Source organism: Choloepus didactylus, chromosome 7, assembly GCF_015220235.1.
Source record: "Choloepus didactylus isolate mChoDid1 chromosome 7, mChoDid1.pri, whole genome shotgun sequence".
Classification (NCBI taxonomy): Eukaryota; Metazoa; Chordata; class Mammalia; order Pilosa; family Megalonychidae; genus Choloepus; species Choloepus didactylus.
Window position 1 is genome coordinate 128,675,339 of NC_051313.1, and position 66,401 is coordinate 128,741,739.

The 66,401-nt window shown below is 37.5% G+C and overlaps 3 protein-coding genes across 3 annotated transcripts; 2 read left to right on the forward strand and 1 right to left on the reverse strand.

Annotated features, from left to right (window-relative positions):
- The first annotated feature begins 5,573 nt into the window (after positions 1-5,573).
- C7H6orf62 (chromosome 7 C6orf62 homolog) lies at positions 5,574-16,818 on the forward strand. Its single transcript, XM_037844575.1, has 5 exons — positions 5,574-7,879; positions 9,658-9,834; positions 11,128-11,250; positions 13,455-13,589; positions 15,436-16,818. The coding sequence occupies exons 1-5, from the start codon at positions 7,751-7,753 to the stop codon at positions 15,559-15,561; spliced, it is 690 nt and encodes a 229-aa protein (XP_037700503.1). The 5' UTR covers positions 5,574-7,750; the 3' UTR covers positions 15,562-16,818.
- A 523-nt stretch (positions 16,819-17,341) lies between these two features.
- On the reverse strand, positions 17,342-34,719 carry ACOT13 (acyl-CoA thioesterase 13). The gene is made up of 3 exons (XM_037844576.1): positions 34,126-34,719; positions 21,534-21,721; positions 17,342-19,223 (listed from the first exon to the last, which is right to left on the reverse strand). The coding sequence occupies exons 1-3, from the start codon at positions 34,204-34,206 to the stop codon at positions 19,067-19,069; spliced, it is 426 nt and encodes a 141-aa protein (XP_037700504.1). The 5' UTR covers positions 34,207-34,719; the 3' UTR covers positions 17,342-19,066.
- TDP2 (tyrosyl-DNA phosphodiesterase 2) lies at positions 34,470-52,429 on the forward strand. The gene is made up of 7 exons (XM_037844574.1): positions 34,470-34,734; positions 34,821-34,906; positions 43,937-44,110; positions 44,818-44,909; positions 48,461-48,579; positions 49,871-50,041; positions 51,318-52,429. The coding sequence occupies exons 1-7, from the start codon at positions 34,570-34,572 to the stop codon at positions 51,597-51,599; spliced, it is 1,089 nt and encodes a 362-aa protein (XP_037700502.1). The 5' UTR covers positions 34,470-34,569; the 3' UTR covers positions 51,600-52,429.
- The last annotated feature ends 13,972 nt before the right edge of the window (positions 52,430-66,401 follow it).

Sequence of the window (66,401 nt, forward strand, 5' to 3'; positions counted from 1 at the left end):
AAATAAACCTTTGTTGTTTAAACCACTGAGATTTTGGATTTGTTATTTCAACTTAATTTCGTCCAATGGCTGGCAAAACTACAGCCTGCAGGCCAAATTACAGCCTGCTATTTTGTCAAGTTTAATTGGAACACAGCCACATTCATTTGTTTATTTACTGTCTATGACTACTTTCACGGTACAACATAATTGAGTGGTTGTAACAGATAGTCTATGGTCTGAAAGCCTAACTTATTTACTATTATCCTTTAGAAAAAGCTTGCTGAACCCTAACTTTGTCTTGACTATGACAGAATTGAAGGTGTTTGTTAAATGTCCTTATATGGCTACTTTGTTTTTACACAACACAAAAGATATTCATGGTAGTCAACTTCCAAGATGGCCCCAGTGACCCCCTCCCCATCCCTTATGCACTATCTTTTCACAATGAATAGGGCTGATTTGTGTAAACAATAGGATATTGTGGAAGTGACTGCGTGTGACTTCCAAGGCTAGGTCATAAAAGACATTGCAGCTTCCATCTCCCGATTTCTGAGATTTCCCACTATAGGGGAAGTCAGCTGCCATGAAGTGAGGACATTGAAGTCGCCCAACGAAGAAGCCCATGTGGTGAGAAACTGAGGCCTCCTGCCAAAAGCCATGCTTATGAAGCCTTCATATGACTGCAGCCCCAGCCAACATCTTGATTGCAATCTCTCAAGAGACTCCGTGCCAAAATCACACAATTGTAAGTTGCTCCTAAATTCCTGATCCACGAAAACTATGAGATAATAAATGTTGGTTGTTTTAAACCACTAAATTTTGGGGATAATTTGTTATGCAGCAATAGGTAATTAATAAAATGTTCAAATGAAAGAGTAATGGTGCTCTGTATGCTTACATATTATGTATTTTCACATAGGATTATATGTAAATACAAACATGCATTATTACTGGACAAAGAATTCATGGCTTCTGTAATTAGAATATACTTGTGAGAATATAGATAAGTGGAATAAATAACCTTACCAATGAAAGAAATTATTATACATGTATATCTCTTTCCCATTCCCTTTTCAATACCTATCCTTGTAGAATGGAGGGTGAAATGTGTTCTGGAAAGAAAGAAAAGAATTCCCCAAATACCAAAATTTTCCTTGATTTGTTAACTGCTCAAATTTGCTTTAAAGTTCTCTGCACATGGGAAGAGGGTAGAATTAGTGGAGAAAAACCTTTATAGTATTTTAATATTTTATTTCTAATGGTGATGGCATATTTCTAACAAAAGTTTCAGCAGTCAAATTTTTTCAATTTATCCACTACATCCTTCCTAAACACACTGAATGGAACAGTTAGCCCATATTATCATAGTTATTAGATGGTAAATCTTTAAGTTTGAAATTTGGAGACAAGTCACCTGGTGTTGCTACTTTTAGGATCAAACTGTAGAGTATCAGAACTAGTTCTCTAGGCCTGTATCATCTTGGCATAAACTTGTTCTGTGTAGATGTTAATTATATATATGACCAAAAATCAGGACCTATGTCTGATAAATTTAATTGCACTAATGATGGGATCAAATAGCTGTGACGTCCTGATAAATCTACTCTGCTTGCTGGCCATAAACGAAGGAGTGGGGGCAAGTGTGCAGAGAAAACTAGATTTTCTAAGAGAAAAGAACGTGTGTAAAGATAATGTATATTTTAAGGTAAAATAGGATGCTGCTTTTTTTTTTTTTTAGAGAATAGTTAAGAACAATTATTACGTACTTTTTTGGTATCTTACTGCCAGATATTTAGGCTATGTAAATACAAACTTGAGTAATTATTTTGTAACTTGGTATAAATGTGGGAAGTTGTGATACCCAGGGATAACGTGCCTTGAAGCCAATAGGTTAACCTTGGAGCCGTGAGTTGATCTGGATTTTGTTTCTTCAGGAAGGAGGCTGGCACAGAATCTTCTTAAAGTGTTATTTTATTAAAATGGTGGTATCTGCATTTCAACAAAGACAATTTCGCACCAGGTGTATAGCAGTGAAATTTAATCCCCCAAAGGGGAAATAAATCAGATATATTAGTCAAGGTGTCACCATCATCACCCCAGAAATCCCATTATGTTTGGAGCAAGCTAACCCTACAGAAGCCATTTCTAACAAAATTAGGTGGACTTTTTCCGTAGTTCTAAGGGAGTTCTATCTGACTTTTATCTGAATGTCACTGACAAACATTATGGTCATGATTTTTTTTTAATCATATTTTTTATTGTAGAATATAAGATGCATAAAAGTAATAACTTTCCAAGTGCAATTGAACAAGTAGTTAGCAAATTTCAAAGAATATTATGTGTTACAGTCTGTAGTTTCAGTTATTTCCTTATTGTGAAATATAACATATATACAAAAAGGTGGTAACTTTAAAATTTGAATTTCACAAGTAGCTACAGAACAAATTTCAAAGGATGCCATCGATTACGTTCCACCATTTCAATTCTTTCCTTCTAGCTATTCTAACACCCTAGCAACTAAGAAAAAGAAATTATATAGAGATTCAGTGTTCATAATCCTTTGTCAAATTTCATCTTGTCCCTTCCTCTAGTTTAATCACTTTCCTGAACCTTGGGGATGTCTAAGCTTTTCAACTTGTTCATGTTGAAAAGGGGTGTTGACTTTATGAGAAAGGGGGCACATCTGGTTGAAGTCCTTGAAGAGGCTATTACCTCTGGGTTTTGGGACTTGGCTGTCATAGCAGTTCTTTGATGGATTTAAATTTCTGAAGAATAAACTTAGTAAGTGAAACTTCTATAGAGTCTTAGATCTGGATCCCAGTATTCTTTAGGATTTGGAGGACTACTGTTGACTTGGGTTTATCATACTGTGATCATTTAGCATATATAGGAGAAGCTTGTATAGCAGTAACCTCCAGGACAGCTTCTTGACTCTATTTGAATTCTTTTGGCCACTTAAACCTTATTTTGTTGCCTTCCTTTCCCCTTCTGGGTCAAAAAGGCATTCTTAATCCCTTGATGCCAGGGTCAGCCTCATTCCAGGAATCCATGTCCCATGTCGCCAGGGAGACTCACTCGCCTGGGGGGGTCCTGTGGTCATGACTTTTTAACAATTTTATTTCCTTTGATTACTATTCCCATTTTATAGCCCTTCCAAGATGGTAAATATCAGGAGCAGAGAAAATTGAACTAGAGGTGTTTTCTTCCTCCAGGGTACATTGCTGGTATTTCTTGGCTCATATCAGACCCATGGCACACAATGCATTTGCTTAGGTTTAGACCGGGTATCTCTGGTTCTGTTTCATAGTAGCTGAAACAAAAAACTGCATTTTTACCCCCCAACATCTGTTCTATCCTCTTGATTTTTCCCCAATGATTATTATAGTGTAAAAATTCTTCCATGGTTTTTCAGGTATGACACCAAAAGCACAACAACAACAAAATAAATTGGCCTTCACAAATTTAAAAACGTTTGTGTTGCAAAGGATACCATCAAGCAAGTGAGAAGACATTACAAAATGGAAGAAAATATTTCCAAATCACTTATCTGATAAGGGACTTGTATCTAGAAGAACTCCTACAACTCAATAATAAAAAGACAACCCAATTTAAAAATGGCAAAGGCTCTGAACAGATATTTCTCCAAAGAAGATAAACAAATGGCCAATAAACAGATGAAAAGAGGCTAAGCATCATTATCAGAGAAATGCAAACCACAATGAGATACCACTTTAATATTCACTAGGATGACCAAATACAAAGACATGCTAACAATGTAAAATGGTGCAGTCACTGTGGAAAACCATCTGGCAGTTCCTCAAATGACTAAATGTTATAACTCAGGAACACCATTACTAAGCATTGAAATTCTCCTAGAGAATTGAAACATATCCAAACAAAAACCTGTACATGAATGTTCATAGTAGCATTATTCATAATAGCCCCAAAGTGGAAACAGTACAAATACCCATCAGCTGATGAATGGATAGAAACAAACTGTGGTACAGCCATATAATGCAATTACTACTCAGCCATAAAAAGGAATGAAGTATTGATACAAGCTACAACATGGATGAAACTTGAAGCCATATGTTAAGTGAAAGAAGTCAACAAAAGACCACATATTATACGATTCCATTATATGAAATGTCCAGAATAGAAGAGACAAAAAGGAGATTTAGCCTTCCTTGGGACTTGGGGAGGAGAAACAGAGCGACAGCTAACGAATAAAGAGTTTCTTGCTGAGGTGATGAAATGTTCTAAAATTGATTGTGATCATGTCTGCACAACACTGAATATACTAAAAACCACTGAATTGAACTCTTTAAATAGGTAATTATACGGTATGTGAATTATTTCAATAAAACTTATTAAAAAAATTCTTCCATGAAGATAATTGCAGCTACAAATCTAGGCCAGGTCAGGAAGACATGAACTAGCGCTAATTAAAAAAAAAAAAAAAAAAATACTAATTTATATATCCTTGCGTTTTTATCTGCATTTTAGAGCTCTGAAAAATAGGATCAATGCTCTCGGGCGCCAAGGACGTGACTCACCGGCCAAACGTTCCATAGCACCCTCTTCACCTTTTGACGACGCTAAAGAACCCCATAAAGTTCAGGAACAAGATCCCAGGACCTGGGGGATCCTAATAAAAATTCTGTTCTGACAGTAGGGGGAAAAATCCACGGGGCAGGTTCGCCTACTTCTCTCCTAAATTACAATGACGAAGCGTGAGCAGCGCCTTTGACCAAGTTCAAAGCTTGAGAATCGCCTCCCGGCCCGCGCACGTGACGATGTGGGAACAGACAGCTGCGTGAAACGTGAGCATCTTCTGTTACAGGCCTTTTAAATTCTAGGTCTTTGAACTGAATTCGCTGTTTTCCCAGCAAGATAACCCCGGGGCATACTCCCAGAAGGACTACCAATCAGTGGTTTAGGAATAAAGTTGTAATGAAATGTAAAATAAGAATCTTGCCCCTCCCAACCCGCCAACACGTACTTTCCTTTCCTCCTTCACCGCGCCCCCATCCTCGCCCACTCTCCGCCCATTTCCCGGCCTAGCTCGATAGCTCTGCTGGGTCGGCGCTCAGCCCGAGTCCAACAAGCTGACAAGTTCCGGGAAAAAGCAATTTCATCCGGGCGCTTGGTCGGTGAGGGCAAGGGGGCGTGGTTTATGCCGTAGCTGGGGAAGAGCCAATTCAAGAGACGGAACATCCTGACTAGGGAACGAATGGGAGCGGAGGGAGTGGCGGGGTCCACCTTTCCACGCCCCATGAAAACTCCATATGGAGGAAAGGGAAGAGTCTATTGTCAAACTCTCCTTTGAAGGGGTACTCTTATCCAAGAAGCTTAACTGAAAAAACTCAACACTTCAAGGACTTTCTTAAATGCTCTTCTTTGATTTTCTTTCTTTCTCCTTGATAACCGTGTTAACCTATTCGCATACGGTCTTCTCTTCCTCCCCCTTGGTTCGTGCGTAGATGGTGGAGGCCCGCGGGCTGCGCAGCCGCAGAGGGTTCGGGGTGGTGCCAGTGAGGGGCGGGTGACGCAACGGCCGTCGCTGCCATTTTAAGTTGTTTTGTTCTTGCTTGTTTTTTCAAGCGCGACTCTGCCCCGGACCCGGGAGGCGCCCGAGGCCGCCGCCGCCGCTTCCGCAGCTACCGGTGGGGGGCACGAGGCTGTGCCACCGCGGACTCTCACCATTCGCCTCAGCTCTTCCCTCCTTCGGGTATCTTCGATCTTCCTGAGAGCCGGAGCCCGACTGTGGGGGGAAGAAAGACTCGAGAGCAGATGCTTGAACTGAAATAACTTTATTTTGGGGGGTTTACTTCGCTGACAGACCCTTTAGCGCAGGGCTCCCCTTCCCCTCTTCCCCCTCTGCCGCCAGTACCAATCCTCTCCCCCACTCCCTCTTTCTCCTTTTTCCGCCTTTTTTTCTCTCTTTTCCGCGGTCGCCGTTTTCTCCGCGTCCTTCCCCTCCTTCGCCCCCCGGGGCGCCGAGCCAGACTATGGGTCCCAGGTGGGGGCTGAGCGGCGGCAGCAGCGCGGGCGGCCCGGTCACAGTGCGCACTGCAGCGGGGATGGAGGGGCTCAGTTGGCTGGTGGTTTTCTCTTGACATGGCTCCTGCCCGTGCTGCTAGCAGCGCCGCCTCTTCCGCCGCCGCCGCCGCCACCGCTCCGCCCGCAGGCTGCGGCTAAGAGGGCCCGTACCCCGCCCGAGAGTCGGTCAGTGAGTCCCGGTTTCCGCGGGGACAGGGAGGGGATTTCCCTGTCACCCACCCCGCCCCAGCTGCCTCAATTCCACTCCCTGCCTCCTCGGGAAACTAATGATCCCGCCCTGAACAATCCAATCTCGGGAAACATGGTCTGTTCAACGTGAGAGATAGCTAATCCAGAATCCGCGAGTTAAAAATAATTTTTTTTTGGTTGATGGGCTTACTTTAAAAAGCAATATTAACACAATTATTTTTTTTTTTCCCACTGATCCTTCCCATTTACCCTCACCCGCCTACTCTACCCGGGCGGGAATTGTTTCCACGATGAAATGAGTGAAAACCTGAGCGATCCTGTGTCTCTCGTGGTGCTAGTGAGTCGCTGCCGCTGAAGGCAAGGGGTGGGGGTGGGACCTGGGGGGTGGAAGGCAGGTGGTCCCCGGGCATTGCCTGGGATTTGGGAGAAGAACCCGCCGCCTTTGCCTCAACAATGCTCACAAGATAAATCGCACTCCCCACCATCTTGAACGGGGGCAGATTTGTAGAGAAGGCTCCCTTGGGGAATGTAGGACTCATTGCAGGACTGGGGGGTGTTGGGATCGCGGGCATTAATCAGGTCTAACTACAGAGCCGGAATAATTACTATATCGTATTATATACCCACTTTTCTCTCCGCCATCATGATTCTCCTTGGCAGCAGCATTAGCAGCCGCCTGAGGGTGAAAATTTGGGTGATGGGGAAGTTGGTAATGACTCCGCTGTTTTTTCTCATGGCTCCTTTGGGCAACAGCTGCCCGCCCCCGGTATACACTGTAGTTGATTGCAGGGAAACCCTGTACCTTTTCCCTTTCTTCTCTACCGATTTTGCACTTTTCTCTTTGCTCACCACCAAGTGTAATCAATAACAAGCACTGACGATAGCAATAGTGAAATCTGAAATAACTAAGAGTTAATTAGGTACTACAGCCATGGATCTGGCTGGGTAAAAGCCAATTGAATATTTCAGTTTCATTCAGCTACCCCGTTTCGGTGTTTTGTTTTTGTTTTGTTTTTTTCGTATTTTGGAAAGCAAGGATCACACTTCCCCCTCTCCATTCCTTTTCATAATCCCTTTAAAAAGGGGAAAAAATCCGAATGGATTTTAAGGATTGGACTGGTATCAGCTGTGTTTTATTGCACACCTAAATGCTGATAATAGGCTTTCATTCCCCCTTAAAGCCTGTATTTTGGCAGTTACATCAAATGTGTTTTCCAAAAAGTTAGTTCCAGTATTTTCTCCTCTTTCTTTCCTTCCTTCCCTTCCTTCTTCCCGTGCGACCCCAAACGTTATTGTCCAAACATGAATGGACAGCAGCTTTTGTTTCTTGACCCTGTAATATGAGTCTGCTAATATTGCCAGAAGGTGCGGCTTTTGGGTTACAGTCGTGATTTTAGCTATTCAATCATATTAGCAGGAAAAAAATGACTTGTTTCTGTTGTACTTGAGTCTTGAGAAAAAGTGCCCATAGTTTAGTGACAATTTCCAAAGGCTTTAGTACCACCTGTATTTCAAAATGGGGGACCCAAACTCCCGGAAGAAACAAGCTCTGAACAGACTACGTGCTCAGCTTAGAAAGAAAAAAGAATCTCTAGCTGACCAGTTTGACTTCAAGATGTATATTGCCTTTGTATTCAAGGAGAAGGTAATTCAAAGTTCTTAAAATGTGAATTAGCACAAGTGATTTTTTTAAGTGTATTTTACTTAGTTGTTGCTCTTATATAGCTATGAATGTTAGGTTGAAGAGTGGTTGGGAGAAGTCTGCTTTGTATGCTTTGTTGCTCATCCTTATGGGTAATTCTTTGAATTGAGTAGTTGCAGTATCACCATGAATGGAAATCCCTTGAGTACTCCTTGGTTTTGAAATGTATAATTTTAAAGCTTAGGGTCCACTTTTAGTTGACACGGGGTGGGTAACATTGTAAAATTTTAGTTTGTGTGGAGTTACATAGGGAACTTTAAAAATGAAATTAAAGATTGTTAGATATAAATTATAAATAGGATGCTTGAAAGTGGTAAATTGAAATCAAAATGTTATATGCTTAAGTCAGCCTGTTTTAGTTCTAGATGGAGATACCTTTTCTTTTGGTATATTTAATGAAATAGAATACACTTTAAATTTTAGAGACACTTGAATACTGTAATGATTAATTTGTATTAACAATTGCAGTTTTTTAAAAATTCAGACTGACCTAAAGAGGAAATTTAAGTTTTTTTTAAAAAATGTTATCAGAATTAGTTCTACAGTTAAATACAAATAGTGAGTTATTAGAAAGCAAGAACAAGATGATAAAAGCAGTTTTTTGTGACTTAAAATGGACAGCTTATGAAATAATCAAGGCCATTTGACGTGAGAGTAGGTTGTGAATATAAGGAAGTGCTACTTTGATTTTTGTACGTAAATTGTGAGCTAATTTCAGATGAGAAATATAGTCTTAGTATTTGAAAGTTTCCTAGGTTTTTAGCCCACTCTTAGCTCTTGATTACTTGCATTATAGAACACTTTCAGTTCCTAAAGCAGAGCACTGTAAAGTGGCTTCAAAAAATGATTTGCTTTGAAGGTTTAAAGTGATTGTCACAAGATTGAATAGTATCAAGGATTTACTTCCCTATTTTCTTTCTTTTTTTTTGGTTTTGTTTTTGTTTAATCAAGTTGGCTGTACAATTGATAGGATTAGATTCTACTTTGAGGTGTAATAATGTGAGTTCACTGGAATGAATCCAAGATAGAAGTGGCAAGATGCCCTAAATTGTACTAACTAGTTTACCTACAAAAACCTGTTTTTATTCCATGAATGGACAATATCTGGGTAATTGTCATCAATAGTTCATGATGTATACTCTATATTACAGGATTTTATAGGCTAGGTTTGATGATAAGTGCTTGGTCTTACCTAAATTTGAAACTCAGTTTTAGTAAGCATTTTTTTCTTCTTTAAAATATTGACGCTTCTGTGATTATGTAATGACCAGGAAGAGTAATGGAGATTGAACCATTTGAGGAGTAAAACAATTAACTTGTCTGAATAAGTTTCTTTTTAAACTGCTGAGATTTTAATTTAGCTGTATATAGAACCAGTTAAATGAAATTACATCAAGACTGCATCATTTTCTTTAATTGTAGGATTGCCTGGTGTTTTTTCCTCAAATTTTTAAGAAATGTTACTGTCTAAAATAAATACTTGCTGTGGATACCATAATACTATAAAACTGGGCAGTTAAAAATTCTGAGAATAGTATATTTTTATGTGGTTGGGAGGAGAGGAGATGAAAGATCAGTATCTGAAAATCTGTTTTCAGAGGGAAAATTACTTCAGACAATTAAGAATTTTGCTAAATTAGAATAAAGTTACTTAATATTGTAATGTGGATTTGGAGTTAAAAGACGAATGCTGTCAGTCAATGCACCTTTTTTTCTTTCAGAAGAAAAAAGCAGCACTTTTTGAAGTGTCTGAGGTTATACCAGTCATGACAAATAATTATGAAGAAAATATCCTGAAAGGTGTGCGAGATTCCAGCTATTCCCTGGAAAGTTCCATAGAGCTTCTACAGAAGGATGTGGTACAGCTTCATGCTCCTCGATACCAGTCTATGAGAAGGGTAAGTTCTGTTGTTAAGTCTTGATTTGGTATGTAAGTTTTTGTGGCTTGAACTTGTATTTTTTTTTCCTAAAAATGAGTAGATACTACATGGTAATGAATCTCAAGTTTTGTGTAACCAGAAATTAAGGTTCTTTTACAAGGCCTATAAAAAATTGTCAGTTAGTAGTATATTAAAAATAAAGAGTTACAATTTTTAGTTTATTAGACTTCTAGATGTAATATTCATTCTCAGTTAGCTGCTATCTGGCTTTCTCCAAAATTTGAAAGTTTTTTTTCATCATGTATTTACTTTGTCCCAACCCATGCATTATTCGAGTCCTGTGTTTGGTAGGGTTGGAAAAGTGTAGTTCTATAAAGTGTTTGGAGGAATCACTTTAACCCATGTTAGGTACTGGCAGTTGCCAAATATTTTTAATAACTTAAATGCTACACATAAAATTGTTTTAAAATTTCTAAAGTAGGTTTTTTTTTTTTTCCAAAGTTGATTTGAAATAAAACATGGAGAACCTAAATTAACTTTGCTTATGTGGTATTATGCTAATAATGTTGTACATTATTGATGTGAATGTTATGTTACTACTGTTCATTACATTTTTCTTTTTTTTGATGGGGGAACTAACATCATACTCCATTATGAGTAAAAAACAGGTATTATGCTGCCAGTCTTCTAAACTTCTGCAACACATTCAAAGTCAATCTGGGCATAATTGAGCAAAAAAATCCCCATAATTAGTGGTAAATTTGTTGGAAGGCTGGAGATAAGTACAGACTGGTTTGGCACAGGTTTATTAGTGTTTGAAAATTATATGCTAGTCTGTGATAATGAAGAAGAGGGAAAAAAATGGAGAAAGGTAGTTTTCTATCAGCACATAGTAAAAATAGCATTTGAGCTGTAATAAGAAAGTAATGATTCATATTAGAAGTTCCAAGACACCTTTGTTAAATAGGTTTTGATTTTGAAGAATACAAATAAAAATAAAGGGACTTAAAAAAAGAAACAAAACCTAAAAGTCATAAAATCAGAATTTTAGTTGTAGTTCACCATATACTGATGAGTCTAGGCCTTGGTATGAGAAACATTAGACTGAGTGACTTGACTGTAGACTTGCTACAAAATAAAATTTAGAATTGGGCCATGAGCTATTCAGATTGTGTATAGTCCTATTATTATTGCCTCTTATGAGATAAAATGACATATAGTGGGCTTTTTGCATTTGTAAAATCAAACCCTATAATGTGCAGTGCTGCTTTTAAGTTTCTTTGAAAGTAATTTTTTTTTTCCATTTTATAGGACGTAATTGGCTGTACTCAGGAGATGGATTTCATTCTTTGGCCTCGGAATGATATTGAAAAAATTGTCTGTCTCCTGTTTTCTAGGTGGAAGGAATCTGATGAGCCTTTTAGGCCTGTTCAGGTATTTTATTCTGAAGTGTGGTAAGCCCTTCAATAACTGAAAACTCCTAGAGTAGAGCTGAACTTGAGAAGTTCTTTGGAAATATGTTTCTAATAAGTTTGTGTCTTGGTTTCCTCCTGTTCTTTTGGATATTGTATGCAAGAGAAGAAGCATTTGGATTATAGAATGTCTTGAGATTGAATGTCTTTGAAATTATGGCCAGAGAAAATCTTATAAGGTCCATATGTGTTGACTAATAAAGGGACCCATGGATGAGCTTCAGAAAATGTGACTACACGCACACACCCTGTGCCATATGCTAAGAGAATGCCTAGCACAGTCAACTCAAGCATTAGCCATGATTTCAAAGAAAAGTATTTATCTTTAGACAAAACAGTTTTTACCTAACTATTCCAAATAAGGTCGAAGAGGAAAGATAGAGTATTAGAAATTTGAATTACTGTGATAAATGGGAGCTACATTTTTCCAGCGGGAAATTGGGGATGAGGTGGAGTATATTTTTTAAGTACAAAAAAGAATAATTATCTATATTTGACCTGGAACTAACCATAATTAATATTTTGGTGGATTTCCTTTTTTATTTACATATAAATATATTGTAGATAAAAATGAGGATGATAACACCTGTGTAAAATGCCCTTAAATTAGGTCTAGAATTTGTCAGGTACCTCAAATGGCAAACCAGTCAAAAGCAAGATGTCAAGAAAGGTTAAGTAAGAACCACTACTAAATTGACTTAATTGCTGAATAGTTTTATATACAAATCAACTTCGGGAAAAGTGTTTCTTAGATCAGACTCCTTTGAGAACCAGGATAGTTTCCTTGGGGAAATTCTGATAAGTGATATCGTGTAATTTTTGTGCATATGTGTCTTGTTTATTCCAGTGAGCATGATGTTTTCAAGATTCTTCCATGTTGTAGCAGGTCTCCTAACTTCATTTTTTTCTTATGGCCAAATATTCCATGTGTGTATGGACCATATTTTGTTTATCCATGCATTTGTTGGTGGACATTTGGGTTGTTACAAGCTTTTGACTATTGTGAATAATGCTGCTTTAACTATTGGTGTACAAAATCTGTATAATATCTAAAAGTCGGATTGCCGGGTCAAATGGTAATTGTGTTTATTTAACTTTTTGAGAAACTGCCATATTGCTTTCCACATTGGCTGCACCATTTTATAATAGTTATTTCTTCTTCCCATAGCACTTAGATGATAAGGAACCCAATTTAGGATTTCCGAAATAAACCACATTTTGTTCAAGAAAAGGACTTGAAGCAAGTTATGTTTTGTACTTTTATGTACTTGTCCTCTCCAGCAGTGGATAAGCTCCTTAAGGGTTAACTTTATTCATGTCTTCCAGTATCTAATAATTGCTTTTCATATGCCAAGAGTTCACTAACAATTTGAATTGTTCAGAGGTACAAAAACAAATAAGATTATTAAAGTTAGAATCTGACTAATGTAAATTTTAAAAAGAAACAGCATTCATTTCATAGGAAAGAATAAAATAAACTAGATGGCACTTTTATCTGATTAGGCTATCAGGTCAATCTCAGGTTAGCTGTGGGAAAACTGCACATTAATACATAATAAAAATTGAGGGTTCATAAATTCTCTGAAGCCCATCCATGTGAGGGATGAAATTATATTTCAGGTGTGGGCTTTTACATTATTTCATTTAATCCTATTAACTGTTCTTTGAAATGGGCTGAAGTTACAGGATTTGCATATGGTCACATAGCTAGTGAGACGGGTACAGCTGATATTTAAATTAACAAGATTTCTTTCCAAGAGCTATCACAGTATATTTGTTTGCTGTAATCAAAAGGAGGGAGATGTTATGGGGCTTAAGTACTAAGGTGGGAATCTTGAACTGAGTAAGTTTGAAAATTCGATTTTATGAAATTTGGTTTAAAATAATCAACAGTATTAAGATACAGTCATTTGGTGCAGAGCTTTTCTCGAAGGTAATGCTGTACAATGGCGCTTTCTATGATGAAGGAAAAGTTCCCTACCTCAAGAGGCTTTTTGAAATGTAGCTAGTGTTACTGAAGGACTGAGTTTAAATTCAATTTTAATTAAAATTTAACTAGCCAGATGCAACTTTTGGCTACCATATAGCCTGATAATGCATGTGGGTACAGATGTTTCAGGTATGTAAGTTTCTAGTTACATAGAAATATTTGTATTTCTTATTCAGGCCAAATTTGAGTTTCATCACGGTGACTATGAAAAACAGTTTCTGCATGTACTGAGCCGCAAGGACAAGACTGGAATTGTTGTCAACAATCCTAACCAGTCAGTGTTTCTCTTCATTGACAGACAGCACTTGCAGGTAATTAGCATTGTTTTGAAAACCACTTTTAAAGGGCTCATTTGAAGATACTAGTTCATTATTGGTTCAGCTGTTTACTTTGCAAAACACTTTAATTCTGATTTGCCCCCTCAACACTTATTTTTGAAGTTGTTTTTTTTTTACAAAAAAAAAGAACAGATCTTCTGGCCCTCACCCTAGAACAAGGGTTTCCAAACTTTGCTGCACATTAGAACTACCTGGGGAGCTTTTGTAAGTAATGATTCCAGTGTACAGTAGAGTTAGCGAGTCATTACCCTAGAACTTTTCTCTAGAACTCTTGTATCTAAAGTGTTGGTCAGTAGACTAGCATCAGCATCACCTGGGTATTTGTTGAAATGGAGACTCTCCAGGCCTGACTCTGGTCCTATTTATCAGAATCTACATTTTAACAAGATCCTCAGGTGATTTGTAAAACAGTATATTTTGAGAAGATCTGTTATATCTGGATCTTTTATATCAAAATCTAAAGGGTTGAGGCACATCTGTGTTATTAACCTTTTAAAAAGAGCAACTTCTAATTTATTTACCATTCTGTCAACAAATGAGTGCCTACTAAGTGCCAGGCACTCTACAGCAATGAATAAGATAGATGATTCCTACCCTTGCGGAACTTACATTCTAGTGTAGGGGACCCCACAATTAAAAAGTAAAATACCTAGTATATTAGATAATGATAAATGCTAAGAAAAAAAAGCGGGGGTGGGGTGGGTGGGTTCATATAAACTGTTGGAGATTTTGAAATTTTTACTTTGTCAGCAGGGAAAGCCTCAGGTGATTAAAGGCCTAAAGTATTCATACTAAACATAAGTTGTTCTTTTTTAATAGTGTGTGCAAGATAATAAAAAAGTGCAAAGGTTAATTTTACTAGAACTGCTACCTTCAAGGAGCTGACAAACTCCTTGGAAAGATTACACATTTACTTTCTATCTAGTACCAATGTTAAGTAATTAGGGTATACTTCAGATAAGAGAACTATGGGAATTATAAAAGAAAGATTAATTTCAGTAGAGGCATTTGATAAAATAAAAATGAAGGTATTATTATTCCCGTTTTACAGCTTAGGAAACAAACAACTTGTGCAAAATCAGCTAGCCAAGGACCTTGTGCCCTTGTCATAACATGAGATATATGACAAGGACTAGACCAAAGGATAATCTTGGATGGGCAGGTGGTATAGAGGCTTACAGCTGGAGTTGGTGGAGTCTCATATAGATTCAGCCACTTACTGGCTGTGAGATTTTGGACAAGTCACTTCTGTGAGCATGTTCTTTCTGTTAAATGGAGCAAATGATACTTGTAAGATGGTTGTGATGCTTTAAATAAGCTAAAATAGTCATTTACATACATAGATTGCTTCAAACTAGAAGAGTCAAATTGCTTTCTCATTTTTTCTTCTTTTCTGCCTTTTAAACAGATGTTATAGTAAAAAGGTTGCCCCAGGAATGCTTAAATCTTTTCTTTTACCTACTTCCAATCATCTCCCTAGTTTCTACAGTTACCACATTACCTGCTTTTCTCTACTCAGGTCTTGCTATCTGAGTTGTCCTTAACCCTACTTTCTTTGAGCAAGTATTCTATGACTGATTTCCCTAAGTTTTTATATTTTCATTCTTTTGCATAAATTCTATAAGTATTTATTTAGTTTACAATGATTTTCACTCTATGTTCATGCATCTTGTATGGTAAGGTTTTATCTTCCTAACTCAAATCCCTTGTGGGTAGGGACCATGTGTTCATAGGAGCCTACTAAGTTGTGGGAGATTGATTTCATGTGGCAATTTTTAAGTCTTATTTATTAAGAATCTTAAAATTTTCTCCCTTCCAGACTCCAAAAAACAAAGCTACAATCTTCAAGTTATGCAGCATCTGCCTCTACCTGCCACAGGAACAGCTCACCCACTGGGCAGTTGGCACCATAGAGGATCACCTCCGTCCTTATATGCCAGAATAGAGCACTCAACTGACCAGCAAAATGGAGAAGATCAGAGAATGAAGCAGCAGTTTTTTTTTTTTCTTGTTTTCTTACCACTTTATTCTTTCAGAGTTTAAAGAAAATGGACTCATGCACAGAACACTATGCATTTTGAAACTTGTTCATCCTGGATTTTTTTAAAATCATTTGTATTTCAGAACTTAAATTAGATGTCTTCTGCGCAGACTGTGTGAAAGAAGGTGCTTTGCATATTTGCTGCATTGCATCAGCATCTTACTAAAAATGTGAAATGAAAGGACTATTGTACACTGAAATGCTTAAATGTATCTGAAAGCACAAGGTGATACTCATTTTTGATGGTCTTCCCATTTGGGCTGGTTTTTGCCTCTTTGACATCTGTCATCAGTATTTAGAGGGTGAGAAGTGAATGTAGCAGGTATAAATACATTTTTAAAAACTTAATAGCTTTGCTATAATCACCGAAGTTCCAGAGCACTGTCAGATTCATTCTAATGACCAGAAGTAGTTTAAAAAAAAAAAAAGACAACATGGGAAAGAAATCTTAAATGAAAAAAAGCATCTCATTGTAGGCATTCTTGCCTCATATTTTACTGGGCCATGTTTGTTTCCTGGTACTCATAAATACATGTATTTTTTTTTTTTTCCAGATCTCTTTCCCCAAGTTACTGTTTATAAGAGTATTCTGCTAAGTGTGGATACAGTTATACACATTTAAAGCAGACCTGGAGTCTGAAGTAGCTAAAGCAGCTGTAAAACTGAGAAATACATTCATAGCTGCAGAAACCATGATAGGTAGAGGATTTTCCTTTTTGGTGTTTTATGTTGTTTTTGATTTTAAAGAGGAGATTTTATTACAAAGAAAAAATTCCAGTGACTTGTGCAGAAATACTGGTTTCTACACCATCCTAAAGAAAAACTTGCAGGGGTTTTTTTGGAGTAGAAAGTTAATAAAAGCTGGGATCTTAAATTGTTTAAAATAAAAAAAAGTCAAAGTTCTAAAAGCAGAACTCATTTTGTGCAATGAACATAAGACTACTGTATAGTTTTGGTTTTTTTTTTTCCTTTTACATGAAGAAAAGCTTTGCTTAAGGGTTGCCAACTTTTATTGGAGTACATCTGAATGACCTACTCCTTTGGAGTAAAACTAGTGCTTACTGGTTTCCAATTGTATTTAGCTTCTGGTTGGAATTTGAAAAAATGAAAACCTAAATAAAATAGGTGAACGTTCCCTGACTATTCAGGTGAATACACAAATTTGAAGTGGTAACTTTTTTCAAAGTCATTGGGTAAGTGTTACTGATAACCTCAAGGAGTTATTTTATAGCCTATGGCTCAACAGTCAGTGTGGGGAAAGAGGGGAAAAAAGTCCTGGTGGTTGGGTTTGTATTTGACAAGAATAAGAATCAAGGACCTTTGATCAACTTTCAAGTTATTAGCCTGTCTTATGCCTTGCTTTATTAAAAAAAAAAAAAAATTAATTATTTCAAAATGCTTTAATATGTCTTCCTCATCAGTTGAAAATTAGAATTTATTTGAAATAGTACTAATACTTTTGAGTGGTTATGAATGCTTACAGCCAAGTACTGTTCTAAGCTCTTGTTTTAACTCATTTGTTAACCCTGAGAGGAAACAGATGGAGAAGTTAGGTTACTTGCTCAAGCTCACTTCATGAGTAGTGGAGGATTTGACCCCAGGCTAAGTCGAGAGACCAAGCTCTTAAGCATTTTACTATTTTGATTTATACTTATGTTTGACAGGTTAGGCATTACAGCAGTGATTTGTTTTATTTTAGACTTTTAATTTCAAATATAGAAAAGTTGTTCTTGTATACCTTTACTCACATTGTTTAGAATATTTTGACACATTTTCATTCTCTCTACATGTATTTATACATATTTTCTGAACTGTTTGAGTCAGTTGCATACATCAATTCTTACCCCTTAGTACTTCAGCGTATGTCCCAAGTACAAGGATATTCTCTTACATAACCACAGTAAAGTTATCATACTCAGGAAATGTAATGTTGATATACTTGCATCTACCATCTGTATTCCAGTTTGTTAATTGTCCAGTAACATCCCTGATAGTGCTTTCTCTTTCTGTAATACAAGATTGTTGCATTTGGTTGTCATTTCTCTAGTCTCCTTTAATCTGGAGCAGGTCGTCAGCCTTTTCTGTATTTCATAACATATTTTTGAAGAGTACATGTCAATTTTTAAAAATTGACTAGAGAAGTTGTGGGTTTACAGGACAGTCATGCATAAAATACAGGATTCCCATACACCAGGCCAATTTCTTAAAATATAAAATTTATTTATTTTGTACTTGAGTGATGTTTCAAGTCTAGCCCCCCTCCATGTTTATCAGCATTCTATTGTAAGGAAGAGCCCTCCTTTGCCAGATTCCTTTTTTTCCAATGCTACATAATTTGCATTCCCCTATCTTTTTAGCACTTTCTGACTTTTCAGGCACAAGATAAGTTATCTTGTAATTTCCTTGTTCCAGCTACCAGCCCTGGAATCCCTGGAATCCCATTTCTCCAAGGAGCCCAGGTTCTTTATAGTGGGAAATACTAGAAATCAAGATTTGTGTGCTGACTGCTATTAGGAAGTCTGCTTCTTATACTTTGAGCAGATTAGCAGCTATTCTAAAACAAAGGATAACCAACCTTTAGCTGTTAGCTTGCCTGTTTTCATATTTATTTAAAGCTGCTTCCTCCTTTCAATCTTTAGTAATGATATGACTAAGATTCCCTGATACTAGAAATTAAGAGTGCCACAATCAGTAAAACTTTGAGATTTTTGAGAAATGAACTAGGCAATTGGTGAACATGGTCTTTTTAATACTATAGACGGAGATTCAAGATCACCTGGTTTTATTCTAGGTACTAGAAAAAGGGCTATTAAGTAGGTTTTGTCCCCTTTAATATAAAAGGTGTCCCGTAATTTTCACAGAAAAGCAGCACATATGGTCCTATTGTGTTATTTTCTATATCATTAAGATGCTTTGCCTCAAACTTTATTGAGGACTATTTTAGGCTACATGGCTCAATATATTTTATTTTCCAATATGGGCTATGGTTCATTTATTCTGAAGTTCCATAATCTTACAATTTGGTTATAAAAGAAATGGAAATGTGGCATGGCATTTTAGAGCTGGGAAGGATTAACCATTAAATTTATGTTTCTCCATTAGCTTAATATTACTTGTGTAATCTTATCACAAAGTGCCCCTCATAGCTTCTCTGCTTTACCTGCAAACTTTTCAGAACACTTTTGAGTTCAGAACTTTTTTGTCCAAGTAATGTACATATTATTAAAAAATAAAATTCAAGGAGCTTAAATCCCTTTCCCACCCTATGCAACTTGGTCTCTATATCCTTTTCCCCCAAGAAAATATTTCTTAGCTATATTCTCTGGTTGTGCTAATTTATTTTGAAAAATTCACCACATTTACACAGTATCCATTGTTGGGACTTTCCTTAGGTCTGACCGCTGTTCCCTTAGTTTCCCAGGTGTTTTGTGTGCCGGCCTTGCGCTATTAATTTTCCTGTGGCCTTGTTGGTCAAATCCACAGATGCAAAGGCAAGTGTTTTTCCTTGCTTCAGAACATGGGCTGTAATCACTATATCTTCTCCGATTTTAGCAGGTGACATATACCTTAAAAAGGAACAAATTTAAATACAGTTAAAGGCAAATAATTTTTAAAAGGGAAAGTTGTGTGCATCTTATAACATTCTTCCTATGTGACTTATTTTACTCCTAAAAAATAGTTCAAGAAACATACCATTTAAGCTTTCTGGCCTGTGAAATTTTAATGGTTGGTTCTGACCAAGTTCCATCTTCCTTATCCTCAAACAAGTTTCTTTTCCCATAAATATGGGAAAGGATTTGTGTGCCTTAAGTTTCCCAAGTTCATATTTATTTGAGGCTAGTGAAAGATTTCCTCTAGCCTTCATTTAATTTACTTTAGCTGGAGTATCACTTGGTGTCTTAATCTTGTCATTATCAATATTGAGAATTTACTCAACTCTAAAATGACTTAATATAAGAAGTATAAGGAACTAATATAGGGTCCTTAGAACCCTGATGAGGAATTATATACACATATTTTTAAAAGATAAACTTCCTACCCACTTGGAATCATAAGTTGTCTAATTCAGCTGACTTCAGCTTAACTTAAAACTTTGAGGGATGAGGACTGTTTAAGATAATGTCAATGGTTTAAAAGGAAATAATTTTTTTACAGTTTATTTTTATCTTTCTGCTTTTAATAACCCTAGCAGTCTTAAAGGATATGCATTTTTGTCAGATTCAAAACGAAGTGAAAAGATTTGAGCATTTGTGGCTGGGAGGTATAAGAAAGTTGTACTTCATTGCTAGAGACAACAGGCTAGTTTTGAATCCAAAGACCTCAATTTAGAGAAATGAAAATGGCATGTTTAGTAACAATTTACCTAATTTTTATTATTTCCCCAAATTTTGTCTTATAAGTCAAGAATTTTGGCAAAAGGCTATTAACTTAAACCAGGGGGAGATAAGCAAACCCCTGTGCTGTAAGATGAACAAATATTAAATCCGAGGCATTTGGAAGCTAGCATTTTGCTATTGGTATTCTTATCCTAAACTAGATCCTAAACTAGATTTTTTACCTAAGTCATAGTCTGACAGGTATCTTTGGTCTGTGTAATATGGAACTTAAGGTGAAAGGAAGAGAGCATTGTCAGTGGTAGTACAAAGAGTGAATAATGAAACTTCACTCATTAGTTTTGAAATATCAATTATAAATCTTTGAGACTATGTCCAGCTTTCTGTTCAAGTGAATCAATTTTGGAAGCTCGGGCAACTCGTAATAGCAGCCAATGCTTTTGCCAACACTTTGAAAGGCTGAAAGAATGATATGTTAAAAATTCTTTAGGGTTGTGACAGCAGCAGTATCTTACAAGATCATGAAGTGCAGTGCTGGGTTTGAAGATCTCTCTACTCTTATTAGAAGCTTTTAAGGAAAAGTTAAGAGTCTTTACATTGGTCTTACCCCTCATCACATGGAATAAGATAAAGACTGCTGAATATGCTCACTAGTAACATAAGCAGTCTTTTCTTTCTGTTTTTCTACATCTTATTTCCAAAAGAACATTTGTTTGTATCTTATCCTTAGATTTTCTTGTTGCACCCTCAATGTAAATTATTTCTATTGTAAGAGGGGAGCTAAAAGTTTCTTAAATTTCCCAGTAAAAGGTTTATACTGTTTAAAAGCCCAATAACCTACACATTTCAATTGCCCTCATGTCTTACAACATTGTCTCTCCCAGCCTAACCCCTGCTGCTTTGGTGGAAAAAGCAATTCTTACCCCTAAATTCTTGGGCCCTGCAGTCCTTACAGCATAGGACTTAGAACAGTATTAGTTTATGTTGGAATTGAATCTTTTTATATTATGGCAAATTTTGACCCCTGCAGTTACTTTCACAAGAGTGAGAGACAGCCTGACATCTGGAGTACTGCTCCCTGGTCATGTAACGTAGACCTGCAGAACTTCAGTGAAAGATACAGGATAGCAGCCTGTTCTTAAGACTGGACATTTGTGTTCACCTTGTTACAACAAGATAACAATGTGTATATGAAGTTTTCTCCAACTTCTCTTTGAATTTTATTCAGACTTTAAGTATATATACTTCATACAATCCCAAGACATTGTATGAACGTTGCTTTTAAGGACTGTATGAAACAGTTAACTAGAAGCTAAATGTTCAAGCTTTTTCCAGCTTTACTACTGATATAGACTGTATAAGAAATTACTTGCTCTAGTTCTAGATTTTTAGGTTGTGGAACTCTTATGCGCAAATCTACAACTGTACTTAAGGATGACAAGCTAAGTGAATCTCATGTTTGTAACGATATTTAATTTCAGTTGTTTGAAATGAGTTACCACATTTAAAAATGGTTATTTCAGGTACAGTTTGGATACATACGTTATGTTCATATCAACACTGACTCCAGGTACTCCTCTTTCCGTGCATACTATCAGAGCCATCGTTGATATGGTATCTACCAGGGTGGCTGTCAAACCTCCATGGAGAGTGCCCATTTCATTGGTATGCTGTTCTTCTACTTTCATTTCACAAATCACTTTCCCAGGCGCAGCAGAGACAGGAGTCACCTAAATATATTTTAAAAGAAGAATTTTGAATATTCAATCTGTGGTGTAAGAAAAACCTAAATGGTCCATTGTCAAGAACTATTAAACTGGGAATCTCCCCTAAAAAACTGATTTGGAAATTCAAAACCACCAATCTCTCCACACTAGAAACTAAACATTATGTAAATTGTTTTTAAAGAAAAAGGAATATTTTGGGAAAAACCGTATTCTTGCTAATCTCCATTTCTCTGCAGAAAGCAACATTCCATCTGAGCTTTTCAGCCTTCTTTAGATCTAGGTCTGTCTACCTTCAAGTAGCTCTATAGTTATAAAGTCTCTAGATGTATTGCGGCCTTTTTGGGTCCTTCCACCTGGAAGACATTTGAGATTTTCACAAATCACAAATTTAGTGGGGTTTTTTTCCCCTAGAAGCCCCTGAAACAAAACAAAACAGGATCACAAAAGATAAACCATTCTAAACTATTATATGTCATATTTTGCCCAATAGGTACATCAACAGAAAAAAAAACATTAGACTAGGATGAAATATGCCTATAGCACTATACAATCTGGCCACAAGATGTCCTCATAAACTAATAATACAGGCCACAAAGAAATAAGATGTAAATTCACCTTATTTTGGCATTTACTTGAGACTATGTAACAGGCATAGGTGATACAAAGACAAATGAGATCTAAGCCTTGCTCTTAAGGAGCTCACAGTGTAAAACACAAGTACACAAACCACCACAGTGGAAGAAATGCTGCAGATAGGATGAATGCAGGAGGTTGTCTGAAGTAAGAATACCTAACTTTTTTTTAGGAGACAAGCATTAGGAAAGGCTTCCTGGAGAATGATCTCTGAGTCTTAAAGGACAAGTAGGAGTTAGCCAGGTAAAGATGGGGAAAAAAACCAGGCAGTTCAGGAAATAGAAACAAATATGAGAGCATTTTAGATACCAAAGGCAGTTTAGTATAATTTTAAGGCACAGAGTGTTTAGTAGAGGTCAATTTTTAAAATTCCATTTATCTAATTTTGGCTGGGATGACAAAAGGTAAAACAAATGTCAACATTGGATTTTCTACTGCAGAATACTGGTTTGAATTGCTTATTTTTCTTCTGTCCAACTTGAAAGGCCAAAGGCCATACCAATATACAAAAATGGTTTAAAATGTACAGTGGGATAAAGATCATTTTGTATCTTTTTTCAGCCTGTCATGGCCAAGAAAAATATTTTGTATGTTTGCCAATTCTTGTCTCCCTAAGTAAAATAAAGGAATCAAGCCAATGGAAGAAAATGATGAAGGAATATACTACTCAACCTCCCAGAGTTATTAAACAGTCTTGTGTGGAAACAGCAGTGGAGAGCTACCTTCTCTGTTGGAGTATGGGGGGAGAGGGAGAACACTATCAAAAAAGATCTCAACCTTAGTCAAAATATGGGCCAGAGGCTGCACATGTGCTTATACAGTTATCAAAAGTAGCTAGCTGTGTTAAGAGACCACACCAAGCACTGTACCTGCATTATCTCCTCAGGAAACTTTCAAACAGATACCATTATTATCTCTATTTTACAGATGAGAAAACAGCGAATCCAAGTTTGACTCAGGGCTCTTAGGTTTAACCACTGTGCAAAACTGCCTCCTCTCATGTCTCACCTTGGTCTGTTGCAGTCAATGAGGTCAATACTAGCAGTCCTAAGCAGCCACTAAGTGGCTAAAGATGGTCCTGATTCATTAGATGTCTTGTAAGAAGATGTGAGCCTTTTATAATGCCATTGGGCTGGAAATATACCTGCCATAGCCCTACCAAAAGTGAGAACTGCTCAGATATGTTCCATTCTTGGAAACCAGCAGGTTGGACAATATCAGCAGGTTGGCAGGAATCTTTATAGTTCAACCCCATCCTACACACTGGACTCCTCAGTTTAGCACAAAAACTGTTACACATGTGCACACACAAATCATTTGTCCCTTTCCCATATGGCCTTCATATGCTGTCTCTTCTGGAGTTTACATTACTCATGTTGCCACAATACCTTACCCAACCTCTAGGCTCAATTTCCACCATGGACAGAATACTCAGGGAGACACACACAATCTCTCTCTTCCCCACTTACCTTTTACAGCAGACAGTGAGAAGGGATGCCTGATAATCAACAGCAATGAGAGGGTCCCTAATATGAAGCCCAACAGAATTCTCCTTAGACTATGACATTTCAGAGCATTCTGGTCTTTAAAATAGTCATCATAATCACTGTAACTACTGCCGATTGCTGTGCAGCTCCCCACCACTGCCTCTGATAAACAGGTAAAGGAATGCATGTACGTCTGTCTCAGCAAAAGTTTCTGATTCTAAAGGGCACAAGTGTGGCACATGGAGAAAACTGGTATATGTATTAAAATGTGAGTCAACCAAGAAAGGAGACTGCGTATGGAAAACCTTACACATGAAAGCAGAGAAGACAGATGGTATTTCTGCAGTCGAGCTACAGTTTGGAATCTAGTCCTAGAATACAGAGTAGTTTCCAGGAAAGACGAAGCCTGGCAAGAATGTAAATTTGGTGAGCCTAGGCCAGTGGACTAGCTTAGCTCTCCAACGATAAACCAACTAACTGAACAGTAAAATAAAGAATTTTAAATAATATCTGCTCACTGAGGAACAGTATTCCAAGAGCTCCTGGAACTCCTAGGGTGGCTGAGAAAAATTATAAAGCTTTGCTTAGCGTTGTGTTCTTAATTTTTTAATAAATAAATTTAATTTCTTCTAAAGTTCTCAGATTAGAACAAAAATCTCAGGACTTGGAGTGAAAGGGCCACTTAAACAAGTAGAATAAAACGTCAGCAGCTTAAGGGGGAAATTTATAGCATTAAACGCATATATTAAAAAGGAAGAAAGAGCCAAAATCAGAGAACTAATGGATCAACTGAAGAAGCTAGAAAATGAACAGCAAACCAATCCTAAACCAAGTAGAAGAAAAGAAATAAAAAGGATTAAAGCAGAAATAAACGACATAGAGAACAAAAAAAAAAAAAAAACAATACAGAGGATAAATATCACCAAAAGTTGGTTCTTTGAGAAGATCAACAAGATTGACAAGCCCCCAGCTAGACTGACAAAATCAAAAAGAGAGAAGACCCATATAAACAAAATAATGAATGAAAAAGGTGACATAACTGCAGATCCTGAAAAAATTAAAAAAATTATAAGAAGATACTATGAACAACTGTATGGCAACAAACTGGATAATGTAGAGGAAATGGACAATTTCCTGGAAACATATGAACAACCTAGACTGACCAGAGAAGAAATACAAGACCTCAACCAACCCATCACAAGCAAAGAGATCCAATCAGTCATCAAAAATCTTCCCACAAATAAATGCCCAGGGCCAGATGGCTTCACAGGGGAATTCTACTAAACTTTCCAGAAAGAACTGACACCAATCTTACTCAAACTCTTTCAAAACATTGAAGAAAATGGAACACTACCTAACTCATTTTATGAAGCTAACATCAATCTGATACCAAAACCAGGCAAAGATGCTACAAAAAAGGAAAACTACTGGCCAATCTCCCTAATGAATATAGATGCAAATATCCTCAACAAAATACTTGCAAATCGAATCCAAAGACACATTAAAAAAATCATACACCATGACCAAGTGGGGTTCATTCCAGGCATGCAAGGATGGTTCAACATAAGAAAATCAATCAATGTATTACAACACATTAACAAGTCAAAAGGGAAAAATCAATTGATCATCTCAATAGATGCTGAAAAAGCATTTGACAAAATCCAACATCCCTTTTTGATAAAAACACTTCAAAAGGTAGGAATTGAAGGAAACTTCCTCAACATGATAAAGAGCATATATGAAAAACCTACAGCCAGCATAGTACTCAATGGTGAGAGACTGAAAGCCTTCCCTCTAAGATCAGGAACAAGACAAGGATGCCCGCTGTCACCACTGTTATTCAACATTGTGCTGGAAGTGCTAACCAAGGCAATCTGGCAAGAGAAAGAAATAAAAGGCATCCAGATTGGAAAGGAAGAAGTAAAACTGTCATTGTTTGCAGATGATATGATCTTATATCTAGAAAACCCTGAGAAATCGATGATACAGTTACTAGAGCTAATAAACAAATTCAGCAAAGTAGCGGGATACAAGATTAATGCACATAAGTCAGTCATGTTTCTATATGCTAGAAATGAACAAACTGAAGAGACACTCAAGAAAAAGATACCATTTTCAATAGCAACTAAAAAAATCAAGTACCTAGGAATAAACTTAACCAAAGATGTAAAAGACCTATACAAAGAAAACTACATAACTCTACTAAAAGAAATAGAAGGGGACCTTAAAAGATGGAAAAATATTCCATGTTCATGGATAGGAAGACTAAATGTCATTAAGATGTCAATTCTACCCAAACTCATCTACAGATTCAATGCAATCCCAATCAAAATTCCATCAACCTACTTTGCAGACTTGGAAAAGCTAGTTATCAAATTTATTTGGAAAGGGAAGATGCCTCGAATTGCTAAAGACACTCTAAAAAAGAAAAACGAAGTGGGAGGAATTACACTCCCTGACTTTGAAGCTTATTATAAAGCCACAGTTGCCAAAACAGCATGGTACTGGCACAAAGATAGACATATAGATCAATGGAATTAAATTGAGAATTCAGAGATAGACCCTCAGATCTATGGCCGACTGATCTTTGATAAGGCCCCCAAAGTCACTGAACTGAGTCATAATGGTCTTTTCAACAAATGGGGCTGGGAGAGTTGGATATCCATATCCAAAAGAATGAAAGAGGACCCCTACCTCACCCCCTACACAAAAATTAACTCAAAATGGACAAAAGATCTCAATATAAAAGAAACTACCATAAAACTCCTAGAAGATAATGTAGGAAAACATCTTCAAGACCTTGTATTAGGCGGCCACTTCCTAGACGTTACACCCAAAGGACAAGCAACAAAAGAAAAAATAGACAAATGGGAACTCCTCAAGCTTAGAAGTTTCTGCACCTCAAAGGAATTTCTCAAAAAGGTAAAGAGGCAGCCAACTCAATGGGAAAAAATTTTTGGAAACCATGTATCTGATGAAAGACTGATATCTTGCATATATAAAGAAATCCTACAACACAATGACAGTAGTACAGACAGCCCAGTTATAAAATCGGCAAAAGATATGAAAAGACAGTTCTCTGAAGAGGAAATACAAATGGCCAAGAAACACATGAAAAAATGTTCAGCTTCACTAGCTATTAGAGAGATGCAAATGAAGACCACAATGAGATACCATTTAACCCCGATTAGAATGGCTGCCATTAAACAAACAGGAAACTACAAATGCTGGAGGGGATGTGGAGAAATTGGAACTCTTATTCATTGTTGGTGGGACTGTATAATGGTTCAGACACTCTGGAAGTCAGTCTGGCAGTTCCTTAGAAAACTAGACATAGAGTTACCATTCGATTCAGCGATTGCACTTCTCGGTATATACCCGGAAGATCGGAAAGCAGTGACATGAACAGATATCTGCACGCCAATGTTCATAGCAGCATTATTCACAATTGCCAAGAGATGGAAACAACCCAAATGCCCTTCAACAGATGAGTGGATAAATAAAATGTGGTATATACACACGATGGAATACTACGCGGCAGTAAGAAGGAACGATCTCGTGAAACATATGACAACATGGATGAACCTTGAAGACATAATGCTGAGCAAAATAAGCCAGGCACAAAAAGAGAAATATTATATGCTACCACTAATGTGAACTTTGAAAAATGTAAAACAAATGGTTTATAATGTAGAATGTAGGGGAACTAGCAATAGAGAGCAATTAAGGAAGGGGGAACAATAATCCAAGAAGAACAGATAAGCTATTTAACGTTCTGGGGATGCCCAGGAATGACTATGGTCTGTAAATTTCTGATGGATATAGTAGGAACAAGTTCACAGAAATGTTGCTATATTAGGTAACTTTCTTGGGGTAAAGTAGGAACATGTTGGAAGTTAAGCAGTTATCTTAGGTTAGTTGTCTTTTTCTTACTCCCTCGTTATGGTCTCTTTGAAATGTTCTTTTATTGTATGTTTGTTTTCTTTTTAACTTTTTTTTCATACAGTTGATTTAAAAAAGAAGGGAAAGTTAAAAAAAAAAGAAAAAAGAAAAAGAAAAACAAGGAAAAAAAGATGTAGTGCCCCCTTGAGGAGCCTGTGGAGAATGCAGGGGTATTCACCTACCCCACCTCCATGGTTGCTAACATGACCACAGACATAGGGGACTGGTGGTTTGATGGGTTGAGCCCTCTACCATAGGTTTTACCCTTGGGAAGACAGTTGCTGCAAAGGAGAGGCTAGGCCTCCCTATGGTTGTGCCTAAGAGCCTCCTCCCGAATGCCTCTTTGTTGCTCAGATGTGGCCCTCTCTCTCTGGCTAAGCCAACTTGAAAGGTGAAATCACTGCCCTCCCCCCTACGTGGGATCAGACACCCAGGGGAGTGAATCTCCCTGGCAACGTGGAATATGACTCCCGGGAAGGAATGTAGACCTGGCATCGTGGGATGGAGAACATCTTCTTGACCAAAAGGGGGATGTGAAAGGAAATGAAATAAGCTTCAGTGGCAGAGAGAATCCAAAAGGAGCCGAGAGGTCACTCTGGTGGGCACTCTTACGCACACTTTAGACAACCCTTTTAGGTTCTAAAGAATTGGGGTAGCTGGTGGTGGATACCTGAAACTATCAAAGTACAACCCAGAACCCATGAATCTCGAAGACAGTTGTATAAAAACGTAGCTTATAAGGGGTGACAAGGGGATTGGGAAAGCCATAAGGACCACACTCCACTTTGTCTAGTTTATGGATGGATGAGTAGAAAAATAGGGGAAGGAAACAAACAGACAAAGGTACCCAGTGTTCTTTTTTACTTGAATTGCTCTTTTTCACTCTAATTATTATTCTTGTTATTTTTGTGTGTGTGCTAATGAAGGTGTCAGGGATTGATTTAGGTGATGAATGTACAACTATGTAATGGTACTGTGAACAATCGAAAGTACGATTTGTTTTGTATGACTGCGTGGTATGTGAATATATCTCAATAAAATGAAGATAAAAAAATAAAAATAAATAAATAAATAAATAAATAAATAAATAAATAAAACAATAAAACGTCAGCAGCTTTTTAGAGACTCTACATAGAGAGAACTATATACCTTGGCCATCCTCCATGGCAGAGGAAATGTAAATTCATCATTTCTCTTGAAATTGTTCATCCATTCACTGTTGCTAAAATTATAAATTAATTTTACAAACTATATTTGTGCTATGAGCTGATGCCAAATCCCTTTTCCGTACAGTATCAATAACCCTTGATGTGAGTTCATTATTTTATTAATCTTATCTTAAATCCTATCTCTGAGCTATCTTGCCTCTCCTTATTAGGTTTTTTAAAAAAATTTTTTGAGGTGAAATTCACATAACATAAAATTAACCATTTTAAAACAAACAGTTCCATGTCATTTAGCACATTCACAAAGCTATACAATCATCACCTATATCTAGTTCCAAAATATTTTCATCACTCAAAATGAAAGCTGTACCCTTTAAGTAATTACTCCCATTCTCCTTCCACCCAGCCCCTGGCAACCACAAATCTATTATCTGTCTCAATGGGTTTACCTATTCTGGATATTTTTTATAAATGGAATCATACAACAGTGACCTTTTTGTCTGGCTATTTTTTCAGTTAGCATAGTGTTTTCAAGGTTCATCCACATTGTGGCTTGTATGAGTACTTCATTCCTCATTAGTTTTTTTATTACAAAAATAAAATCATTCGTTTACTATAAAAAAATCAAACATCACAGAAATGCAATAGATTGATCATATTACTTGCCAAAAGTAACAAACAAGAGCCTCATGCCCTCATTCTTCATCAGTAATGGATATTATCACTTTTAATTTTTCCAATTTGACAGGCATATCATGGTATTTCATGATTTTAATTTGCATTAGTGAGACAAATGGCAATGTTAAATATCCTTTCATGTTTATTGGTTGTCTACATTTTTTTTTTCTCTCAATAGCCTAACATCCTCCGTGTCCCCTTCATTATTAGATTTTTTTTGTCTCTACAACTCTTCTTACCATAACAGATTTTAACACCTAGTCATATGATGCCATTCTTTTCCAGACTATCATCTTTTGACTTCTATTGTACATTTTGCCATAAAAAAATGAGTTCATATTTACAAGGTCCTTGGTGTCTGACACATAGGAAGTGCTATATAAATGTTTTAAAATAAATAAAAGACAAAATTGTCTAATTTTATAAATACATATGCAACCCATCATTAAACGACATGCTCCCATGTGAGTGAATCATTTTTTAAGACAAGACGCTTAAGGTTGCAAACGACTCCTTCACATGGAGCTACTGTGGATTTCTTTTACCAGTTTTCCTATGTTTGGATTTTTAGGATTTTCCTATTTTTGATATTATAAATAATGCTGCAATGAATCTTTTGGTACATAAACTTTGAACAAATCTTGTCTTATTTTTTGTGCACTTCTTGTACCTAGACAATTTTAATGGTCAATGATGAATTTGAAAATGTCAAATATGCCTGTATATCATGTTGAAAAATTTAAGATAGTGTCACTATCCTTTTGTAGTCAGTGAATAGCCTCAAAAGTTGTTCTATTCTTACCTTTCCAACCATTTCTGTCTGCTGCCCACGCGCCTCTTCCTTTTCTCAACCCTGCCTGTTCTCATCCTCAAGAGTCAGTGCTAAATCCTCACCACTTCTTTCTAGTCTTTCTTCCTCTTTGGACATGTCATTCATTTATATACCTTCATCTCAATTTCTAAGGCTCTCTATACAATTTTACCTCATTTCTGAACTCCACTTCCTTACTTTTATGCTTTTTGGATTCCATAAGGTATTTTCACATCCTAGCACAGTGCCTGTCACTTGACTCCCAAAATGTGTCTGTCCCAAAGATTCCACATGTTACTGCAGGAGGCGTGGAAAGGTTCCACTGGCAAATAACTTAAACATAATGAAGTGAAACATGTTTATAAAAGTTTTAACATGTAAAAGGGATACAACATGCAATATTTCCTGAGCTTATTTAATGATGGAGCACTTTTTACTCACAGAGACTCTTATGGGACTGTGCCTTGGAACCCACTTCTCTCCTAGATTATGAACTCCTAGAGGACAAGGAAATGTGGTTGAGACTTCGTTATAGTCCCATAGCACTAAGTTTGTTGACTGATTTAAAACTGATCTTTGTAACAGCAGGACATTTAAGGGTTAGTTTTTCATTATCAATGTTTTATAAAAGATAGGTTTCTAAAAAGAATAGGCTAAAATAAATAAATTTTAAGGTAAGATCTTGGACTTGACATGTGTACCAGGAAACCAGGAAGTGTCTTCTTCAACAGATTATTTCTGGAGGAACAGAAAGCCACCATCATTTACCAGATTTGGTTCATACACTGGGTCAAAACATCTGATCAAAAAAAAACCTCTTTGGAAGATTGTCATCCAAATTTTAAAGTGTTATTCCACTCAATATAGTTGACTCTAAAAAGATGACTCAGATAATTAACATGTGTAAGTGCTAATTGTGGAGACAAATGCACAACCATATGATTATACTGTAAACTGACTGTACACTGTGAAAAAAAAAAGATGACTCAATCTGTCAAGAGGTTAGCACTCAGGATAGAACTGTCTTACACAGCTAAGAAGAAAATGCAGCCCTGTTTTCATGAAGCGGTAGTTCTCTCTATTAGGGTTTTTAGTTAACCAGTAAGGCCACAGCTTTAAGCACATCTCACTTGCTCCTTATGCTCAGAAAGAGACATTATCCCTTTTTATCTCTGCAAAGGCAGAAAGAGTATAGATGTTTCTGGGAGACCATTTACTCCTTACTCTGACTTAAGAGTTTTAACAAGTCTTGCCTTGAAAAATCTTACATTTAAAAATGAGCATTTCATGCCTTGAAAAATCTCTGGAGAGGGACAACTATTTGGCATAAAACAAATTTAACAGTTAGGGTCCAGTGAGGAGAAAAGAACACACTAGTTATTTCAACAAAGAGAATGTAATATAAAGAATTATAAACCAGAGATTTAGAGAAATACCACATTCTTTCAAGCTGAGACATGTGGAAGTCCCAGGATTTGACCAAAGAATTCAAAGTTCAGTGCAACGACATGGCTTTATATCTAGAAAGAACAAGAGAACAGCAATTTACCAAGTTTCACCCAATATACAAAGTGAGTGGTGAAGAGGATTCGTCAAAGTTTCTCAACTTCAGCACTACCATTTGGACTGGATAATTCTTTGTTCTGAGGGGCTGTCGTGTGCACTGTAGGGTATTTAGCAGCATCCCTGGCTTCTACCCACTATATGCCAATAGCACCCCTCCCTAGTTGTGATGCTAAAAACATCTCTAGACATTACCAAATGTCTCCTGGGTAGCAAAATCTCTCCTGACTGAGAACCACTAGGTCATATTATTATAGTAATAGAAAAAGAACCATATCCACAGCTAGATTTATAGATCCCTATGCATAAATATATACTTTAGCCCTAGTAACTGCCCACATGAAACATAAACACTCACAAAACCTATTTTTTAGATCAAATTAACAAGCACAGAGCACCTACTTCGGTATAGACCTGCGTGGTCTAATAGAACAGCCACTAGACCCCTGTGACTACTGAGTATTTGAAATGTGGCTAGTCTAAACTGAGATGTATTTTAAGTGTAAAATTCACATTGGAATTCAAAGACGAACTACACATACAAAAAAGTAAAATATCTCAATAATACTTTTTTATATTGATTACATATTACAATAATATTTTGGATATATTGAGTTACTTAAAATATATTACTAAAATTAATTTCACCTGTTTCTTTTAACCTTTTTAAACATGGCTATTAGAAAATTTAGAAGCATGCTTGTGGCTTGCACTTGTAGCTTGCATTATATTTCTTTTGGACAGTACTGGTCTAGACACAGTATGAACCAATATTCGTCCTTACTGAAATTTCTGTCTGAGAAACTGTATATATCTGGTTCAAGATATATCAGTCTTCTTGGAAGGCAAGTTACCACCAATGACGATTCATTCACTGTGAGTGTTTATGACTGTTTCAGTGTGCCTGTTCCAGTGTGTATGTTCAAGGTATGATTTTAACCAGACACAGCCATAAGGTTACTAGAAAGCTTAACAAGGAAAATAACTACAGATTTTTTTTTTAAGGAATTCATACTTCTCCTTAAACTAATACATCACTTTTTGGATCATATATCTTTCAAAACATCAATATGAAAGAGTAGTATGTCCTTCAATTTTATAGCATTGGCTATTTGAAAACATTAAATGCATTTGTCTAAGTATTATTTCCTGTTTTCATAAAAGCCTTGAGAGAGAGTTAGAGAAGTTATTATTTACTTTTAAAATATACAGACCAAGAGATGTGTTCCAGGAAGGAGACCTACAAAGCCTTACATTCTTCTACAAATGACTGCAACTGATCAATGCTTAAACTCCACTTACAAATTATTCCCAAATTTCCCAGTCCTGAATCCTTAATCGGAAGAAAAACAGACATGCAGGTATTAAAACACCTAGGAAAAAACCTACAAGTTCTTAGGTTGTCACACGTCTTTCAAAGCCCCAATACCAAGGGTTTTGTTATTCACATTTATTTATAAATGTTTCTTATGAAATATGATGCTGTTTTATAAGGACACTGGAAACTAGGAGTCTGGCCAGTTCAGATGCAAAGGGCCCAACGACTGTTATTGCCTAAGTCTGAAGCACCTTAATCTCGCTGCTCGCCCAAATGAATCTCTGGGCCTTCGAAGCGCAGGCCTCTGAAATGCACAACCTTTTCCTCGCGGTCCTAACTCGCACTTCTTCAGAACTCAGTTGAAATGTTTTTGCGAAACCTCCCCCAACTCACCATACAGGGACAATTCTCTATTCCACCACTCTACCTAGTACTCGGCTTTCATACCTTAATGCAATTACTCATCTTCTAGACTGTGACAATGCCTTAAACGTGGAGGCTATCTCTTAAACTTTTTCTCCCGAATACTGCAGGCGTTGAAAGAATACTAAAATCCTTTTCAGCTCTAGTACCGAGGAACTGTCTCCTCAAGAGTGACAACCATACTACTTACTTACGTTTGGATGAGATAATCTATGCACAGGACCTAACACATAGGAGGCGCTCCATTAAAGTAGTAATCATTTTTACTAGAGTAAATTAACAGGCGCACTGGAATGGAATCTAGCAAGAGAAATTTATTCAGTGCTCCCTGCGCACCAAGCACAGTGCTTTCCCTACATTAGAAGCCGCGGCTTCGTCTCCGGTACCTTTTCCAAAACTCTAACAAAGCCGCGACCACTGCTTACGATCTTCATCGTCTCCCGCAGATTCTGTGTCAGGTAGCTCATAGTGGGCGGTTCGTCAGCTCCGGGCCGTGGGCAAGAATAAACCTCGGAAGAGTCAGGAAAACCCAGAGCTCGAGAAAGAACAAGGACACAAAGCACGAACACCCCTAGAGCCCTCTCAGCCGCCGCGCCTCCAAGGCTCGTGCACTGACGTCCCTCCCCACTGTGAGCGCGCGCGCATGCGCCGGCCCGCCCCCACTGGACTCCGTCAGGCTTCAGGGCTCGCCTTCGCGCAGACGCGCCCCTTGCCCTCTGAGTACCAACCGCGCTTCCGGTTTGGGCTGTGGGAGCGGCCGCGCCGGTACAGGAGGCGCCTGCGCAACGCTGGGTGTCGGCTTCCCTGCCGGCCTAAAGAGGCGGTGAGCGATGGAGCCCGGCAGCGATCTGGACCCTGGTCCCGAAGCGGCGCGAGGTGAGGAAGAGCCCAGGGTGAAGAAACGGCGACTCTTGTGTGTGGAGTTTGCGTCGGTCGCGAGGTGCGACACGGCGGTGGCTCAGTGCTACTTGGCAGAGAACGACTGGGAGATGGAAGTACGGTTTCGCGTTTTCTCATTTCCTGCTTATTACCTTTGTTGGTGGAGCGCACAAACCCCACCCCTGTGGCTTTGCTTTTTCAGAGAGCGCTGAACTCCTTCTTTGAGCCGTGCGTGGATGAGAGCGCCTTGGAAAGCCGTTTTCAGACCCCCTCTGAGCCCGAAACTTGGTAAGTGGTGAGGGGAGCACGGAGCCAGTCCGCGCGCGGTTGCTTTGGGCCTCCTGGGACCTGCCTTGCACCCGTCCGGGCACGGATCAATAACCAGAGGCAAAGGGAATGATGCTTTTGTCCCGAGGTCTACACTGTCACTTCGTGTCTTATTTGGAATCCAGGGAGGAAAAGTCTGAATTGTAAGATTTGATTCTAATTATAGGGAAACTGTAATCGAGGGGTTTGAAACAAATGAACGGGGCAATATCCTGAATTGAATTATGGTTACTTGGAAATGTCGTTGCTCCTTAAATTTATATTTATTTACTCCCCGCTGGCCAACCAGGGTGTTTTTGTTATTTTTTCTTCTTTAAATGCACATCCTCTCCTGTTATTCTAGTTCCCGTCCCTCCCAGGATTCCATTACTGTTTTTTTTTAAATTCATTTTTATTGAGATATAGTCACATACCATGCAATCATACAAAATGTAAATTCAGTTCACAAGACTATTATATAGTTGTACATTCATCACCAAAATTAATTTTTGAACACTTTCATTACCGCACACACAAAAATAAGAAGAATAAAAATTAAAGTGAAAAAGAACAAAGTAAAAGAGAACACTGGGTGCTTTTTTTTTTTTTTTTTTTTTTTTGGCTTCTGTTTTTCTCCTCATCCATCCATACACTGGACAATGGGGAGTGTGGTACATATTGCTTTCCCAATCACACTGTCACCCCTCATAAGCTGTATTTTTATACAGTCGCCTTCAAGAGTCATGGGTTCTGGGTTGTAGTTTGATAGTTTCGGGTGTTTACTGCTAGCTATTCCAATTCATTAGAACCTAAGAAGTGTTGTCTGTATTGTGCGTAAGAGTGCCCACCATAGTGACCTCTCCGCTCCTTTTGGAATCTCTCTGCCACTGAAACTTATTTCATTTCCTTTCACATCCCCCTTTTGGTCAAGAAGATGTTCTCCATCCCACGATGCCGGGTCTAGATTCCTCCCCAGGGGTCATACTGCATGTTGCCAGGGAGATTCACTCCCCTGGGTGTCAGATCCCACGTAGAGGGGAGGGCAATGATTTCACTGCTCTTTATAAAATAGAGTCTAGATAGCTTACAAGTGCCTCCGCGGTGTTTGACCACTGCCTATCCTTCTGGGTGACTCCTGCTACTCTCCCTTTTCTATCTACTGAGAGTTCCAGGCATACCAAACTTAAATTTTCTCCAGTGGGCCATTTTCTCTTGCCTTTCAGCCTTTTTAACAGTTAATTATTACTTCTGCCTGGAACTTTTTCTTCCTCTCTCTTTGCTAACTAATATTTATCTTAAAGGCCCCAGCTTAAGACATGATTTATCCCCAGGAAGCTTTCCTGATCCTTCCATGTCCGGATAAGGTTTCTCTCTTTAGGTACTCCTTTGGCATCTACATGACTCTTGTCCTAATAGGTTTGTCCATATAATAATTGAGGTTTAACATTTTTTATCTCCTATACTACACATTTGGTTAAGTTAAAGACAGTGTGTGTTTTATACATTGTTGATTTCCCAAATAACACAGTATTTGCCACGTAATAAGCTCTCAATGAATATGTATTAAATGTATAAAATTTCTCCCAGCTAGATAGGCACCTTGTATAGTCGACTTTTGATGGTGGAAACTCTTTTCTCCCTTTTACTTTTTCAGCGGCACTGACTTTATAATGTGTTAAGATCGTAGGTTCCTTTCATTGTCTTCCCAGCTTCTCTTATTGGGGATTTGTCCATCCTACTCACAATGATGTATCTCTGCTCTCATGTTGTAATAGACAGAACCAATTAGGCCAGCTAGGTATGGACTTAGCTTCTAGTCATTCAGAATCCTCTCTCCTGGGATTTTGAGATCAGGACCAAGGGAGTTAAGTCTGAATCTTCCTGTGGATCTGGAACTGTGATGTGTTGATTTGGGAGCTATCTGAACGCTGGTCTGAAAAGAGAGAATGAGGTGGAGGAAGTTGGGGTGCAAGAAGCATGGCTGCATTCCTGTGACATATTTCTGTTTACTTATAAATTCCCCTGTTTTGCTGAGTTAGTGTCTGTTAGTTGCAACCTAAATCAGAACCAATAAAGAAATTGGAACAATTCATACCTCCTAGGTTATTAAAAGATAAATAAATAAATAAAAGCTCCCCAGGTGATTCTAATGTGGGACCAGTGATGAGAATCTCTGTCTTAGGGCCTTTATCACTCGCTGTGGACCCTGCAGGGATCAGCAGCATGGCACCACTTGGGATTTGGTTGAGACATGCAGAATCTCAGCCCAGATCTAGTGAATCAGATTCTACATTTTAACAAAGATTCCCAGGTGATTTAAAGTTTGAGGAGCACTGGCCTAGCACATAGCACCTAAGCCACCAGATCTGACTAAGGCACTATTCCACTGTTTAGGAAGGAAGTCAACAAATTTTTCCCCCGTAAGATGCACTGATTACTATCAGTTCCCTTATTATTTCTGTACAGCACCAGTCTTGAAGTTTATTTTGCTTTCCCTTTTTCTGAATGGAAGTTTTTTATTACCAATGTCCAGTTTTCCCCCTCACGTTAAATGTTGTAGGTGTTGCATATATTGCAAAGACATGAAATTGGATTATAGTGAAATTAGAGGAGGAAAGGACATCATAGTGATTAAGAGCATGGACTTTGGAGCAAGAATGCAAACGTTCTAAGCCCACATCTCCCATTTAGTAGCTAAGTAACCTCTCCCTGCCTCACTTTCTTTTATCTGTACAATGGAACAGTAATAGTAAAATCTCATAGGGTTGTTGTAAAGATGAAATGAGCTAATACACGTAAAACACTTGGAACAGTGCCTGGCACACATAGTAAGAACTTAATAAATATTAGTTTTTATTAACATCATCATGCTCTCCCCATGACATCACTTCATAGCATTCCCAATTATTGGTGGGACTTTGGGTTGCCTTCCATTGAGGAGAGTAGAGAATGTGCTTATAATTCTTTGTGAGATAGACTGATTTATAGGTGGGGCAATGTTAACTTTGGAAAAAAGGTAAGGGGCATAATGTGATAGAAACCCTTGTCTTTGATAATGTTTTCTTTTTTAAAAAAATACAATTTGTGAAAAAAGACTTGACAGAAAAAAAGAGTCAGTGTATTCCTTCCTTCCTACTCATAATGCTTTTGATAAAGGGAATGAACTATTTTTTTTTGACCAGGTACTGGAACCGCCTGGCTTTTTTAATTCAGGAGTAAGACTTTGGAAAAAAAGTTTAAAATTAACTGATAATTGACTGTGAGAGATAACTTTTAGGGAGAATGGAATTCATCTGCTCTTAAACATGAATTTTTTGATCCTCTTGAAGATTATTTTCATGTAAAACAATTCAAAAGATTTATTTTTTGCTGCAAAATTGGCATTAATTTCACCTGGCATTTAGATCTTAGCTTCTAAATACCATTCTCCACTGAAAGGAACTAGGGCTCCTTAAAAATGACCAATTCCAGGGAAAGGTCAGGTATAGCACAAGATGATCCTGGAATATTTTGTGGCGCTAGGAAGTCAGTGTACAAAAAATGATGGAGACATTGCAGAAGGACACAGGAACCAGCTCAAAAGCCTCCTTTCTCCTTTTTCCCTGTCAAATCTGTGCAATTTTAGCAACAGAATAATGATAACATATAATCCATAGAATAAAATAAGAATCTGTATTACTGTAAATACATTCATCTAGGGAAAAAGAGAACACTTCCTTATAACAGAATTCCGACTACTAAATGTAGAAGTCGTGACAGAATTAGAAAAATCACCCTTTAGGAACTGCCATAGTGATAATTATTTTGGGCATGTATCATCAATGGATACTGTTAAGGAAAGGACAAATTTTAGGAATTTAGAAAAGAGAGACTGTTTTATTTATCAAAAGGAGACAACTTGCAAATTGGGAAACACTCCATGCTGAGACAAAAGCACGCCATTTTTTCAAGAAAGGGGCAGTTTATATAATAAATACAATGTGGTTACACAAAAATACAATTGGTTAAACAAAAACAATAAGAAACGCAAGCCTTGTAAGAGGATGGGATGTTAACTAACAAAACGTATCAACTCCCAAAAACGTCCTAGTTTGGGAGAAATCAAGACCTAGGTTTTAAAAATGTCAGAACACCCTAGCAAGCTCGGACAGTCTCAGATAGCTTGTCTCACGGATAACTTGGCTTAGGCGTGTTTGGGTGATTTCAAGATGTACAGACAAGTTAGTTTGGACTTTAGTTGCGTATAGATAAGTTGACCTTTACTTTAGACATGTATGGACACGTTGTCTCCAGGCCCTTGCTAATTCATTACCATAGTAATAATTACTTCAGGCATGAATTATCAATGGATACTAAAACTAGTAGGTGAAAGTTTGATGAGAAATAAGATATTTGAAAATGATAACTTTGCAGTGGAGAAGCCTGGGGGACAGCACCATATAATCAAGTGATTAAAGTTAACATCACCAGTTTTGGGACAAATTCGTAACAGGTGCCTCTGTGTGATTCACTGAAGAGGATGCACTATCACTTCTATGTCATTCCTTCCAAAAAATGCATAAACTGAACCGAATCATGAGAAAACAGCAGACAAACCCAAATTGAAGGACATTCTACAAAACAAATGCCTTGTATTCTGCAAAAATGTCAGGGTCATGAAAGACAAAGGAAGACTGAAGAACAAGTCCAGATTGAAGGAGATTAAAAGAGATGCACCGTTTTAAATGCAACATGTGATCCTGGATTCGGATGTTAGTAGCATCCCTGGTAAAATGTAAATACATTTTTTTTTTTAATTTCATTTTGAAATAAATTCAAACTTAACAGGAACAGTTGCAAAAACAATACAAACCCCATACACAGAACTCCAGCATACCCCGACCCCCCTCCCCCAATACCCCGATCCACCAACTTTAACATTCTGTCACACCACCATTTCTTTCTTTTCCTCCCTCCCTCCCTATCATCCATCATCTATTGCTCTGTCTTCTGAACACATGACAGCAAGCTGCACACATCCTTGAACAAACAATATAATTCACATATACATTTCCCATGAACAAGAACATTCTTTTATGCAATCCCATTAAACGCTGCTAAGAAGTTCAAGAAATTCAACATTTGATACAAAGCTTACATTCTGTATTTCCTTTTTTTTTTTTCTTATGTTCCATCTGTGTCCCTTTGAGCCTCCTCTCCTCCATCCTCAGATCCCATCCAGGATCATCCTTGGCATTTAATTGTCATTATCTATTTAGACTGTCTTTTTTGTTGTTGTTGTTCCAACTGTGGAAACATATATATAGCCTAAATCTTCCCATTCCAACCCCTCCCTAGCATTCCATTAGTGGGATTAATCACATTTAGAATGTTGCAATGCTATCACCTTCCCACCATCCATTACTAGAAATTTCCCTTCAACCCAAACAGAAACCCTACACTCATTTCTTAACTCCCCATTGCCCCTTCCCCTACGTCTCGTAACCCATACTCTACTTTTCATCTCTTTGGTCATATTGTCTGATACTTTCTTTGTGTTTACCATGGGGCTTAAATTTAACATCTTAAATCTGTAACAATCTTGTTTTTCTTTGATACCAACTTAACTTCAATAGGACACATAAACTATGTTCCTATACTCCTCCACTCCCCCACTTTTATGTAGTTCTTGTCAAAAATTACATATTTTACATTGAGTCCAAAACCACTGATTTATCATTACAGTTTATGTATTTTAGATCCTGTAGGAAGTAAATAGTGGAGTTATAAATCAAAAATACAGTAGTATTGGTATTGGTATTTACCATGTGGTCTTTACTGGAAATCTTTATTTCTTCATGTGGTTTCAGTCAAGTGTTTTGTGTCCCTTCCTTTCGGCCTGCTCAGTTCCCTTTAGCATTTCTTATAGGACTGATCTATTGGTGATGAAGTCCCTCAGCTTTTGATTATCCAGGAATGTTTTCATCTCCCCCTCATTTTTACCCTCCAGTTGTTTGTAAATTTTCTAAGTCTGTGATGGTTATTGACTTCTATTTGTATTCCATTGTGGTCAGAAAATATGCTTTGAACAAATTCAATTTTTTTTTTTTTTAATTTATTGAGGCTTGTTTTATGTCCCAGCATATGGGCTATTCTGGAGAAAGATCCATGATCACTACAGAAGAGTGTGTGTCCCGGTGATTTGGGATGTAATGTTCTATATATGTCTGTTAAATTTCTCTATATCTCTCTCTCCTTTCTTTGTTTCTCTGTCGGTAGGGTTCCCTTTAGTGTCTGAAGTAGGGCAGGTTTTTATTAGCAAAATCTCTCAGCATTTGTTTGTCTGGGAAAAGTTTAAGCTCTCCTTCAAATTTGAAGGAGAGTTTTGCTGGATAAAGTATTCTTGGTTGGAAATTTTTCTCTCTCAGAATTTTAAATATGTCATGCCACTGCCTTCTCGCCTCCATGGTGGCTGCAGAGTAGTCACTACTTAGTCTTATGTTGTTTCCGTTGTATGTGGTGAATTGCTTTTCTCTTGCTGCTTTCAGAACTTGCTCCTTCTCTTCAGTATTTGACAGTCTGATCAGAATATGTCTTGGAGTGGGTTTATTTGGATTTATTCTATTTGGAGTTCTCTGGGCATTTATGCTTTTGTGTATTTATATTGTGTAGAAGGTTTGGGAAGTTTTCCCCAACAATTTCTTTGAATACTCTTTCTAGACCTTTACCTTTCTCTTCCCCTTCTGGGACACCAATGAGTCTTAAATTTGGATGTTTTATTTTATCATATCCCTGAGATCCATTTAGATTTTTTCGATTTTTTTCTCCATTCTTTCTTTTGTTCTTTCATTTTCCGTTCTGTGGACCTTGAGGAGGCTGAGTTGTTGTTCACCTTCCTCTAATCTTGTATTATGAGTATTCAGCGTCTTTTTAATTTGGCCAACAGTTTCTTTTATTTCCATAAGATCTTCTATTTTTTTCTTTACTCTTACAATTTCTTCTTCATTTTCTTCTAGGGTCTTCTTTATGTCCTTTATATCCTGTGCCATGCTCTTCTTCATGTCCTTTATATCCTGTGCCATGCTCTCATGTCTGTCTTTAGTTCTTTGATTAATTGCGCCAAGTACCGTATCCCTTCTGATCTTTTGATTTGGGTGTTTGGATGTGGGTTCTCCATATCGTCTGGTTTTATCATATGCTCTAAGATTTTATGTTGTTTTTGGTCTCTTGGCATTTGCTTTACTTGATAGGGTTCTTTACGGATATAAAAAATACCGATCTCTAATTTGTCAGATCTACAGCTTGGTGGCGTATGCTTTCTCTAACTAACTAGCAGATGGTGTCCGTGAGTCACCTATTTCCCTCAAGTCAGTTCTCCCCAACTTTGTCTTTGTGGTGTGTGGGGATCCGATTCTTGTAGGTTTCAATTTGTGCACTAAGTTTGGGTGTGTTGTTGGTGCTGTCCACCCTGAATGTGGGGCGTGTGTCTGGGTGATTAGGGAGGCAGGGCAGCTTTAATAATCAAACCTCCCAGGTGTTCCTGGAATTTAAGGCTGTTGCAAGAATCTAAGCCTTCATTTCAGTCTTGCCACAGATTGTCTCTGCCACTGACCCACAAGTCCTTGGTATTGGCATAGGGTCCCTGGGATTTCCGAGTAGGACCCCTTCTCAGCTGTGCTCTTCCAGGACCTCTGCTGAGGGAAGGTTGTGCCATGTCACAAGTGCGCACCGGCCCTCCAGGGAAGCCCTGGGCCGCCCGGCATGCAGGGGTGTTCCCAGCCTGTCCTTTCAGAATGCAGACTCCCGGTTTCACCAAATGTACGGTCCCTGTAGATTTAGCAGACCTTGTCCGGCTGGTGCATTGCTGGAACTGGTGTTCTGGGTCACTTTCTGGCTTTTATCTAGTATTTTTCACGGAGGTGTTTTTTTGCCCTGTCTCACCTAGCCACCATCTTAGGTTCTCCCGTAAATACATTTTTAAACAACATAATAATATAGTGTCAATGTTAGTGTGCTGACTTTTGATAATTGTCCTATGGTATATATGTAGGCATGTCCTTGCTTTTAGTAAATACATACAGAAGCATTTTCTCATGTTTCAAAAAAAAATAAGTAAATAAAACTAATAAATATTAAGTAAAATGTTAACATTTGGGGAATGTGGTGAATGGGGTACAGGGACTTCTTTTGACTATTTTGCAGTTTTTGAAACTTTGAAATTATTTCAAAATAAATTAAAATATTGGCATTAGATTTATTAAAATTACAAAAATGCATTTCTTAAATATATGTTTAGTACATAAATACATCCTTAGCAGTAATCTTTTAATAATGTTTTGTGTCTCCACTCATATGTCTGGGACCTAGGCGGAGATGGCAGAAGGAAGGGTCAGTAGGATTTTGGGCTGGAGCACATACATGATGGCCTGTCCAGCACGGCCAGCTTGGTGTAGTTGGGCTTTTTCCCTGACAGCTCAAGGTTCCCAGAGAGGTTCCAAAAGGCCTGAGTGGAAGCTGCAAGCTTCCTGTGACCAAGCCTCAGAAGTCCCAGAACAGCATTTCCATCATATTCTATTGGTCTAGCAGGTTACTAAGGTCCAGGTTCAGCGGGAGGGGAATTAGACTTCACCTCTCAATGGGAGAAGTAGCAAAGAATTTGTGGCTATTATTTACCTGCCACAATGGGATCTCATTTAAAATACAATTTTAAATAAATCCATTTAAACTTGGGTATCTTACATTACTTGTTCTGATTTGGGGGTCATGGTTTTTACAGTCATTTTAGTGACCTCTTATTGAAGGATGTTGAGTTGACCATACTGCCTAAGTATGAGTGATTAGTTACCTCGATAACACAGTAAGACACCATTTTTCCTCAGTCATATGACTCTCACTTTTCTATAGGCAGATACTTTTAGGGCTCTTTTTAAATGTATTCATCTGTAAAATAAGGGCTACAAAAACCTAGAATAATTTTTAAATTATCAATTTATAGATTATTTGCAATGTTGTGTTTTGTTCTGATCTTGCCAGTGTTGACCTAAGCAATGAAGATACAACTGATTCCACTCATTCTAAAATCAGCTTATCTCAAAATATTCACCAAGAAGATGGCAGTATGTTCTGTTTAATTACCTGGAATATTGATGGATTGGATCTAAACAACCTGCAAGAGAGGGCTCGAGGGGTGTGTTCTTATTTAACTTTGTAAGTATTATTACTTCAGTTTAATAGTAGCACAATAATTATGTCTTACGTCTGCAAACAGTTCAAGATTATGAGCTTTGGAATAGACATGGACTCAAAGTCCAGCTCTGAGAAGAAATATGTAGAAGAACTGAAAGCAGTTACCTTTAGAAGGATTTCTGGGGGTGGAGAGGGAATACTAATTTTTGTTAGAAACTCTCTAGTGCCATTTTACTTATTAAACATTGTACATAATTGCTGTGAAAATAAAATTATCAAAAATATCTGTTTCTGCCACATACTGGCTCTTTGACTTTGAGCAAGTCTCTTAAGCTCTCTGGAGCTCAGTTTTCTTCATTGTGGGTAACTGTTTAAAGAGGATTGAAAGAGAGAACACTGAAATCCTCTATTAGAGCGTAGGACCATTGTATGCTCTCCATTTAGTGATTTCTGTTGTTAGCATTCCATTTCTTTTAGCTTTAAAGGGTTGTCACATGTATTTAGTTTTTTAAGTTTTTTTTTAATTTGATCTTTATAGTACTATGAGTTAAATAGCACAGGTCTCTCTCATTCTACAGTTATCAAAACTCATTATAAACATTTAATGTTAAATGTCCTAGAGGCTAATAATTCTGTGTTTCTTTTATGTTGTGGAATTTCCTTCATCTAGCTAGCTGAAAATGAAGTGGTATACCTACTGTTTATCATAAGTTGATATTTTTAATTAGGTACAGCCCAGATGTGATATTTCTTCAGGAAGTTATTCCTCCATACTATAGCTACCTAAAGAAGAGAGCAAGAAGTTATGAGATTATTACAGGTAACAGTTTTCCTGTTATTTAACTTACCTTTTTCCGTGACAAACAAATCAGTGGTAGATCAAAGTTATCCTACAGGAGCAGAGAAGAAAAAACACAAATAATAAGTTTGAGAAAAATAAGCCCAGACACAGAGGATACTAAAAGAACTACAGGAGAATATACAGCTTATTGTTGTAAATGTGAAAAAGTCATTGAAACGGATGATTTTTCAAGAAAATAGAAGTTACTAAAATTTGAGACACAGACCAGCTTTTTGGTGAATTAGATTGTTAGAAATTTAAGGTGTGATAAATGTGTTGTGTTTATGCCTTTTTTTAATGACTTTATCTTTATTAATTCCTCTGATTTATTTTTTAAAGCAATGTTATTGAGATATATTCACATAACATACAATCCTTCAAAGTGTACAATCAGTTCATAGTTGTGCATTGATCACCACAATCAATCTTTGAACATTTTCAATTCTCCAAAAAATAAAATAAAAATTAGAATAAAAAAGAACATCCAAAACATTTCATTCACCTCCTCCCCGCATTGTTCATTTACTTTCTTTTCACACTCGCTTAATGTTTTTTTTAACTTTATCAAAAAATTAAAAAATAAAAAAAACATTTCAAACAAAACCAAAACAAAGGGATAAGAAAAAACAAATAATCTAAAATAACTACATTGCTTCCAACATGTTCCTACCCTATTCCAAGAAAATAGACTATAACCCAACAAAGGAATAAGAAAAACAAATAACCTAAAGTAACTACATTTCTGTGAACTTGTTCTTACCATATCCCCCAGAAATTAACAAACCATAGTCGTTCCTGGGCATTCCCAGAACATTAAGTTTACCCTCCAGAACTTATTAGTTCTTAATAGATTATCATTCCCCCTTTGCTATTGCTGTCTATTGCTAGGTCCCCTACATTCTACAATATAAACCATTTATTGTACATTTTTCATAGTGTTCACTTTAGTGGTAACATACAATATTTCTCTTTTTGTGCCTGGCTTATTTTGCTCAGCATTATGTCTTCAGGGTTCATCCATGTTGTCATATATTTCACGGCATTGTTCCTTCTAACTGCTGTGTGGTATTCCATCGTGTGTATATAACACATTTTGTTTATCAACCCATCTGTTGAAGGACATTTGGGTTGTTTCCATCTCTTGGCAATTGTGAATATTGCCTTTGATTTATTTTTATTATTCTTTTTCTGCTTTTTGCCCTGAATAATTTAGTTTTTTTATTTTTCCATAGTTTTTTTTATTTTTCCATCTATTTTGTTTTTACTAAGTATATTTAAAGTACCACTTTGACTACCTCTCATGTTTTTTATACAGTGTTTTCTTTGACTTTCACTCTTACATAGTATGTGATTTTAATTTTTATTTACTCTTTAATCCAGAATCGCTAAGGAGATGGTTCTTTCTCAGTTTCTCTGTGTCTGTCTGTCTGTCTCTATTTTTGTGGAACTTGTTTTCTGTATTCTCAGGAATTTTTTTGGCTCCTCTCCTGCTTTGGATTTCTTCTTTTTTTGAATCCTGTGTTTTCCTCCTTCTTGGAGTACTTCCTCATTTTATTGGAAATTCTAACAGTGACTTTTTTTTTTTTTTTCATTTGCATGCACTTTAATTTTATGCCGAGTATTCACATTCATCACAAAATAAAGTTACCTCTTGTAACACAAATGCCTTCTCTATAGCTCACACCCACTATATCACATTAGATTAGTGTGTTACACTGAAACATTTGATCAAAGCATTAGCTTTGTTACACCAGATAATATCATTTATTCCTCTTATTCCTTTATAAATATAAGACTAAAATAAGATTTTCTACCTCTTACCATCTATCTACTACTGCAAAGAGAGGGATCTTGGGCCCACAGATCAACGAGAAAATTCTAAAATAAGCAAGATGAAAAGCTGGTTTCTGACTTGCTGAAAAAGGTTACATGAAAAGACCCTTAGCAAACACTACCCATTCTTCTTTTCTAACACATTACATTTTCTTACCAAAAGAGTATTTCATTGTCTGCACTGGGTTTGAAATAGGAATATTTGGTCAATTAAATATTTCAAATATACTGCCTATCAAATCAAGGAAGGAGCAGGATAATCAAGGAGTGTAATTTTGAATGTCCATTAGTGTGGAGGAATAAAAGAAAAAGGCGTATTTCAGTTTCTACTGGGGAGTTTTCTTTTTACCTTTTTTAAGATAAAACTTTCACGGAAAAATACAATTGATAATCGCCTTTAACCTTAAATTCATTTAGAAAATGCTGTAAATTATCTTTGTTGTTAGATCATCTTTTTTTTTTTTAATTAAATTCAGTTTTATTGAAATACATTCACACACCATACAATCATTCATGATATACAATCCACTGTCCACAGTATGATAACATAGTTATGCGTTCATCACCACAGTCTATCTCTGAACATTTTCCTTACATCAGAAAGAACCAGAACAAGAATAAAAAATAAAAGTGAAAAAAAAACACCCAAATCATCCCCCTATCCCACCCCATTTGTCCTTTAGTTTTTATCCCCATTCCTCCACTCATCCATACACTAGATAAAGGGGGTGTGATCCACAAGGTCTTCACAATCACACTGTCACCCCTTGTAATCTACATTATTATATAATTGTCTTCAGGAGTCCAGACTGCTGGGTTGGAGTTTGGTAGTTTCAGGTATTTACTTCTAGCTATTCCAATACATTAAAGCCTAAGAGGTGTTATCTATATAGTGCATAAGAATGTCCACCAGAGTGACCTCTCGACTCCATTTGGAATCTCTCAGCCACTGAAACTATTTCGTCCCATTTTGCATCCCCCTTTTGGTCAAGAAGATACTCTCAGTCCCACGATGCCGGGTCCACACTCATCCCCGGGAGTCATACTCTGCGTTGCCAGGGAGATCCACAACCCTGGGAGTCTAACAGTGACTTTTTAAATACAATCTTGGGACTGTAAGTGAGCAGGAAATTCTAATGTAATCTTCAAAGCGGGAAGCAGGCTGTAATGGAAGCTCTCGTTCTCACTGGGGAGCAATTTGTGAATATAAAGTCTGAAGCAGTATGTAAGTGTGAAGTCTGCACCCAGATATGAATAAAGCCTTTTCATCTATTTCCCTAAACACCTGGAGACACCTTTCACAGGTGCCACATAAAAAACAAGAAATAAAAAATTACTGAAGTTCTCCATCTGTTACATGTTAACTAAAATAATTAACTCCCTTTGTCTCTAATGGGTTTAGCCAATTAAAGAATCACTGGGAGATTGCCCCATACCTCCCAGATACAGATAAGCCTTGATGATGTCTGATGCCATTCTAATACCTGTTCTTCCATACATTCAGTTGAATTTTGGAAGGGGGCAGGTAAATATATAGACTTGGCTGTCTTGAACTATTTTAAAGTAATAGTTTAAAGATTCAGATCCAGTTAAATACCTATACCTGTTGTTATAAAATCTTCAGTAGGGGACATTGTGATAAATAGAAAATATCATTGAGGATATTTTCCTAAATTATTTTCCACAATTATTTGAAGGTCATGAAGAAGGATATTTCACAGCTATAATGTTGAAAAAATCAAGAGTGAAATTAAAAAGCCAAGAGATTATTCCTTTTCCAAGTACAAAAATGATGAGAAACCTTTTGTGTGTGAATGTAAGTAATTTTAAACAATTGACTGCTTTTTAAAAAAAGGATTGACTTTATTATAGTTCCATGATGTTCTTTTTTTAAGCCATTGTCTTTAGAAAAAATTTGTTCTTCACTTAGAGATTCTTTTCAATAGTCTTAAAGAATTTTGTAAATTAAGTCTTTACATAAATTTTAAATTAGATAAACTCATAAAAATAGAATCCTTACTCAATTTGATGTTTTTCTGAGAATGTTTAAGAATTTGCTATAGCATTCCACATTTGCTTTCTAGAACAGTATTTTTTTTTTACTCTTTGTTCTGTTTGTGGTATTATGTTATATTCTGTGAGGCCAACAAAATTGAGTCAAATAGATCTTGCTTTCATAGCTTTTACAGATTAGTAAGGGAAAGACTGTATATATAGTAACTAAAACAAAGGAAAGGCATAAGTGCCACAGAAAAGGAATAGTGATGTGCTGCGGAAGTTTAGAGGTGGGGAGATGACTTTTAGCCTGAATTGTTTCGGGAAGGTTTCATGAAGGAAGTGATATTTGAGTTGGGCCCTGAAAAACAGATGACATGTAGACATTAGGAATTGGAGAGGTTCCATTCCAGATGAAGGAACCACCAAGAGCAAACTTTTGCAGGTTGGAAGAGGCAAGGTATGTATTTATGAGGTGAGTTATTTATGTGAGCATTTATGAGTGAGCATTCTATTCAGTGGGGTGTAGAGGGCATGAAGAGAGGTAGTGTGCCATGAGGTTGGGAAAGTAGGTTGGATCCAAATTATAGAAGAGCATAAATGCCCAATATTAAAGAATTTGGATTTGATTCTTAAGGCAATTAGTGTAAGTGACAGATCTACACTGTTGGTCCTGAATGATAGATGGTAAATGATTTTCATTTAAGTAACATTTTTTGAATACCTATGTGTCAGGCTCTTGATAATATAGCAGTAAGTAAGAACCATCTTTGTTTTCAAGTGATCATAGCCTTGTGGGGAGAAATAAGTGTGCTGTAATTTGTTCTAAGGGGATTTAAAAGCATTCTCTCCAGTGAATTGTGGGAATATAGAGATGGGAGCCACTGACCACCTGGCGACATTAGGGTAGGGCTCACTCAGAGTAGAGGTGACATTTGAGGTAGGTCTTGAAGTATGAGTAGGTGCTTCTTTGGGGAGAGGTTTGGTATCTTAAACTGATATATAGTTTTAGTTTAATATATACCAGTCAACTGAACAATCTGCTGATTCTGTTAACAAAGTTCAGCATTAGTGGTCAGTGTATAAATTAATGACTATTTATTCTGTTGCAGGTAAGTGTGTCAGGAAATGAACTTTGCCTTATGACTTCCCATTTGGAGAGCACCAAAGGGCATACTACAGAACGAATCAATCAGTTAAAAGTAGTTTTAAATAAAATGCAAGAGGCTCCAGAGTCAGCTACGGTTATATTTGCAGGAGATACAAATTTAAGGGATCAAGAGGTGAGTGACAAAGTCAGGTCTATGTTTATGGGCAGATTATTGCTGTGGAACTAATTTTGGTTCCTTTGACCAAAGCTGTTAAAGCTAGGACCTTTGTTTGGTCAAAATGTATATGTGACCTTTCAAATGCAATTCACCTAATATTTATTTAGCCTGTTCTATATGTCTAGCACTTGAGAAGCACAGGCAGGAGAAGCTCTTACATTAATGGGGGAAAACAAATACCGCATATGAAATGAACAACACAAAACAATGTCTGTTGGATTAACAAGAGGGGTATAGAGAAAATAGTGAGGAGTTCAGAAAACATTGAGTTTATTTGCAGTGTCCCTAGCTGCAAAGTAGGAACAAAGGTTTGACTATCATAGTTGTCCCTTACTCTCTTCTTTCTGAGATGCCCTTTTTTCTTGGCCTTTGTCAGCCTTTATTACCCCTTTAAAGAAGTGGGCCACTGCCATGAACAAGTCTGAAACAAAAGTCCCTTTCCCCTTAGTTTAGTTGAGACATGTTGGGATTTTCCAGAAGGTCCTTTATAGTTTTAGAACATACTAAATGGTAAAACCTGCCTTGCCTTTTTCCCTCCTGAAGTGTGATCATGCTTCAGATTGAAAGTGTTTGAAATAGAGATTCTGTTCTGTTTCACTCTGCCACATGCTGGAGTCAGGACTTCCTGCTGAAGTGAATGCAGTATACCAAATAAAAATAAAAATGGTGCCCTGCTTCTCCCAGCAACTTCGTGTTCTTGTGTACATGTTCTACAAAATATAGCAGCTGTGTTTTATGGTACTTGTTGACTGACTTTCCTACTTTTAAAATATATGGTATGTAAATAGGAGAGGGAAGAATTGACATGTTAAAAAATTTTAAATAAAATTGTGAAGGGAATTGAAATTTTTAGGTCACATAAAGTAGAATAGCAATTTTGCCATGTTTTTATTTGAGCTATTTTTAAGAAAACAAGAAAAACTAACAACATTAACTCAAGGTCATAAATTTTATATTCATCTTATGAGTTTTATCTGGCAACTGTTTATGGCAAAAGAAAAGGGGCATTTCTAAACCTCTCTGGCTCCCTTTATATTTTTATATTATCAACTTATCATGCAGTAAAATATTTATAATGTATTCACCTATTTTGCATTTGTTTGTTAATAAATTATTTTTTATATTCTGCTTTGAAATGTTAAACTTAGAAGTGGTAATAGCAAAGACATTTTTCAGTTAGACAGGGGAAACGACTAAGTTTTATAGAGTCTTCCTTTTTTTTTTCTTTAAGGTTACCAAATGTGGTGGTTTACCCAACAACATTTTGGATGTCTGGGAGTTTTTAGGCAAGCCTGAGCATTGCCAGTATACATGGGATACACAAATGAACTCTAATCTTGGAATACCTGGTTCTTGTAAGCTTCGTTTTGATCGAATATTTTTCAGAGCAGCAGCAGAAGGGGGCCACGTTATTCCCCGAAGTTTGGACCTACTTGGGTTGGAAAAACTGGACTGTGGCAGATTTCCTAGTGATCACTGGGGTCTTCTGTGTAGCTTAGATATAATATTGTGACCTGCTTTTCAAATATGAGTTTTAAATGTACTGTGTAGTTTTGTTCTGGATTTTAGTAAATACAATTTTACCTGTCTGGAAAGATAGGTTTAATATGGAGGAATTAATATACTGGATCACTGTAAAAGAAGAAAATCCTTCTGTGACCTTATTTCATGGATTGTGTTCTCAGATTTCAGAACTAAATATTAATATTACTTAAACTAAAGCAGGCCCGTGTTCAGAATAGGAGGGCTCTTAATTAAGGGCACAAAGCCTGTCACAGCTTTCAGTAATGGTCACAGTGTCAGCTGGGTTCCAAGCAGGGGGCCAACAACGGCTCGGGATAGACTTTATACTTGATTTGTTTTTTCAATCAGGTACTAGAATTGTTAGTATTTAAAATAAGCCCTCAAAGAAAAAAAAAAACTTTTTAATGTCATAAGAGGTTACAGAGTCCTTGGAACTGGATCTTTTAATTATATTTGGCAAATTCAGGTCATCTTAAAAAGTTAAGTAGAAGATAACCATTGTACATTGGACTTCTTTTGTCAGCTAACAATGTATAAAGAAACTTGATGATTTAAAACTCCTTGCCTCTTATTCATGTTTGTAGTTATCTCACCAAGAAAGACAAAGTTAGGTTTGATAATGATTAAAGTCAGTTTATAGCAGCATTGGACTGTTTTTCTAAGAAAAAAAGTAAATGTATAAAGAGAAATAGGCTTTTAGTATTGCTACTTGTAAAACTGAATTATTTTGCAAGCGTTGAATAAAGGGCACTTTAAATGTGCTTTAAAGAAACATTTCTTTGCACCAGAGTACTTTAAATAAAGTAGTTTACTTGTTTATACTTTGTTTCAATATGTTTATTTGTGTTTTTTTTTTGTTTTGTTTTGTGACCAGGATGGGATTAAAGTTTTTACTTGCTTCTAGTTTCTGCCTACACTGCTGTTTTTCCCTTTTGTATGGGAAAAAACAGCTTTCCATGTTGCTTCTCCCCCCACCAAGAACTACCAAGAATATATATTTGGCTTCCTTAGTAAAGGAAAAGGCAAAACATTGGGAATAATTAGAATGAGAATTTCATCAAAAGTGCCAAAATTAACAACTAAAACACCTAAAAAAGACAAGCCTTACACATTATATAGATCATTACACATAATATTCCCTTTGTAGTGACAATGTGAAATTGTATGTTAATCACAATTTTTTCACTTTATAAACTAAGATTTTAAAAGTAAAAAGTGAGAATGCTAAAATATTGGTAGCCTGCATTTTGAAGGTAGTCATTTCTGTGGGAAAATGATGGTTCTGGCATAAATTGCTTAATTCATTTGGAATAATCATCAAGATAGAATTCTACCTCATATCACATTGCAAAAAAAAGTCTAGAATGGGTGAAAGAGTAAATATAAAAAATAATTGTTCCGTGGTGATTACATTAAAGAATTACCAAATTGTTTTAAGCCACTATTTCCTTTCACAACATTCAAGTGAAATACCTTACCGTTATGCAAAGCCTCCTCGGCCCCCTCCTGCGGGGTGGGAGTCTGTCGCTCAAGGGTCCATCCTTAGAGCGCACGCGGAGAGCTCGGCGGTACTCAGCTGGAGCCCGTGGGTTCCTGCCTGGGGGCGTGTGTGTGCGTGCGCGCGTCCCTGCAGTAACCACGGCAGCGAAAAGGCTCTGCGTCACCAGCGCACGCTTTCCACGCACCTGCAGAAGCTTCAGCCCGGAAGCCGGCGGGGGGCCTCTGGGTTTGCTGTCTCGCTGGACGCGTGCTGCTCGTGCGGACCTGGCAGGCCGGGCTCAGACCAGAGGAGCGTCTGGGCAGTGGCTGCGGTCGCTGTCACTGCTGGAGGTAAGGGGGCAGAACTAGCCTCAACTCGTCTCGGGTTTGGGTAAGAGCCCCTCCTTTGGGCCAAGTCTTGGGGAAGAGAAAGCGAAGATTTTGCTTAGGTGGGGCGGTACTTCGCCTCTAACAGGAGATACCCGCGCGAGTATGTGTGTTTGTGTGTGTGTGTGTGTGTGTGTGTGTGTGTGTAAAGAGGAGCAGGTGATGCTTCGGGCCAGCAGCACAGACTGGGGCAGCGACACCAGGTAGAGAATCCTACTTCCTAGCGCCGCTGGCTGAGTGCTGAGAGGGAAGGACAGCCAAGTAGGAAGATTATGCCAAAGCAACAACAAACAACAGAATCAAGAAGCCCTGAGTTTCGGAGGTGGGTTTCCTAAGGTTCTTCTGAACATCTAGGAAAGGACATCTGATCTCCGCACTGATTGATTTTTATTAGTAAAATAATAATCAAGGAAATTTGCGCGTTTTTCCAACCTCGTCAATTGCATTTCTTAGACCTATGGAATCGTCTCTTTTCAACTTCGCTTAGTACTACTTATGTGGTCTTTGCTATCATTTGCTAAATTCTTTTTGTTTCTGTACCTTACTGTAATCTAAAGGTTAAAACCGATTAAAGGCTTTCCTCTTCTTCACTTTGAACTCTCTCCAGAAAATGTCACAAATTAATCAGGAGCATAAACCTGAAGTTAGTAGAATAATCATTCTTACTATCATTTTGTTCTCTTAGTTATATAGAGAGAGGAAAGTATGATACAAATACATCCATTTTTATTGCTGGTTTTTCCCCCTAAAATTTTTGTTTGTGGGTTAAATGTTAGTATTTTTCCAGTGCTTGAATAGAAAAGTTGAATAATAATTGTTATAACAATGGACAAAATAAATTGTAGTCAACCAAAATTAAAAAAAAAAAAATTTATGTGAAAGTTAGTGGGGTTTTTTTTCCTAAAAGATGTACATTGTCCAAATCCTTTATATTATTATAAAGAAGACCATAATTATAGAGACTATACTGAAGTTATGCCAAATGTAAAATTTTATTTTTTACAGTATTTTTACATTATTAACGTTTTATATTAATTTTAATAAAATGAGGAAAACTGGAGATATCAATTCAGTTATAGACTTAGAGAGCTGAATTCCTCTGGCAACTAAAAAGAGACATGTAAGAATAATAAATAGGAGTTTTTATTAGAACTACAGGTGATAAAAAGACTTATTCATCTCACCTTTGTCATGTAAAATGCTAAAGCTGGGATTTAATTTCCTTTCAGAATAGCAAAAATAATTAGGCCAAGATCTTTGCTTATTAAAAATAGAGAGCTTTAACAATTTATTATGGTAAAAGAATGGATTTGTGGTTATATATTCTTGATTTAATTTTTTCCAGCCAAACAAAGGGGAAGTATGTTCTTTAAATAAATGTGTAAAACCAGGCATGCAGTTGCTGGGGCACTGCAATGAGCAGTGCCAAATCAACCAGCCTGGTTTGGTCATGTGGCTGGTTAGTGGCTGTTTCACTTTGGGCAAATTATTTAAATTATAAGGCTCAGTTTCCTCATCTCAAAGAAGATAATAGTAGAACCTACTTAAGAGGGTTGCCATAAAAGTGAAATAAAATATTTATAAAACCTCTGTGATGGTTGGGTTCATGTGTCAACTTGGCCAGGTAATGGTACCCAGTTGTCTGGTCAAGCAAGCACTGGCCTAACCATTACTACAAGGACATTACATGGCCTGTTAATAAACCAGAAGGCTGGTTTATTAAATCATCAGTCAATTGATTCCATCTGTGACTGATTACATGTGCAATCAACTAAGGGAGTGTCTTCCGCAATGAGAGAATCCAATAGTTGGATTTAATCCAATCAGTTGAAGACTTTGAAGGGAGAAGAGAGAACTTTTACCTCTTCAGCCAGCCAGCCTCTCCTGGGGAGTTCATCGAAGATCTTCATCAGAGTTGCCAGCTTGCGGCCTGCCCTAGGAAATTTGTACTCATGCATCCTGCCTCTTGGAATTTGGACTTGTGCATTCCCACAACAGATATCTCCCATTGATTCTGTTTCCTTAGAGAACCCTAATACAATCTCTTAGACCATTGCCTGGCATGCAGTAACATTTCAGTAAAAACTAGGTATTATTATTATTGTTTTCTTTTCAGGAAATATTTTCTATATCCTTAAAAAAATTGGAAGTAGAAAAAGAATATTTTTGATATGACTGTTAGGGTTGAATTGTGTTTCCCCAGAAGACATGTCCAAGTCCTAACTCCTGGTCCTTGCTGTCTGAATCTCCCCTTTGAATTGGCCATTCCTAGCCACCATGATGCTGCAACTGCTCTTCCCAAAATAAGGAAACTTTCTGGCCCCATTTACTTGACTTCTCTTCAACATTCCACTTTGTTGACCATTCTCATTTTCTTGAAATATGTTCCTCTCTTGTTTCACGAGTGCCTTACTTGAGTCCCCCTCCAGGGTTACCCTTCTGGAGCAGATACATGAACACATTACTCCCTTGCTTAAAAATCTTTAATGTCTCTCAACCACCTGTATAGTCCCTTACTATTTTTATTTTTTTTTTTTACCTTTTTTTTGTATTTTGAAATATCAAGTCTTGATGTCTTTTTTTAAATTTTAAACTTTTTATTTTGAAATACTTTTAAACTTATAGGACAGCTAACAAAAATAATACAAACCCCATACAGAGAACTTCAACATACCCTTGTCCCTCCAGATACCCAGATCCACCAATTTAACATTTTGCCATATTTTCCATATCGTATCTATATCTATCTATCACTATTTATCTGTTTGTCTATTTACTAATCCATTTTCTGAACAGTGTAGATTGTATACATCGTGCTCTTTGAACACCTGACACTGCCTTGCACATTTCCTAAGAACAAAGATATTCACTTATGTAAACACCTTATGTGCTGTTACCAAGTTCAAGAAACTTAACATGATAAAAAGCTTATAGTCTATCTTCCAGTTTTATCCTATGTCCCAAGAGTGTCTCTTTGAGCTCTTTTCTCCTTCCTTGCTAGGTCTCATCCAGGATCATGTATTACATATGATTGATATTGTCTCTTTTGTTGCTCTTTTTTTTTTTTCTAATTATGGGACCATGTATACAACATAAACTTTCCCATTTCAACTACTCCCAAGCATAAACAATAGGATTAATCATAGTCACAATATTGCAGTACCCTCACCATGTTACATTACTACAACTTTCCCACCTCCCCAAACAGAAACCCTATACCCATTATACATTAGCTCCCCATTCTTCCTGCTCCCTACCCCTGGCAACCTGTACTCTTAATTTCTGTCTCTATGAGCTTGCATATTTTCCAATATTTTCTTCATGGTTACCATGGGACATAAATTTAACATCCTAAATCTATAGCCTTCTCATCTGTTTTGTTATCAGCTTAACTTTATTAGTATACCCAGACTGTTCCTATACCCCTGCATCCCCCCACCTTTCTGTCACAAATTACGGTTTTATACTTTATGTTTTCAAAACCACTGATTTCTCATTTAGTTTGAATAATATTTTATTGTCATTTACCAATATGTTAGACATTTTAGACAGTTTCTGGTTTACCAATGCTTCTTGCATCTCTCTGTGTTCAATTTTTGTTTATCTTTTTTAGTGAGGATCCATGGGTGGTAAACTCAGTGTTTATCTAAAAAAATCTTTATTTCATTGTTAATCTTCAGTGATAGTTTAGTGGATATCAAGTTCTATTTTGACTTTTTTTTTTGTCTGAAGATATGATTTCCATTGTATTCTAGCATCTGTAGTTGCTGAGTAGATCATGTTGTCAGTCTAACTGTTGTCCCTTTTCAGATAATCTGTCTTTCTTCTCTGGTTCTTTGTAAGATCTGCTGTTTGACTTTGGTATTCTGCAGTTTCAACTCCCTGAGGCCAGAAATAGATTTGGTTTTATCCTGTTCAGAACTTCTAATCCTTCCTGAATCTTAGAATTTTTGTCTTTTCTTCAACTCTTGGAAATTCTTAGCCATTATCTCTTCATGTCTTGCCTCTTCCCAGTTCTCTTTATTCTTTCCTGTTGGACCCATCAGGAGATGTATGTTGGATCTTTATTTCTTCAAGACTGATTTTCCCATTTGTATTTTCCCACTCATTATTTCTTTGAAATGCATTTTGGACTATTTCCTCAGATATAACTTATATTTCAGTTTATAGAATTTAAAATTCAGTGTCTTTATTTCTAATTATAATACTTCTGATTTGGATCTCTTAAACTATGCCCTTAAAAAAACCTTACTGTTCTGTTATTGCATTATAACTTTTGTCTCCTCTCCCCACTTTAACCTCTTTCACTACTTCAAGCAGACTTATTTTGTAGTGTCTCCCAGATATTCCTTTACTTCCAGTTCTTGCTCCTATTTGTTACGTCTGCCAACTCTCTTTCTTATTGATTTGTTAAGGTGTATTACAATTTCTGTTGTGACATCTTCAGTGGGAGTTGTTTTCTTGTGAGAGTTCTGTGTGCTCTGTGTCAGAAAAATATCCCTCTTGACAGATTTTACATTTCACCTGCCTAGGTTTTAGCAGACTTGGGCAAGATTTTTCATTCATTTCTCAAGCTGGGGTCCCACATTGTGCTGGTCAAGTAAATTTGGGTTCTATACCTGCAGGAAACACAGACCTGGGGTTCTGATTTCCCTTGAGTGACTTTTTTTCTACCCAAGTAGCTGCATAGAAGGCAAGTGTCCCTGTTCTTCTCCAGCCAAAAGGTAGAGTTCTTCTCTGGGAGTTCTTCTTCTCGGGTCTGACCTTCATCCATCAGGCTCAGTCCCTATTCTCCTGTTCCTGTGGCCTAAGGCCATATATCCTGTTCCAAAGTGGCCACTGAAAGCACTGCCCTTGCTCCCAGGGCCTATATCCAGGATCCATACTCCTGTGGGCCCCTAAGTTGTCAGCTCCTGCTTTCTGTTTTAGTCTTGCTTTTTCTTTCTTTTTTTTATTTTTTAAATAATTCAATTTTATTGGGATATATTCACAGACCATGCAGTTGTACAAAGCGTACAATCAATTGTTCACAGTACCACCATGCAGTTGTGCGTCCATCACCAAAATTAATTTTTGAACATTTTCATTACCACACACACAACAGTAGTAAGAATAAAAATTAAAGTGAAAAAAACAATTAAAATAAAAAAGAACACTGGGTGGTTTTTTTGTTTTTTTGTTTTTTTTTGGTCCCCGTTTTTCTACTCATCCATCCATACACTGGACAAAGGGGGAGTGTGGTCCATATGGCTTTCCCAGTCACATTGTCACCCAGCATAAGCTACATTTTTATACACTAATCTTCAAGATTCAAGGGTTCTGGGTTGTAGTTTGATAGTTGCAGGTATTTACTGCTAGCTATTCCAGTTCATTAGAACCTAAAGAGGGTTATCTATATTGTACATAGGAGTGCCCACCAGAGTGACCTCTTGACTCCTTTTGGAATCTCTCAGCCACTGAAACTTATTTCATTTCACATCCCCCTTTTGGTCAAGAAGATGTTCTCCATCCCACGATACCTGGTCCAGATTCCTCCCCGGCAATCATATTCCATGTTGCCAGGGGTATGTACACCCCTACGTGTCAAATCCCATGTAGGGGGGAGGGCAGTGATTTCATCTTCCAAGTTGGCTTAGCTAGAGAGAGAGGGCCATATCTGAGCAACAAAGAGGCATTCAGGAGGAGACACTTAGGCACAATTATAAGCAGGCTTAGCCTCTCCTTTGCGGTAACAGTCTTCCCAAGGGCAAGTCCTGTGATTGAGGGCTTAGTCCATCAAACCACCAGTCCCCAATGTCTGTGAGCACATCAGCAACCATCGAGGTGGGGAAGTCCAACACCTCTGCATTCTCCCCTAGCAATGTTCACATTAGTGGTAGCATATAATATTTCTCTTTTTGTGTCTGGCTTATTTTGCTCAACATTATGTCTTCAAGTTTCATCCAAGTTGTCGTATGTTCCATGACATCGTTCCTTCTTATTGCTGCGTAGTATTCCATTGTGTGTATACACCACATTTTGTTTATCCACTCATCTGTTGAAGGACACTTGGGTTGTTTCCGTCTCTTGGCAATTGTGAATAATGCTGCCATGAACATTGGTGTGCAGATATCTGTTCGCGTCACTGCTTTCAGATCTTCCAGGTATACCGAGAAGTGCAATTGCTGGATAGAAGGGTAACTCTATATCTAGTTTTCTGTAGAACTGCCAGACCGACTTCCAGAGTGGCTGAACCATTATACAGTCCCACCAACAATGAATAAGAGTTCCAAATTCTCCACATCTTCTCCAGCATTTGTAGTTTCCCGTTTGTTTAATGGCAGCCATTCTAATGGGTGTGAGATGTTATCTCGTTGTGGTCTTAATTTGCATCTCCCTAATAGGTAGTGAAGCTGAACATTTTTTCGTGTGTTTCTTGGCCATTTGTATTTCCCCTTCAGGGAACTGTCTCTTCATATCTTTTGCCCATTTTATAACTGGGCTGTCTGTACTATTGTCATTGAGTTGTTTGATATCTTTATATATGCAAGATACCAGTCTTTTGTCATATACATGGTTTCCAAAATTTTTTTTCCCATTGAGTTGGCTGCCTCTTCACCTTTTTGACAAATTCCTTTGAGGTACAGAAACTTCTAAGCTTGAGGAGTTCCTGTTTACCTGTTTTTTCTTTTGTTGCTTGTGCTTTGGGTATAAGGTCTAGGAAGTGATCTCCTAATACAAGGTCGTGAAGATGTCTCCCTACATTATCTTCTAGGAGTTTTATGGTACTGTCTTTTATATTGAGGTCTTTGATCCACTTCGAGTTAATTTTTGTGTAGAATGTGAGGTAGGGGTCTTCTTTCATTGTTTTGGATATGGATATCCAACTCTCCCAGCTCCATTTGTTGAAAAGATTGTTATTTCCCAGTTCAGTGGCTTTGGGGGCCCTATCAAAAATGAGTCAGCCATAGATCTGGGGGTTTATCTCTGAATTCTCAATTCGATTCCATTAATCTGTATATCTGTCTTTGTGCCAGTACCATGCTGTTTTGACTATTGTGGCTTTATAGTAAGCTTCAAAGTCAGGGAGTGTGAGTCTTCCCACTTCGTTTTTCTTTTTAAGGTGTCTTTAGCAATTTGAGGCATCTTCCCTTGCCAAATAAATTTGATAACTAGCTTTTCCAAGTCTGCAAAGTAGGTTGTTGGAATTTTGATTGGGATTGCGTTGAATCTGTGGATGAGTTTGGGTAGGATTGACATCTTAATAACATTTAGCCTTCCTAACCATGAACATGGAATATTTTTCCATCTTTTAAGGTCCCTTTCTATTTCTTTTAGTAGAGTTATGTAGTTTCCTTTGTATAAGTCTTTTATATCTTTGGTTAAGTTTATTCCTAGGTACTTGATTTTTTAGTTGCTGTTGAAAATGGTATCTTTTTCTTGAGTGTCTCTTCAGTTTGTTCATTTCTAGTGTATAGAAACATTACTGACTTATGTGCATTAATCTTGTATCCCACTACTTTGCTAAATTTATTAGCTCCAGTAGCTATATCATCGATTTCTCGGGGTTTTCCAGATATAAAATCATACCGTCTGCAAATAATGATAGTTTTACATCTTCCTTTCCAATTTGGATGCCTTTTATTTCTTTGTCTTGCCGGATTGCCCTGGCTAGCACTTCTAGCACAATGTTGAATAACAGTGGTGACAGTGGGCAACCTTGTCTCGTTCCTGATCTTAGAGAGAAGGCTTTTGATCTCTCACCATTGAGTACTATGCTGGCTGTGGGTTTTTCATATTTGCTCTTTGTCATACTGAGGAATTTCCCTTCAATTCCTACCTTTTGAAGTATTTTTATCAAAAAACGATGTTGGATTTTGTTGAATGCTTTTTCAGCATCTATTGAGATGATCATTTGATTTTTCTTTTGATTTGTTAATGTGTTGTATGACATTGATTGATTTTCTTATGTTGAACCATCCTTATATGCCTGGAATGAACCCCACTTGGTCATGGTGTATGATTTTTTTAATGTGTCTTTGGATTCGATTTGCAAGTATTTTGTTGAGAATTTTTACATCTATGTTCATTAGGGAGATTGGCCTGTAGTTTTTTTGTGTGTGTGGCATCTTTGCCTGGTTTTGGTATTTGACTGATGTTAGCGTCATAAAGTGTGTTAGGTAGTGTTCCATTTTGCTCAATGTTTTGAAAGAGTTTAAGTAAGATTGGTGTTAGTTCTTTTTGGAAAGTTTGGCAGAATTCCCCTGTGAAGCCATCTGGCCCTGGGCATTTATTTGTGGGAAACTTTTTGATGACTGATTGGATCTCTTTGCTTGTGATGGGTTGGTTGAGGTCTTCTATTTCTTCTCTGGTCAGTCTAGGTTGTTCATGTGCTTCCAGGAAATTTTCCATTTCCTCTACATTATCCAGTTTGTCAGCATACAGTTGTTCATAGTATCCTCTTCTAATTTTTTAAATTTGTTCGGGATCCACAGTAATGTCACCTTTCTCATTCATTATTTTGTTTATCTGGGTCTTCTCTCTTTTTGATTTTGTCAGTCTAGCTAGGGGCTTGTCAATCTTGTTGACCTCAAAGAACCAACTCTTGGTGTTATTTATTCTCTCTATTGTTTTTTTGTTCCCTATGTCATTTATTTCTGCTTTAATCCTTGTTATTTCTTTTCTTCTACTTGGTTTAGGATTAGTTTGCTGTTCGTTTTCTAGCTTCTTCAGTTGCTCCATTAGTTCTGTGATTTTAACTCTTTCTTCCTTTTTGATGTATGGGTTTAGTGCTATAAAATTCCCCCTCAGTACCACTTTTGCTGCATCCCATAGGTTTTTATGTGTTGTGTTCTCATTTTCATTTGTTTCTATATATTTAGCAATTTCTCTTGCTATTTCTTCTTTAAACCACTGATTGTTTAGGAGTGTTTTGTTTAACCTCCAGATATTTGTGAATTTTCTAAGTCTCTGATGGTTATTGACTTCTAATTGTATTCTATTGTGGTCAGAGAATGTGTTTTGAATAATTTTAATTTTTTAAAATTTATTGAGGCTTGTTTTATGCATATGGTCTATTCTGGAGAAAGTTCCATGAGCACTAGAGAAGAATGTGTATCCTGGTGATTTGGGATGTAATGTTCCATACATGTCTGTTAAATCCAGTTCATTTATCAGATTGTTTAGGTTTTCAGTTTCCTTATTGGTCTTCTGTCTGGTTGATCTATCTATAGGAGAGAGTGATGTGTTGAAGTCTCCCACAATTATTGTGGAAACATCAATTGCTTCCTTTAGTTTTGCCAGTGTTTCTCTCATGTATTTTGTGGCACCTTGATTGGGTGCATAAACATTTATGCTTGTTATTTCTTCTTGTTGAATTGCCTCTTTTATTGTTATGTAGTGGCCTTCTTTGTCTCTCATAACATCCTTGCATTTAAAGTCTATTTTATCTGAGATTAATATTGTTACTCCTGCTTTCTTTTGCCTATAGCTTGCATGAAATATTTTTTCCATCCTTTCACTTTCAATGTATTTGTGTCTTTGTGTCTAAATGAGTCTCTTGTATGCAGCATATTGATGGTTCATTTTTTTTTTTTTGATCCATTCTGCCAGTCTATATCTTTTTATTGGGGAGTTTAATACATTTATATTCCGTGTTATTACTGTGAAGGCATTTCTTGAATCAGCCATCCTATCCTTTAGTTTATGTTTGTCAGGTATATTTTTTCCCTCTTTCTCTTATTGTCCTTTAATGAACCAGTATTGAATCTCTGTAGTACTGAACCTTTCTCCGTAGTTTTCTCTCCTTTCTTTGTTTCTCTGTCAGTAGGGCTCCCTTTAGTATCTCAAGTAGGGCAGGTCTTTTATTAGCAAAATCTCTCAGGATTTGTTTGTCTGTGAAAAATTTAAGCTCTCCTTCAGATTTGAAGGAGAGCTTTGCTGGATAAAGAATTCTTGGTTGGAAATTTTTCTCTCAGAATTTTTATATGTCATGCCACTGCCTTCTCGCCTCCATGGTGGCTGCTGAGTAGTCAGTACTTAGTCTAATGTTTCCTTTGCATGTGGTGAATTGCTTTTCTCTTGCTGCTTTCAGAACTTGCTCCTTCTCTTCAGTATTTGACAGTCTGATCAGAATATGTCTTGGAGTGGGTTTCTTTGGATTTATTCTATTTGGAGTTCACTGGGCATTTATGCTTTTTGTTTTTATGTTGTGTAGAAGGTTTGGGTTTTCCACAACAATTTCTTTGAATACTCTTTCTAGACCTTTATCTTTCTCTTCCCCTTCTGGGACACCAATGAGTCTTATATTTGGCGGTTTCATATTATCTATCATATCCCTGAGGTCCATTTCTATTTTTTTTATTTTTCCTCATTCTTTCTTTTGTTCTTTATTTTCCGTTTTGTCATCCTCCAGGTCTCTGATTTGTTGTTCAGCTTCTTCTAGTCTTGTACTATGAGTATCCAGAATCTTTTTAATTTGGTCAGCCTTTTCTTTTATTTCCATAAGTTCATCTATTTTTTTCTTTTTTCTTGCAATTTCTTCTTTATGCTCTTCTAGAGTCTTCTTCATGTCCTTTATATCTTGTGCCATGCTCTTGTTGTTTGTCTTTAGCTCTTTGATTAAGTACTGAGTCTCCTCTGATCTTTTGATTTGGGTCTTTGGGTTTGGGTTATCCATATCATCTGGTTTTTTCATATGCTTTAAAATTTTCTGTTATTTTTGCCCTCTTGGCATTTGCTTAACTTGGTAGGGTTCTTTTAGGATATGTAGACTAATTCAAAAACTTATCTCTAATTTGTTGTATCTACAGCTTGATGGCGCACACTGTCTCTAATTAATCAGCAGTTGGCATCCACGAGCCACCTTGTCCCTTCGAGCCATTTCTCCCCAACTTTGTCTTTGTGGAGTGTGGGGGTCTGATTCTTGCGGGGCACCAAATTTGTGTGTGTTGTTGGTGCTGCCTACCCTGAATGTGTGGCATGTGTCTGAGCGGTTAGGGAGGGATGGCGGCTTTAATAGTCAGACCTCCCAGGTGTTCCTGGAGATTTAACGCTGTTGCAAGAGTCTAAACCTTCATTTCAGTCTCGCCACAGATTGTTTCTGCCACTGACCCACAAGTCCTTTGTATTGGCATATGGTCCCTGGGATTTCTGAGTGGGTCCCTCTTCCAAGCTGTGCCCTCCTAGGGCCTCTGCTGATGAAAGGCTGTGCTATGTCACATGTGTGTGCCATCCCCCAAGGGAAGTTCTGGGCCGCCACCGGGCCATGTAGGGGTGTTCCCAGCCTGCTAAAAGGATGGCTGTATGGGGCATGTTAATTTCCCCCTTTTCACAAAGCTCCACCTTCCTAGCTCTGGGACAATTAGCTGTGGGTGCGTGAGAGGCTGTTGTCCCTGCCTGATATTGTGCTGTGTGCACGTGTTGCTGGAAACACTTCCCATCACACTGGGTTTTTGGCGCGGCTCTGGGCTGTGGCGCTGGCGCTGGGCAGAAGCCTTCTCAGCCCGCCAGGAAGATAGCTCTAAGGGGTGTGGTTTTTTCCCTTTTTGGCTCATCTCTGCCTTCCTCGCTCCGAGACAATTAGCAGCAGGTGCGCAAAAGGCTGTCTTCCACGGCAGATATTGAGGCGTACCCTCAGCTGGTTCCTGCCACGCTTCACCGTGCAGTTCTCACTGCCATATGTGCAGCCACTTTTGGGTTTTTTAAAAAAGAACTAGTCTGACTCCGAAGCCAACCCACAGTTTCCCCACACCGCATTGTGGCTGCTGGATATTCAGTGGGCTTACTCACTTGTTTCAGAATGCAGACTCCCGGTTTCACCAAGTTCACGGTCCCTGTGGATTTAGCAGACCTTGTCCAGCTTCTGCATTGCTGGAACTTGTGTCTGGGTCACTTTCCAGCTTTTATCTAGTATTTTTCATGGAGGTGTTTTTTTGCCCTGTGTCTCCTAACCACCATCTTCCAGAAGTCTCTTCCTTTTTCTTATATTTATGGCACCAAGATATTCCCTTTCTCTTGATCTCAGCTATATATTAATAAAAATGTTTTCTTGGTTACATAGACAAATGCCCCATTCTTAGCAATAGAAGTTATCAATCATACTATACTGTATTGTTAAAGCAAAGTCCCTATGAGGAGGCAACATTGGCAATCCTTCCTCCATTTGTTTTCAGTCTCCCATCATGAGATGCCTCTGGTTTCTTCTAGCCCCTATTTCTATGATTCACCAGTGCTCCTAAGAACAGTGATGTTTGTGAGACTCTTCAGAATGTCATAATACCATTAGATATCCACCTACTTGTTTGCTGTCTTAGTTTCCTATTGCTGTGTAACAAATTATCACAAACTGTGCCAGTTTGAGTGTATTGTGTCCCCCAAATGCCATTATCTTTGTGGTCTTGTGTGGGGCAGAAATTTTGGTGCTGGTTAGATTTGCTTGGAATGTGCCCCACCCAGCTGTGGGTGATAATTTTGATGAGATGTTCCCATGGAGGCGTGGCCCTGCCCATTCAGGGTGGGCCTTGATCAGTGGAGATATATAAATGAGCTGACTCAAAGAGAGGGAAGTGAGTGCAGCTGTGAGCGGCGTTTTGAGGAGGAGCAATCTTGCTGGAGAGGAATGTCCTGGGAGAAAGCCGTTTTGAGGCCGGAGCTTTGGAGCAGACACCAGCTGCCTTCCTAGCTAGCAGATGTTTTCCGGATGCCATTGGCCATCCTCCAGTGAAGGTACCCGATTGTTGAGGTGTTACCTTGGACATTTTGTGGCCTTAAGACTGTAACTGTGTAGCGAAATAAACCCCTGTTTTATAAAAGCCTATCCATCTCTGGTGTTTTGCATTCTGCAGCATTAGCAAACTAGAACACAGACTCAGTGGCTTAAAACAATACCCATTGTTCTGGTTTGCTAATGCCACCATTATGCAATATACCAGAAATGGATTGGCTT

What these genes read in the sequence shown, in the direction of transcription:
- ACOT13 (XM_037844576.1), bottom strand. Translation starts at nt 34,206, where the DNA reads ATGAGCTACCTGACACAGAATCTGCGGGAGACGATGAAGATCGTAAGC. An exon ending in TTGTTAGAGTTTTGGAAAAG is followed by an intron (nt 21,722 to 34,125) that starts GTACCGGAGACG and finishes AAATATATTTAG; the next exon opens with GTGACTCCTGTCTCTGCTGC. An exon ending in AGTGTTGATATGAACATAAC is followed by an intron (nt 19,224 to 21,533) that starts GTATGTATCCAA and finishes TTCCTTTTTAAG; the next exon opens with GTATATGTCACCTGCTAAAA.
- TDP2 (XM_037844574.1), top strand. Translation starts at nt 34,570, where the DNA reads ATGGAGCCCGGCAGCGATCTGGACCCTGGTCCCGAAGCGGCGCGAGGT. An exon ending in CCCTCTGAGCCCGAAACTTG is followed by an intron (nt 34,907 to 43,936) that starts GTAAGTGGTGAG and finishes TGATCTTGCCAG; the next exon opens with TGTTGACCTAAGCAATGAAG. An exon ending in GTGTGTTCTTATTTAACTTT is followed by an intron (nt 44,111 to 44,817) that starts GTAAGTATTATT and finishes ATTTTTAATTAG; the next exon opens with GTACAGCCCAGATGTGATAT.
- C7H6orf62 (XM_037844575.1), top strand. Translation starts at nt 7,751, where the DNA reads ATGGGGGACCCAAACTCCCGGAAGAAACAAGCTCTGAACAGACTACGT. An exon ending in CCTTTGTATTCAAGGAGAAG is followed by an intron (nt 7,880 to 9,657) that starts GTAATTCAAAGT and finishes TTTTTCTTTCAG; the next exon opens with AAGAAAAAAGCAGCACTTTT. An exon ending in GATACCAGTCTATGAGAAGG is followed by an intron (nt 9,835 to 11,127) that starts GTAAGTTCTGTT and finishes TCCATTTTATAG; the next exon opens with GACGTAATTGGCTGTACTCA.